Source organism: Paralichthys olivaceus, chromosome 14 (genome assembly GCF_024713975.1).
Source record: "Paralichthys olivaceus isolate ysfri-2021 chromosome 14, ASM2471397v2, whole genome shotgun sequence".
NCBI classification, from domain to species: Eukaryota; Metazoa; Chordata; class Actinopteri; order Pleuronectiformes; family Paralichthyidae; genus Paralichthys; species Paralichthys olivaceus.
The window spans coordinates 1,038,948-1,097,708 of record NC_091106.1 but is presented as its reverse complement, the minus strand read 5'-3'; the positions used below and the strand labels follow the sequence as shown (position 1 = coordinate 1,097,708).

The 58,761-nt window shown below is 40.4% G+C and overlaps 1 protein-coding gene and 1 long non-coding RNA gene across 2 annotated transcripts; one reads left to right on the top strand and one right to left on the bottom strand.

Annotated features, from left to right (window-relative positions):
- The first annotated feature begins 11,583 nt into the window (after positions 1-11,583).
- LOC138413653 (uncharacterized) lies at positions 11,584-44,079 on the top strand. Its single transcript, XR_011246063.1, has 2 exons — positions 11,584-20,061; positions 42,297-44,079. It is a non-coding gene; the product is annotated as an uncharacterized lncRNA (long non-coding RNA).
- fgf8a (fibroblast growth factor 8a) lies at positions 22,644-28,295 on the bottom strand. Its single transcript, XM_020103543.2, has 5 exons — positions 27,726-28,295; positions 27,604-27,640; positions 26,725-26,905; positions 25,197-25,303; positions 22,644-23,983 (listed from the first exon to the last, which is right to left on the bottom strand). The coding sequence occupies exons 1-5, from the start codon at positions 27,755-27,757 to the stop codon at positions 23,693-23,695; spliced, it is 648 nt and encodes a 215-aa protein (XP_019959102.1). The 5' UTR covers positions 27,758-28,295; the 3' UTR covers positions 22,644-23,692.
- Positions 44,080-58,761: the final 14,682 nt, after the last annotated feature.

Here is a 58,761-nt window from a genome sequence, read left to right as displayed (position 1 = left end):
TGGTTTGAAAATGAAGAACAATAAAATCATTCATCTCTATATTTTCTGTGGCAATAAAATCAAGAAAAATCCCAAAAATGTGTTATCTTGACAGGCCTACTTGATATTTAATATAAGTTTCCTTGTAAAGTTACACATATCCAAGCAAAATTGGTATTGTATAGAATAGAGACCTTGTGAATTTGAACTGAATAGACTTGGGAAATCAGTGGCGATACCCAATCCTTTTAAAAAAAAAATTGGCAATGTATATTGGAACTGTGAAGAAAAAGTTTTCTAAGGTGTATTATTACAGTGCTAAAAGGTGCAGTGAAAACATTTGGATGCACCTTAATTAAGTGCTGGTGCACCTAAATGCGGACCAGTGCAACCAATGTAAAAAGTCAGTGTGGAGCCCTGGTATGATATATGTTAGTGATAAACAATAACTTAGTATGGCTCTCAAAGGGTGTTATGAAAATCAAAATTGCCCTAGAAACAATAAGTTCTCAGCTCAGAAAATGGTTGAGGTTACTGAGGATTCTGAGCACCATTTCTCTCTATGAGCTTTATCACTAAGTTACAACTCCAAAATGAACTAGTGAAGTGCTGTGGTCAAGTGACTTGAAGGTATCCAAAGTTGGAATCAAGGTGAAGAGCAGCAAAACATGATATACAGTGGAAGCAGGAGGAGTCAATGCTATACCAAAGCAAACTGATGGAAGGCAGAGCAGGGTTGGGATCTATTAGTACTTCCCACATAGACACTCTTCTGGAAGAGGCAAGATCATCTAGAAGGGGGGTAGGTCATGAAAGATGTTGGCATTGGGATAGTGGGGCAGAGGGGATACCCATTTCATGTTTGGACAATGTGCTGGAGAAAAAGGTAACATGAACACTTTCCACTGGATCAAGTTCCTTGTCCAGTTGATGTGCAATATGCGTCCCTGCCTGTCAATTGTCAGAAACAAACCTGAGACATGTGTACGCCTGCAGTGCTCCAAATGTGTATGCCTAGATCACAATCTGAGTTGTTGCCATAAGGAATTAGAAGAGGGCTGATACTGTAGCATACTATGCAACACTACCACATCCACAATCCATTTAAAATGAAATACACGATCACTGAATACACTCAGACACAGTTGTCATAGTAAGACAGGGGCCTTTATTTACTTACTTGACTGACACAGCTCCAACAAAGCAAACACACATCTGACAAGAGAAATAGATGGACTACCTATTCAATTGAATTCAATTTTATTTGGATAGCGCCAACTCATAATAAACATTATCTCAAGGCACCTTACATAGAAGGTCAATACCTTAAAATCTTATTTAATATAGAGAAATAATAATCTATAGTTCAACAATGAAGAAATTAATTTAGTGTTCCAGATTTACCTCTTTAAACACATTCGACACTGTGCAGACAGATCATCTGTTGATTATATCATGTCTGCTGACTTTAACAAGCAGTGAGACTAGGATACATGAAATCTTAAAGCATAAAATAAAAGCACGTTCGCTAACTTTACTCACAGAAAAACAGCAACATCTGGAACACAGAGTTAAACTGAAACACCAATAATAGCAATGAAATTGTAAATCAAATGATACCGATGATCGAATGACACCAAAGCAGACTTTCTTGAAGCCTAGGCATTAAAATGTGATTATTGAGGGTATGCCCAAGATCCAGGACAAAATGAAAACATACAAGGATAATATAGCCACAAATGGCAATGAGATGTTTCAAACCCTCTCACACTCAGCAGAAGGAAGCAGCTCAGTTGGCCAAAATAAAGGTTAAAAGAAATAAAAACAGGTTTCAGGCTTCACATTGTTGAGCAAAGTCACTTCAGCTGGATTACGTCAGTCTAAGTGAGGGCAGTTACTTGTCTCATCATTTCAATGCATGTAGCAGTGCAATAATTATGCACTTAGAGGTTCCACCATTCATCCACACTTCACCTGAGAGCTATTATGATAATTGAACAATTTCTTGATGAGTAATGGCCAATGTCCTCCTTAGCACCGCTCTTGGCGAAGTGTTTGCTTAATGGCAGCCATATTTTGAACCAATCCTGCTTGTTTAAGATATAAATGTGTATCTCAGTCTCACAATGCTTTCTACCAAATTTGTTGTTGATAGATTAAAAAAAAAAGATGTCACATTACCCTTTTCCCAATTTTACCAAATTAGCAAAAAGTCTATCACAGCTGACTTTTACAGTCCAACAGGCTTTAATGTTAAGCACATTGTAGCTGTGTCGAATTTTGAGTTATTGTGCCACATTTCGTTTTTGTAGCTCATTATAGCTCACAGGAATTTGAGCCGAAGCCCCTGCTGCAAAAACAATAGGCTTATAGCCCTTTGGGCTTGAACCCTAAATATAGCCACAAACAAGGATTTTGGGGTTGTAAGTCTTTTGCCTTTAAGAGAATAATGCAATCACAAGCCCTGGAGCATTTCAAAAATTGCACACTCAAAACGCTGTCATCATAACTATTCAAAACAGCTCCATAAACATGATCGGCAACAATAGGATTTAATTAAAAACTATTAGAATAATACACGGTGTCACTACAGACATGTTGATGGGGCTGCATGATGGTGGACTGCACAATAGCTGTGTACTTTCAGCAACAACAGAGTTCTCTCTGTGAGTTAAAAGAGATGTAAAGATTGTAGATTAAGGAGTAGGATTTTATGATCAACTGTATCAAATTCCTTAGAGAAATCAATGAGGAAATTAGGACACTTTGACAAAGGATATATGTGTTGAGATTATCGGCAATAGTGCTTTAGGGTTAAGTAGCATTGCATCTTAAAAAACCAACAGAAAAAAAACATAAAATGCCCCCAAATTGCTCCTGTCATCCAAGTGTCTGTAAACTACAACATTCAAATTTGAATTCGAAACATGTTTTTATCCTAAATGTCAGCTTCCGGAAGTGGCGATGCTAGTGGAAGTATCAATGCTACAGGGCACCCCACACTTCCTTGTGTGTGGTGTGTGCTTGCAAATGTCAATGCGTCTCCAGAGGAGGATATCAGAGGACATTTAGGCTAAAACATGGTGTAAATTATGCCGTTTCAAGTCAAATTTGAAAGTTTGGGCTTACGGACAATTGGATGACACCACAGGAGCAGTATGGAGGAATATTATTATTTTATTATATTTTATTACGTTTTGTGGACTCAAACACTTCACACATGCCTCCCCACATCACCCACCATGTTTTTGGTCTTTATAGCAAAGTAGCTTTGCTTAATACAACGAATCAGAACCACCAGAAGAGTATCAGTCAAACTGTGGATTAGACACGCGGTGGTATAAATAATAACAAATATACATTGAATATTATTGATCAATATCATCAGGTACAAGGAAAAAAGGTAATAAATACACTGTTACAAACTGTTGAAGGATCAGCACAGCACAGCTGGGTGCGACAAGATTGTGCAACTGTGTAATCACACACACGCATTATGGTGAGTAGATAAGAGTAAATTTTCAGTGAACTATGCATTTAATAATATAAGCTAATAATTTACTTACTAATCATGCTAGTATAGATTTTTCTTTTGGTAATTTGTTAGAGCTGTCAGAGAGGCAGTGCAGGTTAAACTCACCCGTTAATTCAGAGGAGGCATGCAGTGACTGGGGGCCTCATTTATATGTCACAGCCTAGCTTAATGACTGTGACAAGGAGGGAGATTACATGAGTTGACTGTTGCGATAAAATACATTTATTTACCAAACCAGATATAAACAACAACACAACGTGTGTCTGTAGGAAAAACAAAAGTTATGCTATCTGGCATTCTATTGGTTGGGGAACTTCAACAGGGTTGTTGCACAAAAAAATCCAAGAGCAGAGGAGAAATCAGAGAGCAAAAGAGCACACAGAAAGCAACCCGAGTGCAGAGAAGGGCTGAGGCTGTAGAGCAGGATATCCGTGTGAGCAACAATATATCTGAGTGCAAGCACACAGAGCAGAAGCAGAGCAAATTTAAGTGCAAACGGGCTATTTGAGTGCAAGGGCATTTGATGAAAAGTAATCTGAACATAAATTAAACAAAATCGTTCTCTCAAACTGAAAGACCACGCTCTTGAATAAAGATAGGAAAAAAGCTTCATGCTATGTCACGCAAGCACTGTTGTTTTTATAGTTAATGATGTTGTCCTGTAGTGACCCAAAAAGTTTGACTATTGACAAAAAAAGTGACATACAAGATAAGCTACACATATATTTTGTACATAATAAGAGGACATACAGAAAAAAACATTACACAGTTAAAGTGATGTGGTAACTCCCTGATGAAAAAAGGGTTTCTGGAGTAGAGATGAAGTAGTGTGTGTGTGTGTGTGTGTGTGTGTGTGTGTGTGTGTGTGAGCCACATACCACATTTATATGAACTATATCCAGATATTTTTTTGGATCTGCATCGAATTGCACACACAATTAATCAATATCAGTCCCTCACACATCCAGGTTTTTTTTCCCCATTAATTATTCTCTGAAAAATCAAGGAAAATCTTGGCACAGGATGTATATGACCAGCTTTGTAAACAAGATGGGATAGTTATGCTTTAAATGAGCTATCAGGTTACTATTTCAGCGTTTCCTCGAGAATTGTGTGTATGTGCAGCTGCTTGTGAGGACAACAAATTTAGCTTACCATATAGGGATATATTTTTAACAAATATATATCAATTTTGAACAAAAAGTGCAAAGGTGCTACAGACAGGTGACAAAGGAAAAACCTGAAACATTTAGAACCCCAATGCTCCCATCCACAGGGCATGAATGGTTTGTTGTGTGAATTATATGCCATGACTTCTTAATCATCAGATCTGAATCCGATTCAAAATCTACAGGGGATTATTTTGGATCGACATGCTTGAGTACTCTCCCTCACAATTATCAAAACAACAAATGAATACATATATTTTGAAAGTTGGTGTTCATTACCCAGTTCAGTTCAAATACTTTGAATCTATACACAGATGCACTGAGGCTGCTTTGACATGGGACCCTGAGGGCCCAAAATCTTGTCAAGTCATTTTAAATTGTTTTTTTCTTTTCTCACCCATCTGAACATAAAATACACAAGTATTTAATGGGGGAAGCTATTATTTATGACACCTTCTAATGATTTTGTTGATTTCTCTCCTCCACTCAACAACAACAACGGACGTAGGAGGAAAGAAGAAGATCTCCAAATCTGGGAGAAATATAAGTACCCTGTAATTATGTTTATGCAGACATAAAATAATATATACACGGCACATGCTAAAGGTGGGCAGTCCAACAGTGTTATATTCAAGACCGGTGTGTTAGTGTGATAGACATGGGTTGTGCAATACCTTATAGAGCATATCTTATAGTAAATCAAAAAGTAAAACATTATAATAATCGCTCAATCAACCTTGACGCAAGGTGCACGGTAAAAGGGGAGCAGCCCAACTGATCAATTAAAGTAGAGTGAGTTCCTGGTAAAAGTTGCCACTTAAGTTTAAAGAGATGAGTGAAATGTTGGAACTAGACAGGGACACCAAGGTGACCAGAGGAGAGGAAACTCTGTTGTGTGGTTTTGAAACAACCCACACGGAGCATGCTGAAGTATTATGCAACATATTGTTGCTCAGATCACATTTTTCTGTCTGCAGACCTGGGTGCATGTCACCAGCATCTTGGAGACCATTTGGAATCTTTACTCCTTATCCAGAGCCATTGCCTGCAGCATTCTACAGTGTGCAATCTTTCTTATTTTTGAGCAACCTGATGGTGGTTGTTGCAAAGAAACCCCTGCAGCCAAACTACAATGTTGCTCTGACTCAAATGCCATGTCTGCATAGTGCAGCCTTTTCCTCTCATTTGCTTCATCAACAGCATCCTCCCAGGGTACTGTCAATTCTATGAAGTAGATGATACACAGGGTGTTGACCAGATTATTAGATCTGGTCTTAGGGTGGTATTGGCAATATATGATGGGACTGTAAGCTGCTTGCTCACGTCTACTCCTGGTCAGAGGAAGAGGCCCTCTCTCTGGTGTTAATCACACCCCTGAGTTAGTAATACCGTGACATGATACGCCACCTTCAAAAAAGTGAAGAATACTGTGATATAAATCTTTGGTCATATTGCCCACCCTGAGCACATACTACTTGAGATTAGTGTATTTTATGATGAACTGAATCTAAGGTGACATTTAAATTGCTAATGTTTCAAAGTTCAGTCCTATTCTTTCTGAAACAAGTATAGATTATAAACACCACTAGCATCACATGACTAAATCTGGATTGAGGTGTACTCACCCGGGTTGTTTGGTCTCTGGAACCACTGATGATGAGTCCTTCTTTAGAGTCCAGGCAGTTGACTTCCTGGTTATGACCTGATAACTCCACCAACCAATCAGTTGTCCTGCTGTGGACCAAGATCTTGCCATCACTGTCAGACAAAGAACATTTAGAAGCCACAGGTTTCTATTTATTTCAAGATATTTGCAATGTTTTCAATCTATTGGGTTCTATTATTATTATTATTATTTACTGCTCAAATTAATTCTCCAGGCTTACGTCTCATGGCATCAACCTTTACTCAGTCTTTTATAAGTTTGGGTTAGGGGTTACCAAGCAGTGGTACCAGGGAAAACACCAGAGAGAAATGCACAATTCCACAGAGGGCAAGGAGCCGGGGCACAGTCCAAGGGACCCCGGACAGGTCTACTGCGCAGGCTGTGCGCACGCCCCACTATGCTGGGGCAGACCTCCAGGTAGCAGGGTTTTTTTTTTACAGTTTTTACCAGCTCGGCTTGCAATTTACTGCTCCTCTCTGTGTCTCCTTCACTCTGTGCACTGCTAACTGCATCAAGCCAAACCAAGCACGCATGGACTACTAAACTACGCAATTTCTACATAGTTATCAACTGCTTATAATGATCAATTTGGCCCTGGACAAATGTGATCACTGTAAGCCGTTACCACTGTGCAAGTAGTAACGGTAGTTACGGGCAGTAGCAAAGGAATTCACAGATACACAGTGGAATCGCATGAGATTATTTACAATGATGCCATAAAAAACTCATTTTCTTGACAGTCAGTGACTTTCAATAGTGCTGTTTCTGTGCTGTGATGGATTTTAAATCCTGACTGAAAATTTTCCAACAAACCGTTACTATCTAAGTAATCACACAGCTGGTTAGCAACAGCTTTTTCTAGGATTTTGGAAATGAGGGCAGGTTTGATATGGGTCTATAATTAGCTAAAACCTCTGGATCAAGAGTGGGCTTTTTAAGCAGAGGTTTTACAACAGCTACTTTAAAAGGTTGTGGTACGTAGCTGGTTAACAAAGACATGTTGATCTGATTCAATATGGAACTGTCAATTAGGGGGAAAACTTCCTTAAAAAGTCCAGTTGGGACAGAGTCTAATTGACAAGTTGTGAGTTTCGAAACTAATAAGGTCAGTTCAGGATGGTGCTACAGGTGGGTCTATGGTTTCAGGACAAGACTATGTGTCTGTGCTATTCATGGGGAGGAGGGGGTGGATATTTTGCCTGAGGGTTATAATTTTATTTGTGAAGAAGTTCATGAAATCATTGCTTCTCAGGGTTAGAGAGATAGATGGGTCAGTAGAGGTGTGACTTTCTGTCAGTCTGGCTACAGTGCTCATGAGGAACCTGGGGTTGTTCTTATTTTCTATTTCTATTAATAATGTATAATAAGAGGTTCTGGCATTTCTGAGTGCTTTCTTGTAATTCATCAGGCTATCCTTTCAGGCTAGGTGAAAGTCATATTGATTGGTGGAACGCCACTTCCTCTCGTGCTTCCGTGATGTCTGTTTTAAGACACGTGTTTGAGAATTATACTGTGACGGCGGGGTGTGGTTAGGGCACCAACTGCTGGACAACAGGGAGGAGTGGCTCAGCCGGTGATCAGACAGCTGTGCAGAATCAGGTAATCAGGCCATCACTAAGAGCACGCTGGTAACCTGGTTCTGCTCTCTTGCAGTAGGCTGGGTTCCTGAGACTGGAGCAGCCGGAGGACGTACGTGAACGTGTGTGTGGGTTGAGGGACCAGTAGTTATATGTGTGTGGTTGCCATGCCAGGCGACCCAGGAAATAAAGACTGTTGTGCAAACGCCATTCTCTCCTCCCTTGTTTACCCGGAGTGGGCCGAGTATTCCCACAAGTGGTGCCCGAACAGGGACGTGAGAGGAGAGGAGAGCATGGAGGGACAAAGCCTCCTGGGACAAGCCCTCCAACACCTGGCAGCGATGCAGGATAGCACCGCGGTGCCCAGTGTTTATATGTTTTCTCATTTAGAGTTCACTATAGAGAAAGCTAGCTTCTCAATTAATTAAAAAAATTAAGAGATTAATATTAAAGCTCAAACCTTTATGCTAACAGCCACAGCAATAGCTAACCTTGCTTGGTTTTAGAAAGTTTCTGACAGGAAATAATGTTTTCACTAACTCTGTTTAAACCATATGTGTTCATTGGAATAGCTCGCAGCAGTTACCAGGCATATTTAACTAAGCTTACTATGTTTTCGCAGAGTTCACCATACCATCCCCAAAGCCAAGGAAAAGGTAGAAAGGACCCATAGAGAGCTAAGGAAAAAGATCATGTATGATCTTGTGAATTGCCAGCAGAGAGTGCTTGGGTTACACATTTGCCAGCCTATTCCAGGGTGCTAAATAAGGACCCCAAGGAAGTTTTAAACTGGATGTCTCCATTTGAAGTATACTTTAGGAGAAAAGGTAATAGGATAATATGTCCCTTGGCAGGTTCTGCATCTGATGCCAAGAAAGAATTCACCCTCCTTAAAACAGCATCTTAATTTTGACAAACGAAACAGAATGAGAAAAAGGGCACAGAACTTCACTGAGGACTGCAATGGACGGATGATCCGGTATGCATCTACACAAAATCCCCCATCTGTACATCATGTTAAGATTAAGATTAAGATTAAATTTCCTTTATTAATCCCACAAGGGGGAAATTCTTTTTACACTAATTTTTAACATTTTTATACATGCAGTTAAACCCAATCCCACACACAAACAGACATGCACATTGGAGAGAGACTGTAGAGTAGAGTGATGGGCAGCCCCAGGAGAAGCGCCCTGTGAGCAATTGGGGGGTATGGTGCCTTGCTCAAGGGCACCTCAGCAGTACCCAGGAGGGGAACTGACACCTCTCCAGCTACCAGTCCACTTTCCATGCTTATTGTCCATGCTGGACTTGAAGTGGCCACCCTCCGGTTCCCAAGCCAAATCTTCATGGACTGAGCTACTGCTGCCCTGTTTTGGTCAGGGTGAAAGATGGTGCCCATCGAAATTATTTATTATTATTAAATTATTATGTGTTGTTACAACCACTTAAAGTGTTCACAATTGTCCCGGGCCATATTCATCACAGTGAATGATTAATTACAATAAAAGAATTGTGTAGATTCTGTATTGTAGTGCCAGAACGTGAAGGAAAGGTTGATTTGTTTGAGATGACGCCACAATATCTTCACTCATCATCAAAAATGATCAATACTTTTCTTCAATGAGTCAAATCTTTCTTCATCACTGCAGATTAATTTATAATAGAGCTTGTCTCTTGCGCTGACTCACACTAACAGTGTGATCGGTGCAGTGCCCAGAGTGAATGATAGAGACACAGAGAGGAGCAGTACATTGCTGAAAGAGCCGGTAAAAAAACAAAACCCGTTTTTACAAACAAACATATGTGGAAAAAACCTTAATGAACATTGTAAGAGAACATAGTGGAGCTGTGCATGGCTACCTGGGTGTTTGCCTTTCTGAAGGTGTGGCCACGCTTTCTGAACTCTGAAGATCCCTGGTGCCATGCACTGTTGCCATGCATGGCTCCCTGGGTGTCTGCTCCACTGACTGACCATTGTTCGGACTCTGCACTGATCAGAAGTACACTGGGCTTGATCACGCTTTAGGGGTGAGTCACATGGTCTTGCTCTCTCTCACTCATGTTCACATATTCTGTCACCCAGATGCGATCACAGGGCACAAAATTTGGCACTGATTGATTTAACGTGGATCATTACCCGGTAGTATCGACATATATGGTCGGTACCCTTATAGGTACAGAGTACGGTACCCAACCCTACTAAACCAGTGCTTTAAAGGCTAGAATAGCTGCACTGGTTAAAATAGCTCAAACTCTGCCAATGAGATTAGTTTAAACCTTTTGAAAACCACTAAACAGTTACTCTGCTTCTTTGCTCCTTTAAGATGGTTCTGTCTCCTTCCTTCTCTATCTTTTTTATCTTACTATTTCTCTCTCATCTTCTATTTCTGCTTTCAGTGCTGTCCAGTCTGGATCTGTGATTGCAAGCCTAATAATGTGCACCTTAATTTTCTTTCTAAAACATTCCTCCTGGTCTTTATTTCCTACCTGTCTCTCTCAAAGCAACTGGTCAAAGCACATGACTGCCCATTCTTGGTTCTGCTTGTGGTTTCTGCCTCTTAAAAGGGTTTTCTACCAGACCAGTGCTTGCTCATGGTGTGAATTTTTGCATCTCTATCACTAAGCCTAGACTTGCTGTATACTTGCGATATAAATTAGGCTGACTAGACTTATGCACACAGCAGACGACTCGCTTTCGGGACAACTCATTTAATGAGTGGTCCAGTCAGAACTGTGAATTGAAGTGAATCAAAAAGAAAGACACAGGAAAAGTCAGTCACTATCCAACATGAAAGAGTTTGAGAGAATCAACACAAAGCATACCCAAAGTACAGTATTCCTACATTGTCCTATTTCAACTTCTACTATTTCTTTATCCTCTATATAAGAACTATCAAGATTTTCAATTTATTCGAAACATATTGCCATAGCAGCACACACCACTTTTTCACACTAAACAGGCACAAATGGGTTTTTTTTAAACAGCAAATGTAAAAGCTTTCTTTAAATCTCAATAGGTTTATGGATCAATGATTAATGAGTCACAAAATGCTTTGATAAAAAACAAACTATTACTTCAGTGCCTCTGATTGTTACATACTGCAATGACTAATGCATATTGTCCATGCCGGATAAAGTCAGAAGAAGAACAAAGAGAACATGAGCTACCTTCCACCACTTATCAGGTGAGAGTCCGTCAGAACAAAGTGGCACACATCACCATTGTGGCCTGAGTAGATTTCAAATGGGTTACGCTGCAACCTCCCAGAGTCTTGGTGCAACTGGTAAGCTCCAATATCAGCAGCCTGAGATAGAAACAGTACATCCCCATCCAACTCCAACCATGGTAACAGCCTGTAGACAAGATATTAAACATTTACAAGATTTAAGAGAAATGTGTATAGCATAATTTTTGGAATAATTTCAACATTTACGGAAATACAGAGCTCTAATCAGGTTAGCCTTGCCAAGCTCTATGAGTGATCCCCCACAGAAGTGCAAATCAGTGTTTCAGCATTCAAACAGCGAGGTCAATAACTAACTTACTTTGTTTTCCATTTGAGAGGAATTGCTCTTTTGCAGATCCCATCACACCAGTTTTGTGCTATCTTCACTCTCTTCTTTAGGGGTATGTGAGGATATCTGCAATATCAGAGATAACTGAACATTACAATTAACAGTAGGTTTTGAGGGCAAAATTTTATAGTATGAGTTAGAATTAACAGGCCAATTTGACCCATTGAAACCATACCCATCACATATATTCAATAGTACACAAAGAAAATTTTTTATACTTTTAATTCTTTCTCAATATTGTGAACAACACAAACGCCTGTCCTGTGGTAATGCTTCAGAGCTACTTCAGTATAATTCCTTGTCATTAGTGAGTCCTCCTCAAACTGTTCTATAATATAGTGTCAATTTTGATTGATTGTGTACTGGACATTATATGTAGAGCTTATTCAGTCTATGGTTCAGAGTGAAATGGGGAAACTTTGCGTTTATCATACCTAGCCTATCTGTGATGAAGATTTTATAGTCAACACCTTTCATATTATGAAATGAATTGTCTTTATTGCTGATTGAATGATTTGCTAATTTCTGCCAATAGATCCCTTTCACCTAAATCTTACACACTGGACTTTTAAGCAAATTACACAATCTTCAAAACTTTTAACACTCAATTCTGAGTGATTTTATTTGGGGGTTTGACATACAGTAGTTGCCAACCACTGCTGAAGTTTATCTTAGTACATAGAAGATTCAACTGGATCAGCAGACTGAATGTTGCACGCTGCCCCTCTCAATCACGAGTGATGGCCACTTGTTTATTTTTAATAAATATTGAACTTATCGTGTGTCCACATTGCCCCAAACTCAGCACTGCACATCCCATGACTACTAAAGCTGCTTTCAGACATGCACTGGACTTTGCAGATCCTGTGTATTCTGTCCGGAGGATGTGCATGTGTGAAAGCAAATGTCCTATCTTTCATTATTGTTATATATCATTTGGCGGACAATTGTAAGTTGTCTTGCCAAGGACACTTCGGCTAGCAGATGGGGAAGACTCAGCCGCAACCGCTCTCCAGGTGTCACACGTAGAAGACACAGACTAAGATGTCAAGACAGTTTGTGATGATAAAGAGGTAATGATGGTGTGAGGGTACTACAACAAAATTACATGATCCACGTAGAGGAGTTAATACATCCCTTCCTGTCTCTGACTGCTGCACCCGGCTGCTCCACCTTATATAATATATATATATATATATATATAAAATAATGCAGAGGATTTGATGCTGCTGTGAACATGTTTGTGCAGAAAATCTCCCGCTGTGTTGTGCATGTGTGAAAGGCAGTGTGCAGTGTGCATTGCAGGCAGACACAGACCTCAGTTATGGATCAATGATAAAAAAAAAATAATTAATAAATTTAAAAAAATTGTACAAATTAAAAACAACAAAAACACCCCTTCATCAGTGGCGGATTTAGCAATATGGGGGCCCAAGGCGAACACAGGCATGGGGCCCTTCGCATACGATGTTCTCCATCTGTTTTCAATCCATATTTATCTAAGAAAGTCCTACTGGTAACTTATTCCTGTCTTTCTCTTCCTCTCCCTTGAATGTTTTTATTTTAATGTCTTTCTCTTAAAAACGCTCATGTTTTTTTAATCATCGTCATAAAGGCCGTCATATGAAATAGCAGGAGCAAGTGAAAATGCGTGCGCCCACAAACAGGGGCCTCGCCCCCGCTCACTTGCTCAGAGCGACATACACTCGTTCATGAAGCATTCTGTTTCCTCCTCCACTCTGACCTGCTCATACTATAACTAAACAACTCAGTAATTATCAGGACCTGATCAGTACATGAAATAACTTGGTGTTTGTTTGATTCCAGAGTTTATGAGGCTGCTTTTAAACATCATGAAAAATGAGTCATCCACATGATGTGTGCACTCAGTACAACATGAGAGGCGACACACACACTCAGTGTTGAAGTGACCGGAGCGACACAGATTCATGATCCAACACCATTGATTAATAACTAAACACATGATCATTATCTAAATAATCCCAATAAAAAATAGAACAAATGAACATGAACTAGTTCATTTTCATCTGTATGAACTGAACTAGATCTTTTTAAGTGTGAACTGGCTCAACACTACAGTCTCTGTTTACACCCTGAATCACTTCCATGGACACGGTAATGGAGTAGTCCATTGTAGAGGGGTTTTGCAGAGACACTACTTACTTGTGAATTATAGGCATTTCGGTGCCGTTTTAGTGCATGGACTTTGTTAGAATGACCCTTAGCAGCTGGATGATTGTAAAGTATAACAAACATGAAGATTTTTCTTTTTTTTTTTTGCAGCATGGACAAAATGACATCATCCAAAAGGTGATCCAAGCAGCAAAAAACATTATGGTCAACTGGCGCCTTAAATACTGCTTCACTGCTTAACCTAATTGGACTTTACCGTTCATTCATTCTTAGAATCTCGCTAGATTAGTGGACACAATTTTATAAATTAATTGAAACATCATATTTACAATAGATATACACTACTGCAGTTAATTCACCCAAAAACTATATCCCCATATTCAAATACAATAAAGATAATTATACACCAACTATAGAGCACCCCCTCGCCTATCCTCCCACTTGGTCCCTCCCGGAACATTTATCTGGTGTCCGTTCCCGGGGGACTGTCTGGATGGAACACCCTGGAGCGGACAGAGGACAGTGAGTCTCTATGCACACTTTAAAAAACAACTACTTCACTTAATCCACACTTTAACAATATATATAGCACACAAATTTACACAGATGCACACACATTTAACTTTGGTTCATCAATTATGAATCTCTGTTACAACTGACGTTGTCGGATACTTAATCTTACTCCTTCCTCTTTTAGACAGAGCCGACTACACACTACAGCACCTGCAAGATGACAACTCAATCACTGGTCAAACTCTATATAAATAATGACTTGTTAAAGTGCAATAAATACAAATCCCCATTTGTGTAATATTTACAAGGCATACACCTAGTTACTAGTATTGAAGTTCCCTTTGTTACAGATTTTTAGAAGGAAATTATTAATTAACGAAAAAGTTAAAAAATAATTATATCCATAGGTTTATTAGGTTCTATATGGGGCCCCTGGTAGTTCGAGGCCCAAGGCAATTGACGACCTTTGCCTAATGGTCTGGCCTTCATCATCCCCACCCACACTCCACCAAAAAAATTATCAACAACCAAACAAAATATCCAACCTGCAAGAGAATGAGATGCTGGATGCTAGTGCAACGTAGGCAAATTAGACATATCTACGTAACATGTGAAGTCTTTACGCAACTGATTTTTTGGCAACACTGCTGACCTTTTAAAACACATTTAACAATGCCCACTTTTTGTCACAATGCACTTTGCTAGATTCCACAGCCGTGCTGATTTAAACTGATGCAGGCTAGTCCTAACACAATGCATGCTGGTTAAAATGTTGTCTGACTTCATCCAGCGCTGCAAAACCTCACCAGGTCACAGGACCATAAAACATTGTGGGAGGGAACCGGCTGTGCAGTTGCTCTCCCCCACATTCAGCACCAAGTGACAACCTATTGTGACTTCACCCATTGGTTTGTGAACTGCTGTTTTGAAGCCGGGAGTTTCAAACTTGATCAGCGTCATCTCTGCGATTTGGAGCCAGGCTGAACCAGACATTACCATATTGGTTTAAACTCCTATCTCCCAACTCGAGGACTGTAATCACGCCCACCTACACCTGCTGACACAGTTAGCTTCCATCATCTGAGGTAAAGTTGGTAATGTTTATGTAACCCCGAAAAGCCAGTGGTGCACATATTTCAGAGGAGTAATGAGTTGTAGCTGAAGTTAGTGTGTAAGCTAGTGTTAAATAGAGTTGTGTAAAATATTTTCTAACACTGTGTTTTAGTCTGCAGAACACTAAGAGACATCTGAAAAGATGTGAGCTGCTACATAAACTGTGTAAAAATGGCTCCTGGACTGCATCTTTTCCTCCATCACCATCATTACAATTAAACTACACACTGTTAAAAATGTTCTATGTAAAACCAGCTTGTGTTCCTCCAGGCTTTGGACTTTACTCTTGGAGTAAACAGATGACTGAATTATGTGCTGTAAGATTTATGTTAAATACTGCTTTACTATTGCACTTTCTCAATTCTAATATTTCTACTGTAAATTAGACTCATTAAATATTCAGCACAAGAGATTAATCTTCCTACAGTGATCTTGTTCACCTTGATCCACAACTGTATTTCATTTCTTGTTGGATTATACAATAATTAATAATGTGCAATAATGTTATATATGAAACTCTGTTTACTATTCATGATTCTAAGGAGCAGATTTGATAAAAAAAGTAACAGCAGCAACATGCACAGTATTGTAATCATATAAAAACCCTGATAAACATGTTATTGGAAATAATCACAGGTCTTTTACGTTTGGGTTTAATCAAATCATTCACTGAAAAATAAGATATGAGTTAATACTTTCCTTATTTGTCTTATGACAATGAATACATTAATTCACAAAAGTGTTCTGTTTGATTTATTATAAGGAAAGGGGAAGCCAGGCAAGTCGTCTGTAGTAAATGAAAAATGTACTCAGTACAGTTTAATCATGTTGGGTACTTGTGTTAAACACAGACTCTTCAATCACATATACTGTGGCTTCAAAATGTAAATATCAGAGCTTAAATGAACACTTAAGAGTTTGTATATCTAGTTCATACTTTTAAAATGTTAACAGCAGTAAACATTTGTTATAGAGGACAAAATGAATCCAGGTGAATTTCAGGTTGGAAAGTTCCTGATGTTTACAATTGAATAATCTTCATGTCACATTGGTAAACACTTAGTTGTGAAGGTTGTGACTGGTGAATTTGATCCAATAATTAATTCTAGTTTAATAATTTCCAAATTATGTTTTAAAAATGTTAGTACCACCTTTAAAAATAGCAGAAAAGGGTAAGAAACTGAAGATTAGGACTAAGATTATAGAGAATCAAACACAAAGTTCTGTTGGTCTGTCATATCAGAGGAAACTGAAGATGGTTTATTGACATCACATCTCATTAAAGAATAAATGATGTTTTTATCCAGTCTCTATCCTCCACATCCTGAGGAATGGCACCTAATATGCTCCTATACATGAGGTCTTCCTTCTTTTGACATTAGTCATCTTGATTGTTAGACAAGGTCCAGTTGTTTCACAACATCATCATCAACTAAAGTTTCAGTCCTTCAGCCTCTGATAAATTCATGGCTAGGGTTGGGAACCGAAACTTGGTTAAACATTAGAACTAAATCCAAAATGCCAAGTACCCATACCAAACAAGTTGAATTTAGGTTCTGCCTATCGGTTCCTAAACTGCAAGAGGGTGTATGTATCTACCAGGACCTGACTACGTCATGCAGGGCTAAGATGAACCACGATATACGGTCATGCCAAGGTAAAGTGCAATGCATGTGGGAAGCTCACCCAATTTTTAAAGCAGCATGTCATCAATCTGAAAGACTGTACAGCGTTTAATGCCCTGCAGTCACCAAGCCCGAGTGTGTCATCTTCAGCTAGCGCTAGTAGCACCTCGCTAGCACCTCCAGTAGAGCTAGGGAGAGCAAGCCACGAAGGCAGCAGACTGTATATAAAAGGAAGCGACACTCCGTTCCCACAGGCATTCAAGGGAAAGCTGACGAACATAACTTTTATGATTTATGTGAGTAGGTTTCCTATAAATATGACGTACAACAAGCAGCTCAAAATGTTATTGTCCACAAATGGTTCAACTGCTACTGATTTCCACTGTGTTGTTATGGAATATATACGAAAGATTAATATTCATTACAGTTCTTAAAGTTGACAATTATTGATGTAACATTAGTTGACAGGGTCAAATAAAACATTTTCTTCGACCAACTATCAACACATACGACTATGTGTTGTTTAGTTAATTTAAACACCAGTATTTTCAAGGCAAAAAGTTTCTATTGCCTCTATCTCAGTTACTACTAATTTACACAGTTGGGTTAAAGACACTGAGCATGTCTGATAAGGCTCCGAGATGAGCTGTGTGGGTTTTCTTTCATAATGCCTGTCTACCACACACATTACTACTGCTGACCTGGTGAAAACACAGCTACTGTGCATTGGTCCAGTTCAATTAAGATATTTTTGTTATCTAAACATTTCACCTCTTTTTCCTACACTTTGGAATCGAAATGGGGCATCTATAAGAACCGGAATCGATAAGCTGAATTGGAATCGAAAATTTAAACGACACCCAATGGCTGATAAAAAAACATACAAAAGCAAGTCAGCACAGAGAAATAGAAAAAGAACACATTGATTAGTTGTTAACAATCAGACATTAACACATCAGAATTAAATAATTAATCAGATTAATGTAGAAATAAAGACCTTGGCACCAAGAAATCCAACTTCCACAGCCCAGGAGAAATCCTAAAACTGAATCTAGTATAGCTAACTTACTTTTTTTCCTACCAGTCATCTGAAAGCTTCACTACATAACTACCTAGACACAGACTCTTACCTGATTAACCTAAAACATACAGCAGGTAATCACAACAAAACACAGAAAGTTAATGCTACTGTTTAGTAGCATTAAAAGTATTTACCTAAACATTATGTTAAACAGAACTATCACCACATCCTCATGGATTTTTAATAACTCACATTATTGCAGCACACATCATTTAAAGGTACAGTGTGTCGAACAGTATGATATCTAGTGTTGAAATTGCATGCTGCAACTGAATACAACTCATCTCACCCTCCCCTTCCAAACATGAATAAGAGCCTGTGGCAGCTTTCAGTTGTCATAAAAACTCAAAGGTGTTTAGTTTGTCCAGTCTGGACTAATGTAAATAACATGGTGGCCTCTGTAGAGAGGACCCCCTCAATGTAAATATAAAGTATTCAAATATAAAGAGCCTTTTCTGGGCTAAAGAAAATTACAATTCATACAATTTAGATGAAACGAACTAGTGAAAACATCATGAGGATAATTCTACATTAAATATCCGCCAAAAGATCCCTTTCAACTAAATCTTACAAAGTGGACCTGGAACCTGAACGGAGACATGTGGCAGAAACAAAACAAACATTGTCATGTTAATGTTTGTTAAATTTAAGGTCAGCAGCCCTGGGGGAACTAATAGGCCCAGCATTGCAGATGCATATCAGCTCCTCTGTATCTGTTGTTACTGAACAACAGAATCAGAGTAAATGTCAGAGAACTGAGTTAACACAATGTAAATAAAGCTCAAATTTTCCTCTGGTGAGTCTCTCTCTTGTCCGACCAAGTTGCTGCCTGTCAATCATCGGAGAGTCTGTGTCAAACAGACACGCCCCCAAACCTACAGCTTTTTAAGCTCTTATATATAATAAATTACAATATTTTTTTCAGATGGACAACCAGATCTCTGACAAGAGGGGAGTATCTAGCAAATGAGACCGTAATCACCAGTGGGAATATTTGGTGGGAAGTTGGTGTTTTTTGAAGGGCAGTCTATGGAGCAGAGCTTTCTCGGAGCCAATATGAGCCGGCCCCCTCACTTCCGCATAGGCTTCATCTTTTGGAACCAGAAGCTACGTCTAATTTTTATTTAAAGTCTATTGCTGCATTCCAGTCAACTCAGATGTCGGAATTTTCCAACCTCCTACTTGAATAAGTGCAATGGAACGCCCCTCAAAGTTGGATTTCCAACTTGTGGACTCTGGGAAAATGTGTCTACCCCAACTACACGAAGAAGCAAGTTGTCTGACGTCACACAACAATGGCAGCGCTCATGGAGACACAGATACTGTAGCACTGAAGCCCGTCTACCATCTGTTGGACTCTTGTTTCCTCATTTGTGAGACTGAGTGACAGTGTGTGTGAGTGTTGTCCTTTTATGTATTGAATGTGTTTCAAAGTATCAAAATAAAATGTATAATGGTGTCTGTTGCTTCATGAATGGTTTTCCCTCCTCTGCTTGTTTCTGTATAAACGGAGGCTGCACTGGTGACAGTTGAATTGTCTCATCATGAGACAAATAAACATCAGCTTCTCACGGTCAGACATGTTTGTTTTGACATTTTGCCATCACCGTGGAAGTCAGAACTTGGAAATTTCAAGTCGAAATATGCAACATCCAAGTTGTCTGGAAAGCAGCATATGGCAGCACCTTGGGGCCGCAACTGTGATGTCACAACTCTACTGTGATTGACTCAAGGCTTCACTGACACATGATGTGCCAAAACCTCTTTTTGTACCTAAAAAAAAGATAATGCACAAGAACAATATCTAACCTCTACCTCACAATTTAAAAAAACATAATCATATATGATTGTGTGAAGCTATGTAAGTAAATTTCCCCATTGTGGGATGAATAGTATATATAATCTAATCTAATCTAATCTAATCTAATGTAACAACTGGTAGTGTATCTGTGTGTTTCTAATTTCATGTGTCCCTTATTTTGTTTCTAATGCAGTGATTAATACAGAAGAAAAACGTTGATTCTCACCATAGAGGATGTGATGAATTTCATCTCCTGTGTATTTCACATGGTAAGTGTATACTAAAGTTGTTATTTAATTCAATTTTCAGATAAGAAAGTTGTCAATCAACCTTGTTGTTCATTGAATTGTTAACATTGTTGTTGTCCTTAACATCCGTTTCATCTGGAGCGAAAAAAGCAAAACGCTGCGAGTTCGGTTCTTGTTCTCTTCTCACTGACGACAAGAGAAGAAGAAAGTATCCGACTGGACTGCAGTTTTTTTACTCCTCCCCTGCAGTCGCCGGCAGATCACGTCGGCGGATCAAATCAGAGACAGTCAGACCAGCAGAACGCACCTATTGTGTCTGAAAGCTCAATCAACTTACTGATCAGTTATCACAAATACAATTTGTATTCAATTGTCTGTGGACAGCACAACATGTTCAGTAAGCAGGTGCAGCTAGTGGTGACACAACACAGAAATCCTGCGTGTCAACCATAGGTGTCAACTAACGCTGACAGACTGAGCTAACACACAGTGACCTAACGCACAGTCAGCTAACGCACAGTGAGCTAACACACAGTGAACTAACACACACTTCTACTGCACATCTTACATGTCCGTCCCGTCCCGACTGATCCCAGTGTTAAGAAACTCTTTGGCGATCCTCCTCCAGACAGTGTCGCGGTTTACAAAGCGGCCAATGCTTTTACAGACTTGAGAGAGGCGGGCGAGAGATTTACAGTCCAAATAAGACAATATATGGTAGAGGACATCCTCTGGTAACTGGAGTATGAGCATAATGAGCCCAGTCAAGAAGGAGTTACACCAGATAAAATAAACACCATCTTTCAGAGGAAACAGGAAGCAGCTCATGCAGTCAGCTGACACCGTAGACGAGTGAATCGTCACTGGGGGACCTGACGTATAGCGTACGTTGGCTGTGTCTGACTCGATTCGCCGACCTGACCTGTCGAGAGACACTTTTTATTTCTCGCACCGTCAAAGGGACGAGACTAAAGACCGATCTCGCAAGGTTCGCTTTTTCGTTGCAGATGATGTTTAAGAAATCCTCGTGTCAAAAGTTGTTTAGTGTGTCCAGTCTGGACTAATGTAAAAAACATGTTGGCTTCCGTAGAGCGGGTCCCCTTGATGTAATTATAAAATATTTGAATATAAAGGGTCTTTTCTGGGGTAAAGAAAACTACAATTTAGATTAAACTTACTCGTGAAAACATCATGAGAATTATTCTACATTAAATTTCTGCCAATAGTTCCCTTTCACCTAAATCTTACACACTGGACCTTTAAGAGTAAACATTTTTATTTGATCTACGTTCTATCATAGAAATAGTCTCTTAAATCAGTAAATGTATGTACAAACAGTAATACTAGTAGTCCTACAACATAGATGCAGTTCTGTAAACATTACACTGGGTGTCAGTATAAGAATGTGCCAATATACAGACAGTCCCCACACACATATGTGGAGATGACAAAATTTCTGACACATGGTCCCACCATGTGGCTGCAAGGATGTGGAAGGTGTAAATGCAGTCCCCAAAATATGTTTATCTGATGCCATCTAGATATAAAGGGCAGTTTTCTTGAGAAACACAGAAGTGGTTGTGGTAGTGCTCAATCCACACCTTAACAACATGAAAACAAATCATCTTTGTCCTCTTCTCTTCAACAAATAACGAAAGTGGATCACAATATATGGTGAGCAGTAAGAATTTTCTGATACAGCTGTCATTTTGCTGTTCAGCACCCATGTTGTCTAAATAGCAAATGCACTTACACCCCTCTGATTACCCATGGACAGTTTTGTCTCAAAATGAGATGTCGTCAGGTGTATTATATATCTTGAGGCAGTGGAATGCAAGTGCGATTGACCATAAACATGGTCTGAACTAAATGGTGCAGCATTTCAATATTATTTTAAAGCTCATTATCAAGACACTACATGGCTTGTTACACATTAAGATGATGTGATCATGCATGAAAAGAAACATGGCAAATCTATCATTCTACTAAGGTGCAAGCACACCTGACTTTAAAAGGGAATGGGAAATGATCCTCTTGGTTTGCATGTTATGCCTAAAACACACTCATTCATTCAATGTCTAATTACAACCTTTAAGAACCACACCACATTTTCTTCCATGGTAAACGAGCAAAAGTGGATTTGGACACATCTTAAATGAACTTACTGTATGCACTTAAGACAGTGAACCTAGATCATTAAAATATAGCCCATCCATTATTTCTGGTCTTACATCATTGTTGGACTGAGCGACCTGCCCCTTCTTGGTATTTTGGGAAAGCCTGTTGGAGATGCTGCATGTAAGTGCTGTTTGTGTGGATGATGACTTTTTTTTTAATAGTCAAGAAATGGTTTAGAAATTGGAATGTACATCCTATAAATACATTTTTCCAATAAAAGAGAATATTATGAAAAACCAATGGAGCAGCTTGTGTGGGTGTGTAATGTGGTTGGAGGAAAATAAAAAATTTCAAATAAAAAAAAATCAAAATAATGAACCATTCACTCCATTTAATAATTAGTGTATAATGTGTGCACACAAATGAGCAGAACATAGCATTAGTCATGTATGAGGTGGAAGCAGCCCATTTGGATGAGACTGAGACAATTGTTACTGTTTATTTAGTGGTAGAAATGTACAGTCCTTACACATAAAAAATATTAACAATGTTAGTTTATACTATTTTTTGCACAAACATTATTCATCTGAGAGCATTTGTTTTCACATTTCCCCTCTCCCATCTTGCAGGGCTCAAAATGGGTGATATCACATAAACGCTATGCTAAAATGCATTTGCACACAGCTGTATGTACAGTATGCACAGAGTGTAAGGCTGGTCAGCACACTTGTTACTATCACAGATGGTTCCAGAGCAAGCATGTACCAAAAACTTGTTCAGTATGCTAATGTATATTTATTACACAATTTAAATAAATATTCCATCCTTAAAATAATTTTACATATCCTCAAATAAAAATATATTTATATAAGTATAAAAACATTCAGGGGGCAACAGATTTGGATAAGGGAGAATGGGTGTATTGAGAGGTTCCTAATACTTCAGTGTTTCAATGTTAATATGTTTTATACCAACATTACTGTCAGAACAGGATACCTATGATTATCCAATGTAGCTGCCACATTGTTCCATCTGACGCTGTTAAAGCTCTGTTTTCTTCAGCACTGCAGTGCTATCACAATGCTCTTAGGCAATGTTTACTGACACTTGCATTCTCTAATGCGATGTGTGACAGTTTTGTCTTTGAATGCAGCGTTCCCTGGCAGTGCAGTCAATCAGGGCGCTTTAAGTTTCCTTGAGCAGCAGGCAAGAGTCCAATAAACGACTCCACTGGTTTAAACGACAAAAACAATACAAAACACTCTACTACATACACAGATATCCCCAATAAGTCACACAAATTATGTGCATCTATAAAAACTTTTCTTTTTGTCTGTTTTTTCTGAATCCAGGTCAGTACAAAAATAGATTTCTCATTTTTTCCCTTACTTACTTTTATCAAACAAATTACATTTAAGATAAAGTAATGCTCACTATAAAAACATGTCTTCAGAGGTTTTTTTGTGGAATTCAGAGGACTTTGTTGACTGCTGCTAATTCAGTCAGTTTGTCAGTTTATCCCCTTTCTGTCTTTTCAATCTTTCTCCTCTACTGAGTATCGCGTGCGTTTAGTCCTTTGACTGAAAGAGTAGTGGATGAAGTCAAAAGGCCGTTGGTAGCTTGGGTGAGCAGGCTGCTGCCCCTTTGGCAACCTTTTCATGAAATGTACTTCACGCTGGTGCTGGCGCGTCCGTGAGCCCTTCCGTGGCCGCCCGCGGCGGGTGAAGGCCATATACCAGCCCTCATAGTGGGCGTTCCTCAGCGCTGTGTAGTTATTCTCCAGAACAATCTCAGTGAAGATACAGTCACGGCCATGGCCATTTTTCTACAGAAACATACAGACAGCAAAACAGTAAGTGTTAATGTTTAGAGTTGATGATAAAGATTCACAGATAGGAAATATGAGATGAATAGAGGCTTCCCTTGGGCAGTCCGTCCCCTGCACATCCACACACACACATAAATTCACACGGACCTGTCCATTTATATGCAGCATATGCTACAGTCATTAAAGATTAGAGGGTGTGGGGGGGGGGGGGTGACAGTAAGCAGGGACTTTTCTCCCCCTTCAGCAAACATCGAGCAGTCCGGGGTCAGATGCTCCAGCAGAAAAGCCTTAATCAACCTTGCAAAAATGACTTCCACTCCTAATTGGATTTTCTGTTGCATTTATGCTTAAATTTAACCAATCGGATCAATCAAAAAATCATTAAATACATCTCACAACACTTGGTTCAGGTGATACCCCACTAGATCAAGGTTGTTGATTCAGAAAACTGGGTTGAGATGATAAATGAAAAAGGTATGTATGTCGTATCTTCAAGCAAAAAAACATTTCAATGAACAGTAAGGTCAGCTGAAAGTGGAGTAACACATAGTGCTGGTCCACTGGAACAGACTCCCATCATTCTGACAAAATGGTTTTATAAATAGTCATGATATACACAAGACATGCACACATCCAAAAGACACACACTGCTCATTCTTCCTCCCTTAAAAAATCTGCACACACACTGGGACAGGCTGTGACTGGGCCAGTAGCTCAGGGCAGATGGTGTACGAGGCAGGGTGCTCTGTGTGTGTGTGTGTGTTTGTGTGTGTGTAGGTGTGTGTGTGTGTGTGTGTGTGTGTGTGTGTGTGTGTGTGTGTGTGCGTGTGTGTGTGCGTGTGTTTATGTGTGTGTTTCTGTGTGTGTGTGTGTGTGTTTCGAGGGCTTGCAGCCATCAACTAGGGACTGAGACAGCCTCGGCCTGGTACACACACCTACAAACTCACACAACATCAGGATTTAGGATTTACATGTTACATGGTTTTGGTTCGTTTATAACTAAAAAAGATGCTATGTTACCAACATTAATGTTTGTAGCTTAGGTTGTTTTTTGGAACCATTTGAATTTGATCTGCCTTCAACACAAACGTTCCAGACTTGGCTGAGAATTATTTTAAATTACTTTTCTGTTTTTCACTTGTCACAAAATATATTCTACACTGAGCTGGCCTCAGCTTTTTCCTCAGTTGAAGCCAAACTTTCTCCTCACCTTGCCGATGAGCTTCCCCCTCTTGTTCATGCAGATGTAGAGGCCTGTCTCAGCCCCCTTTATACGCACTCGGCTCCCAAATGTGTCCGTTTCCACAATGAGTTTAGCTAAGGAAAACAAAATAGCTTTGTTAGCCACTATACTTAAGAGCTGAATGTTTTAGTAAACACTTCTAGTGATTTTAGATTTTATTTTTTGGCTAAAACATTAGAACATGTATGAATAATGTAACACACTAATGGACAATATGTTCCCATGTATGCAGCTCAAAAACACTAAAATGTATAAAGATTATTCCACTGGTTGATGAAAATGTATTGCAAAATGATAAAACCTTGAGTCTCTTGATTATTTAAAGCTAAAGAGACTATCCTGGCATGACCGCCAAGAGTGCCTTTTCACATACATTTGCAGTGACCGCACACATAAGTCTCATTTAGCTCTGTATCCCAAGAAGAGCTAAAAGACACAGGCAATACAGACCATTTAGAGTGCACAAATTTATGGAGCCTTTTTATGTTGCTATCAACAAGATAAAGACAAAAACAAGGCAAAAGGGACAGATTTTATTATTGTTTAACATTTGCTGAATACTGTGATTTCACTGCAGTGATTTGAGATCCTCATAGGTATTGATTTATTCATATTAAAAGCCAATAGGAGAGGACATGCTATAAATACAAAATTTTGATGCACATCCTCTTGAGTATGGGAGTGAATAAAATGTCTTGTAATGGCTCTTCCAGACCTACATAATCTCTGTAGGTTTACCTACAGCATTATATCTACCTCTGAGATTTCCATCCCTTCAACAATATAAACTGGAATCATAAACGTGCAGAGAATGACAACCTTCATCCATCAGATACCAAGCTAAAGGTATCATTGGCAATTTTGTCTGCAAATTTCAGAATTTTGAAAGAGCAAAGATCAGCAAGTCTTTGAACAAATTAATTAATAGGACTTAATACAAAATTCAACTAATTCTGCAAATGTGCTGGATTGCATTAGAAATTCCTCCTCTCATTGTACATATTGATTTACAACTCTTAACTTGAGAGACATCAAACAATTTGAATCTAATATGTGTTACAGTTTTCATATCTCAGATAGTTTTGCCATTTAAATACTTAAGGCCATGATTGTGGTCCTTGTGCACTATTTAACTGAGTTAAAATACTGCACTTGAACCATGTAAAGACACAATGAATAAAATATATTAAAATGCAGAAATTAATCAAGGAAAACGCAATATGAAACAAATGTTATGACAGCTTTTGTACTATTTAAATAAAATGAATTGTATACATTTATAGAACAATCAGACAGAATGTGACATGGACAGCTTTTGTTGTGGTGTAAAATAAAATAAAGTGAAATAAATTGATTGATTGACGCTGACACTGATCACTGACACATACTTGACAAAAACAGGTGAAATTATGTGAAAACGGGGACCGAAACGAATTAATTGATTGTTTCTAGAGAAAGCGTTTGTTTAATTATTGAACTGCAGGGCAATTCTTACCGTGCACGTCTCCATCCTCGGCCATGGCGTTGATCTTCTTGTTGGGCAGGACCTGGACGTGCTTGCCGCTGGTCCGGCTGTATAGCTGGTAGATACGGATCAACCTGCGGCTTATGCGGTCCGTTACTTTGCTCTGCTCGCTTACATGCTGCGTGAAATTAGGCGGGGACTGGTTGGTTACCTGTCAGAAATTAGACGCCATCACAATCAGTATGTGTACATTCTTCTTTTTCTTTTAATGTCTTTTTTGCTGAAACTACACTTCTTAAAAACGATAGAAGCAATCAGGACTCAAACATGGTGAGAGAAGTCACGTATGTGTATTAAGGGTACTATATGAAATAATATAAAGCTATTCGAATGCAATAGCAGCATGTTGTTCTCCCGAATGACAAGTGTTACAAGTTCTATAGAAGACGCACCGTGTGATTACAGGCTGTGCGTTTACAACTACGGTTTGCTGGGATAGTATGGGCCACAGCGCAGAGTGGAGCTTCAATTCCCATTCTCCCTTATGTGTCTGTATCATCTACTTTCACGTCAAGCTAAGTTTGAATTTTTGGTGGTGGAGTTACTGCTGCTGCCGTAAACATTGGTCATCTGGTTATCATAAGACACTCGCTTCCTCCTGCCCCTAAACCCAGTCTGTGCCCGCGCGTCCTGTGCCAGGGCCCGTATAGTCAACGGCACCCTGCCAGCAGGCAGCGCGATCCTGCAGCCCGGTGCATCGTGGGAGCCATCCGATATGGTTGGATATCTCGCGTTGTGACTGTCTTGTATTTCTAAGATTTTTAGTAATTATTAAAATAAAATAAATAAATACAAAAAATGTACACATCTTAAAACATTATTTGAAAAGAAATGAATGAAGTGACATACCTGAGCATTGTAGCAAAATACAAAGAAGTGTAGTAACCTGCAAAGAAGAAGAATGACACGCATAAAGTTACTTGTAGGGGAGAAGAGTAAACAGCGTGCAGGTAAAGAATGAAAGTACTCACAGATAGCAAAATCTGGATGGGATGGGTCGCATGCTGGATTGAGGTTAAAAAAACTCTTCCAGTAAATTAAGAACAGGATCCTGTCGCAACGGCTAAATCCAGCTCAATTGAGTCCAAAGGCTTGAGAAAAGTCCACAAAAAGTCAGTGTTGCTGACAAAGATACTCATGCGCGCACAGAGGACACATTCTTCATCAAACCTGTGTGTCCATCACGGGCAAGCCCTTGCTCCGACTAAAATAGTTTAATAGTAATTAATGAAAGTTTACCATTAAAAGAAATACCGCTTATGCGTGCCAGTTCTGCCACAAGCTGAGCTGTAGGTGAAGAAAAGCGCTGTTTAATTTTTAAAAACAAGTTGTCCAGGCAGTCAGATTATTCCCCTAATGTCCTGAGGTCCTCTGCAGTCTTCAGGTGTGTGTTAGAGAGAGGGGGAGAGAGATCCCGCTGTAGAGGAGGCTCGGCTCCACAGTGTTCATGTAGTGGTTCGATGCTGATGCTCCTCTTGGCTGTGGCAGTACGCTCTTTCCTTCCTGTCTGCTCCCATCACTCTCGTGTCAAGCCTCTTGTTCGGCGCTCACACACCCCTGTTTAAAATGGCAGGCTGATCTGCTAAGAACAAGCCCCCTTTTCTGAAGAACAAAAGCGGACACCCCAGTCCCGCTCCCCCCTCTCCCCTGATTCAAAGCATTTCCTTACCTGAGGAGCGGTCCACACTTAGAAGGGAAATAGGCGAGGAGGAGCCTGCGCGCTACCACAACTCTGTAAAAACCACTGAAATTTAATAAAGGCGACTGTTATCATGATGAAACACATTTCAGAGTACATCGTCAGTGACTGATGAATGGCTAGCCGATTACCTTGTGACCCTCTTCCTCTCTCATGTCCATTCATACTGTGCTTCTCTGGTTTGGAGCTTTCAAGTAGGTTTAGATTTGAAGCTGAAGCTGCTTCCTTTGTGTATAGACAGAACAAAGTGTGGGACATATTAAAAGGATTGTAGATTATTAAGCTTCTTTAAACACTCCCTTCCTACATTTGAAAAAGTGATTGGCCTCTTCTGGCTTCAGTGGTTTAACTGAACTGAACAGATATTAACAGTATTTATAAAAACAGATTTACGTGTTAGGGTTAGTATTTGGTATTTAGACCCTACTAACAGATAAACCTCTGAGATGCAAAGCTGCTAAAGATGACATGTTTCACATGAGATTAATTATCTGATAACTGCACCCTTCTAGGGCAGAATAGCTATCCAACACTATCATTATCATTTAGACTTTATTGATTGATTTGGCTATTAATTAGACTGCTCAGTATCGACCACAGGAAGGATACAGAATCTCAGAACTGACTAAGACACAGACACAGATGTCAAGAGAGTTTGTGATTATAAGAGCTGACACTGGTGTCTGTGTGTTGTCATGAAAATCATGTGATCTGTGTGATACTGTCTCTGCCTGCAGCCGGCAGAGACAGTACCTGGCTGCTCCACCTCTCGCCTAAATAATGCGAAGGATTTGTTGCTGTGTTGAATGTGTCTTTGCAGAGAACCTCCCACTGTGTTGTTCACATGTAAAAAGATTGTATTTTTGGTAAACAAACAATGTTCATATTGGATTTGGCACATTTTGATAGGACTTCTTAAACATTTGTGAATATGGGCTATACAAATAAAATTTGATTGATTTACCCGTCAGCTTCCCAATCAGCAAAGATTATTTTAGTGTCAGCCTTTCAAAGAGTATTAATCCACCAGTGGGCGCTACAGGGGGGTCACTAGACATAGTTTGAGCAACTTGCACCCAGTGTCCTGGGTACTATGGCTATATTAAAGGCAGAGCAAAGCTGTGACTTGAGTTCTGCTCATGCCACATAATGCTGGAGTAACTTCATCAGTTATCTCCTCCACTGTCAGAATACATGTTGTCAGATAGTTTTTTTCTCTGTTTCCTTCCCTCTCTCACATTAACATCTCTGAGTATGTGTGTGTGAGAGAGGGAGAGAAAGGGAAAGAGAGAGAGAGCAAGGGTACAATTTAAATACAAACCCCACATGAGACATGAAGTTGGTCAGTGTGTGTAAAAACTGTAGTAACACCTACTGATGTGTGTGTGTGTGTGTGCGTGCGTGTGTGAGAGAGAGAGAGAGAGAGAGAGAGGGACTGGCCGGCAGGTAGCTGCCACTCTGGACTCCAGCTCAGCCCCTGCCCTCCCCTTAACCCCAGGAGCCCTGCATCCATCAGCAGCCCTGCAGGGGGCAAACATCCCTCCCCCTCTGCTCCTACTCTCCCTCCCTATTCTGAGGTTCTCCACTCATGACCACTGCTCTACCAATGTGGGCAAGAAAAACATGTCTTACACTGAAAATTAAACATAAGTATATTCTCTATAGACAGTTAACATATGTAAAAACACTTTTAGTGAAGCGTAATACCTTTAAACTATTAAGCATGTTTTTGACCTGTCACTACCATGAAATTATGCTTCACAACATTTTTTCAGATTGAAGATACTGTTGTAAAACTACAACAAGAATAATTTTGCAGCAACTTGATACTATTAGATACATAGTCCATCCCTAAGTGTAAATATCAGGCCTCTGTTATTAATGTTCACAGTGTTTCAGGATGGTTATATTTAAGTGCTTAGTGGAGACTGATACGTTTGAAAAGTCTGCACTGCAGTACTACATAATGGTAATGCAAGTGATATAAAAGAAGACAATGTAATGGCTAATCACTCAAACAAACTTGTTACACTCAAAATTATGTCAAGTTTGTTCACACTGTGCAATGATATTAAAATGCATAGAAAGTGGAAAAGCACATTCAAAGATTTACATCAGAACATGTGTGGAAATTTCTGTCTCCAATGGAGATAAATGGGTCATTGGTGCTTGCATCATACTTTAGAAAATTCTGAATTAACATCTATTCCACAGTTACTTTGTCCTAATCCATAGGTCCCCGAAAACCACAGGACACATTGAAAGCTCTTTCAAATTCAAAACAACTTTATTTTTCCCAGAGGGCAAGTCTTAGTGGAACCGTTTCATAGTTACAATGAAATTTGTTCACACTGGAGCTTCATATTGCTTGACAAATATTTTCCTCTCCTCCTTCTATCTCCATCCTCTCCCTCTCTTCTCTTTGAAATATTTAAATATGAAAAATGTTTCAGCACAACAGAATGAAACATTAACTGTGAAGGGACATAATGTATGCATTAATGGAAGTGCAGTTATAAATTATTAAGAGCACTATTTGGAAAGCTAAGCTTGCCCTGTTTTAGTATAAAAACTCCAGGGTTTTTGTTATAGTTTGGATGAACAGAAAGTCAGACTTTTCAAAGAGATGATGCAATCATGAGCTGGTTTTATCAGTCACAACTACCACAACCAGTGGTAAATGAAGAATGGATAATGAGCGCTACAAGAAAGCACTCAGAAATACCAGAACCTCCTATTATTCATTTTAGATAAAAGAAAATAAAAACAACCCCAGGTTCCTCTTCAGCACTGTAGCCAGGCTGACAGAGAGTCATAGCTCTACTGATCCATCAATTCCTCGAACTCTAAGAATCAATGATTTCATGAGCTTCTTTACAAACAAAATTATAACCATCCGGGAACAAATTCACCACCCCTCCACATGAATAGCACAGATACGTTGTTTAGTAACAAAACCATAGAACCACCTGTAGCACCAGATTTTTATTTAGACCACTTTTCTTTAATAGATCTTTCTTAACTAACTTCACTAGTTTCATCCTCTAAACCAACAACTTGTCTTTTAGACTCTGTCCCAACTAGACTTTTTAAAAAGCAAGTCTAATTCACAGTTCCATATTAAATCAGGTTAATATGTTTTTGTCAACTGGCTACATACCACAAGCTTTTATGGTAGTGGCAAGACAATCTCTGCTTAAAAAACATCCACACGTTTTAGCTAATTATAGACCCATATCAAACCTGCCCTTCATTTCCAAAATCCTTGAAAAAGCTGTTGCTAACCTGCTATGTGATTACCTTGATATGCTTTGTTAGAAGACTTTTAGTCAGGATTTAGAATCCATCACAGCATAGAAGCAGCACTGTTAAAAGTTACTAATGACCTTATCATGGCAGCAGATGATGGACTTGTCTCTGTACTCGTCCTGTTGGATCTTAGTGCAGCGTTTGACACCATAGATTATAAAATACTGTTACAGAGACTGGAACAACATTTAGGGATTAAAGGAACAGCAGTAGGCTGGTTTAAGCCATATTTATCAGATTTCAATTTGTTAATGTTAACAATGACCCCTTTGTGCAAACACAAATTAAGCTTGGAGTTCCACAAGGTTCTGTTGATGGACCAATACTCTTCACCTTATATATGCGTCCTTTAGGCCACATCATCAGAAAGTAATGTGTAAACTTCCATTGTTACGCAGATGACACCCAGCTGTATATATGAAGCCTGATGAATTTAATCACTTAGTTCAACTTCAGCAATGTCTCAAGAACATCAAGGCCTGGATGACTCAGATCTTCTTACTTCTAAATTCAGACAAAACTGAGGTCATTGTAATTGGCCCTAATTATCTCATAGAAATACTGTCTGACCAGTAGGTCACTTTGGATGGTATACGTTTGGCCCCCAGCTCTACTGTGAGGAACCTTGGAGTTATGTTTGACCAGGACACGTCATTTGACCCACATATAGTCAAAAAGTCTCTAGAACAGCTTTCTTCCACCTGCACAATATTATGAAAATTATGAAAATCCTGCTCCTATGCAGAGAAACTAGTCCAAGCACTTTACCTTTAAATTGGATTACTGTAATTTCTTATTATCAAGATGTCAGAGTAAGTCTACTGGTGGTCCAAAATTCTGCAGCACCAGTGCTGAAACTAGAAGAAGAGATCATATTACATGTCATTTAGCTGAAGCTTTTATCTAAAGCGACTTACAGTTAGTGCATTCAGCATCTATGAGGGACCTTTTTTTGTGGGGGGGTGGGTGTTCAGCCACAGCCATCACGTTACTCCTGTCTTAGCTTCTCTGCATTGGCTCCCTGTAGAATTCAGAATAGAATAGAATAGAATATCCAAGTAGATCACTTCGTTCCCTTGTGGTTCCATGAGTCTGTAAGAGTAGAACAGGAGGTAGAGCATTCAGCTACCAGGGTCCTCTCCTGTGGAACCAGCTCCCACTCTGGGTTCTGGAGGCAGACACCATCTCTGCATTTAAGTAAGACTTAATCCGTATTTGATAAAGCCAATAGTTAGTTCTGGATCAGGTGAGTCCTGAACCATCCCTTAGTTATGCAGCTATAGGCCAAGACTGCTGGGTGAATTCCCATCATGCACTGAGCACTTCTCTCCTTCTTTCTGTCTCTACATGTCACTAACTGTATTACTCTCTCTCTCTCTCTCTCTCTCTCTCTCTCTCTCTCTATCTCTCTGTCTCTCTCTCTTTGCAGGCATCTCTGACTCCAGAGCTGCAGGATTGAGACAACAATTATGATTATTATTATTATATGAATTGTTGCTTCTATTATTAATTACGTCATTACATCCAAAATTATCACTCTTATTGTTTTCATTATCTAGTCAGAGCTGAAACCTGATGCTGTTCCTTGTCTCTCTGTCCTCTCTCTTCCCATCTCCTCCCTCTCCCCCATCTCTGTCTTTCTTCTCTGCCCTCTCCTCCCCATTTTTGCGTGTTCACCTCAACCAGTCAAGACATTGAGTCTGGTTCTGCTGGAGACTTCTTCCAGTTAATGAAGGAGTTTCTTTCACAGTCTCCACAATCAAAGTTTGCTCATTCAGGGAACTTTTGGGTTTCTATGTAAAGTGCCCTCAGATAATGTATATTATGATTTGTCGCTATACAAATCAATTGAATTGAATTGAATAATAAAGGTTGCAAACTCTTCAATCAAAACAATCAAAAAAGAAATGTGTGCTCTTACTTTTCACCAATTCTGCTCCTAATTCAAGCAATCAATTGGAAATAACCAATCTGCCTCCTGTTTACACTGACAAATGCATGACCACTGTATGTGAATTGTCATATGGTTATATGAGTTTTCGAGTGTATTTTTTGAATGTCTGAAAGCACCTCAGATTTTTGCCAAAATTGCCAATTATCAGAGAAGCTCTCATGTTTTCTCCTCAACAGCTAGTGGTAAAAGGATGACATGCAAAAACTCACAGAGTTCTACATTGTCTTTGCATTGGAACATACATGTCAAATTAATATAAATTCTTGTGACCTCTGACTGACACATCTCATTACTGCCTACGTGAATAACAGGTTTACCATACATTTATCCTTAGCCAGCAGTTTTAAATATGATTATAAACACCCGCTCTGGGCCCAAGGATGCATTTAAATGTGGTCACTCGTGTGGCTAACTTCAAGTTGCCAATACCTAGAGTGTAACATTGAGTTGGGAAAATTGATCAGAAATGTGATCTGGTAGCTGGGGAACCAGAAGCTTCTGCTTAGTGCATTAATACGTCACTTCCTGTCTCTGTCTGTTGCACTCAGCTGCTCCGCCTCTTGTCTGAATAATGTGGAGAATTTGATGCTGTTGTGAAAAGTCGTGCAGAAAACCTGTCACTGTATTGTGCTTGTGTGAAAGGCAGACTCTGCAGCCAATTCTCTGGATTTTTTAGTTCTGAAAAAGGCTTTACACATACACTCACACATTCAAGGTGAACCTTATGTAAAAATATTGCGCTAGCAGTAGCAGCTCTGCAGCGGAACCGCAGCCAATGTGACAGTCATGACACGCATCAGAACCACGGCAAACCTATAGCAGAACCAGACTCAATGTCCCATCTGCCTTGGCCGGTTGGGCTGAGAGATGGGTGGAAAACAGGGGAGAGAAGAGAAACAGATGGGGGGAGGGGGAGGAAATTGGTAGAAAGAGGAGAGAAATACCATTATCATTAAAGGTTGGCACAGGAATAACTAAACATCAGGCACACCGAGCATGAGAGAGTAGGAGAGTGAGGGGGAGAGAGAGAAGCCATTGCAAACTAACTTGCAAAGCTAACAACACATGGGAGTAGCATGAAAAAAAGTGACTTGGCATCTTCAGTCTCTCCACCCTGACTCAAACCAACACTATCAGCTCACTCCACTTTGTGAATTGTGTTCTGTTATAAATCTCAAAAATAGACAGAGCTGAGCCATAAGTCTCTGTGGTCCTCTAGTCACTTTCTCAGGCCCCAGTCATTGTGTGTGTGCGGCTTTAACTGTTTATCCATCTGGATAGAGAGAGCCAGAAAGAGACACAGACTGGCATATATGCACTTATAGACATTGCCAATCCAGGGTGTATTTGATTGCCCAAGTATACCCTATTACCCTAATACTATGAAGATATGAAAGTAATATCCATTCTATATGACTACTTAAACAAGGCAGAGGTTTCAGCAGCCTCCCCCATTTGGATCATTCCAATGTCTGGATGTGTTCAATGCTGTCAGACAGTATAGTCATGTTGCAGGTGATAACTCTGCAGAGCATCATTATATATCTCCAGTGTAATTTATTCATAATCATATCAAATCAAATCAAAATATATTTATATAGCCCAAATTCACAAAACACATTTTGCCTCAGAGGGCTTTACAATCTGTACAGGTAGTGACACCCTCTGTCCTTACACCCTCGGTTCAAAAAACTTGCCCACAAAAAAAAAAACCCTTTTAACAGGGAAAAGAAGGTGAAAGAAAACTTAGGGAGAGCCACAGAGGAGGGATCCCTCTCCCAGGACGGACAGACGTGCAATGGATGTCACATGTACAGAACAACGCAACAGAAATATATTGTACAAACAATGATTACAGTAGCAGTGGTGGTAATATGTAACAATGCTACAATAATAAACAAGTTAATATTAATGTCATGGAATTATGACTAATAGTAATAACAAGATTAGATGTCAGGCAGGGCCATGGCAGTAGTGGGAACCACGATCCAATACAGGGAGCAGCCATGATCCATGAGAACCTGCTGGACGAGAGAGCACAGAAACTCCAGGGAAAAAGTTTAGTTAGTAACATGCATTAATGAGACATGTATTTTTAGAGATGGGGATGATGATAGATAGAGAGAGAGGGGGGGGCGGGGGGGTGGGGGGGTGGGGGTGTCCCCCAGCAGTCTTATCCTATAGCAGCATAACTAAGGGCTGACCTGAGCCAGCCCTAACTATAAGCTCTATCAGAGAGGAAAGTCTTAAGTCTACTCTTAAAAGTGCCTCCCGAACCCAAAATGGTAGTTTGTTCCACAGAAGAGGAGTTTGATAACTGAAAGCTCTGGCTCCCAATCTACTTTTGGAGACTATGGGAACCACAAGGAACCCAGCATTCTGAGAGCGTAGTGTTCTGGAGGGGTAGTAGGGTACTATGAGCTCTGTAAGATATGATGGTGCTTGCCCATGAAGAGCTTTGTATGTAAGGACGACAATTTTAAATTCTATTCTGGATTTAACCGGTAGCCAATGTAAAGAAGCCATAATGGGAGAGATGTGATCTCTGATCTTGGTTCCTGTTAGAACACATGCAGCAGCATTCTGAATTAGCTGCAAAGTCCTAAGAGACTTATTGGGGCAACCTGATAAAAAAGAGTTGCAATAGTCCAGCCTTGAAGTAACAAATGCGTGGACTAGTTTTTCTGCATCAGCTTGAGATACAATGCGTCTAATTTTGGCGATGTTACATAAATGGAAGAAAGCAGTCTTTGAAATGTGTTTTATATGGACATTAAAAGACAGATCCTGATCAAAAACAACTCCGAGATTCTTGATGGTGGAGCTAGAGGCGAGGGTGATCCCGTCTAAAGTAACTAAGTCTCTAGAAAGAGAGCTTCTGAGGTTTTTGGGTCCAATTACAAGAACTTCAGTCTTGTCTGAATTTAGCTTCAGAAAATTATAGGTCATCCAACTTTTTATATCCTTAAGACATTCTTGAAGTTTAATTAACTGATTGGTTTTATCAGGCTTGATCGATAAGTATAATTGGGTGTCATCAGCATAAAAATGAAAATTAATGGAGTGATTCCTAATAATGTGTGTAAAGGAATCATATATAAACTGAATAGAAGTGGTCCTAACATAGAACCTTGTGGGACTCCGTGACAAACTTTGGTATGTACGGAGGATTCATCATTGATATGAACAAACTGGGATCGATCTAAAAAATAAGACTTAAACCAGCTTTAGGCGGTTCCTTTGATGCCAATATGATGTTCCAGTCTCTGTAAAAGAATTTGATGGTCAATGGTATCAAATGCAGCACTGAGATCTAACAAAACAAGTACAGAGATTAGTCCTATGTCTGAAGCCATTAGGAGGTCATTTGTAACTTTGACTAGTGCAGTCTCTGTGCTATGATGCACTCTAAATCCTGACTGAAAATCCTTAAATAAACTGTTCTTATGGAGAAAGTCACGCAGCTGATTGGCTACAGCTTTCTCAAGGATCTTCAAGAGAAAGGGAAGATTTGATATTGGTCTGTAATTGGCTAAAACCTCTGGATCTAGAGTGGCCTTTTTAAGAAGAGGTTGAATTATAGCTACTTTAAAGGACTGTGGTACTGATCCTGATAATAAAGACAGATTAATCATGTCCAATAAAGAAGTGCTAACTAGAGGTAGAACATCCTTGAGCAGCCTGGTTGGGATGGGGTCTAAGAGACAGGTGGATGGCTTTGAAGAAGAAATTAATGAAGTTATTTGATGGTTGATGGGGGAAAAACAGTCTAAAAATAAATTTGGTTTTACAGCTGTTTTCAAACCTGCTCTGTACGAGTTCAGACCAGTGCCTGTTGAGGGCAAGAGGTGATGAATTTTGTCTCGAATAGATATAATTTTATCATTAAAGAAGCTCATGAAGTCATTACTACTTAGACCTAACGGAATAGATGGCTCAATAGAGCTGAGGCTCTCTGTTAGCCTGGCTACAGTGCTGAAGAGAAACCTGGGGTTGTTCTTATTTTCCTCTATTAATGATGAGTAATAGGCTGCTCTGGCATTACGGATAGCCTTCCTGTATGTTTTAAGATTGTCTAGCCAGACTACACGAGATTCTTCCAGTTTAGTGACACGCCTTTTACGTTCAGATTTACGTGCCTCTTGCTTTAAGATGCGAGTCTGCTGGCTATACCATGGTGCTCACCTCCTTTGTTTAATTATCTTCTTTTTCAGAGGTGCAATAGAGTCAAGAGTTGTTTGTAAAGAGCCTGTAGTACTATTAACGAGATGATCTATTTGTGAGGGGCTAAAGGAAGCAGACAATTCCTCTGCTACATTGAGACATGGCATTGAATTCAATACTGAAGGAATCACTTCCTTAAATTTGGCTGCAGCACTATCAGATAAACATCTGCTATAGGAGTTTCTACCAAAAGGCTTATAGTCCAGTAATATGAACTCAAAGGTTATTAAAAAATGGTCAGAGAGAAGAGGATTCTGTGGAAAGACTGTTAGGTGATTGATTTCAATGCCGTATGAGATAACAAGATCAAGAGTGTGGTTCAGACAATGAGTCGGTTCACTGACAGAAGCCAATTGAATCTAATAGAGAGTTAAACGCAGCACTAAGACTATCATTGTGGTTGTCCACATGAATATTAAAATCACCCACAATAATGACTTTATCTGTTTTAAGGATCAAGCCTGATGCAAACTCTGCCACTTCAGTTAAAAATTGTGAGTAAGGACTGGGAGCTCGATATACTATAACAAATAGAGTTGGCTGTAATGTTTTCCAGGTTGGATGAGTAAGGCTAAGAACAAGACTTTCAAATGAATTATAATTTAGTTTAGGCTTAGGATTTATTAATAGACTTGAGTCAAATATGGCTCCAATTCCACCACCTCGACCAGTGCTTCGGGGAATATGAGTATTACAGTGGCTGGGAGGAGTGGATTCATTTAAGCTAACATAGCCATCCTCCTGCAGCCAGGTTTCATTAAGACAAAATAAATCAATATCATAATCAGATATTAATTCATTGACTAAAACAGCTTTGGAGGACAAGGATCTGATATTCAAGAGTCCACATTTAATTATCTTATTTTTGACTGCTGGAGATGTTGATTTATTTTTTATTAAGTTATGATGAACTCCTCCTCTGTTTATTTTATCTTTAAATAATGTAGGTGGATGGGGGACAGACACTGTCTCTATACTAAAGGATTGGGTGGGCAGCTGCTCTAATGGAGGCACAGAGGAGCGTGTAAGACTGCAGCTCTGCTTCCTGGTCTCAACTCTGGGTTGTCACGGTTTTGGTCGACTAATAATCTTGGCCATATTTCTAGATATGAGAGATGCTCCATCCAAAGTGGGATGGATGCCGTCTCTCCTAATCAGACCAGGTTTTCCCCAGAAAGGTGTCCAGTTATCTATGAAGCCCACGTCGTTTGCTGGACACCACCTCGACAGCCAGCGGTGAAATGACGACATGCGGCTATACATGTCATCAGTGGTCACATTGGGCAGGGGTCCAGAGAAAACTACGGAGTCCGACATCATTTTTGCATATGCACACACCGATGAAAAATTTATTTTAGTGACCTCCGACTGGTGTAACCGGGTGTCATTACCGCCGATGTGAATAACAATCTTACTATACCTACGTTTATCTTTAGCCAGCAGTTTCAAATTAGACTTGATGTCGCCCTCTCTGGCCCCCGGGATGAATTTAACTATGGCCCCCAGTGTCGCTAACTTCACGTTTCGTAAAATGGAGCTGCCTAGAACCAGAGTTGGCCTCTCAGCGGGTGTGTCGCTGAGCGGGGAAAATCTTTTAGAAACGTGGAGTGGTTGGTGGTGCACCGTGGGCTTCAGTTTGGGGCTATGCCTCTTTCGAACAGTCACCCAGCCTCCCGGCTGCTCAGGGGTTGCCGGGGGACGGCTAGCTGAAGCTACCTTCGGTGGTACCGCACCGGCTACAGGTGACTTGCTAACTATAGCAGTGGTGGTGCAGTAGTGCCTCTAAATCATAATCAAGCCTTGTCTGAGGACTTTATCCTACTGGCCAATGTTATACCTACATGCAAAGACTGTTGCAACCAAATCTGACTGGTCAGCCAGTCCTCCAAACCAAAAAAAAGTTCTTGCCTTTGGCCTGTGACAGGTAAGAGCAGTTTCTATTTGGACACCTGGTCAATGTTTTTCCAAAAACATGACAAATCATCAAATGATTGTTGATTTTAAAATTCACCATTTTTAAAGACAGGTTGCCATTATGAGATATTAAAATATATTGATTGACACATATTGCATATTTAGAAATTGATTGATAGATTTATTGTTTATTGTTACTTGTTCAGAGCTTAAATTTGAGGTTTCACAGCAGGGCCACCTGGCTGTTCCACCTTGTGGTTCAACTCTGAGCAATTCAATCAATCAATCAAATGATAACATTTTATTTGCATAGCCTATACTGGTGGATGGCTGAGTAAGGCTAAGAAAATAAATAGCTCATCTGAAAAATCAGGCCGTACCTAACCCAATATGCCACCCAACTGCTGGTACAAACCCTGGTGATCTCCCGCCTCGACTTCTGCAATGCCCTGTTAACAGGCTTGCCAGTTTGTGTGGTGAAACCTCTTCAGATGATCCAGAATCCAGAAGAGACAGCGCGTCTGGTGTTCAACCAACCAAAGAGGGCACATGTTACTCCACTGCTTACTGAGCTTCACTGGCTGCCTGTACCTGCTTGCATTAAGTTCAAGTCACTTATGCTTGCCTACAGAACGATTGCTGGGACTGCTCCCACATACATAATTGCCCTTATAAAGGCAAATGTTACGCCCCTGTAAGTTGCATTCATCAAATGAGTGTCGTCTCGCTCTTCCCGCTGTACAGCCACGGCAATCCAGACTCTCCTTCGCAGTTCCATTTAATGGTTTTATTCAAATATTTATTTTGTATCTATATTGGGGATTATGTGTGGAGTTCTTGGTATGTGCCGGCTGAATCAATTGACAGCCATCTCTATATAAGACAGCCAGTCTGAGAATCTGTGTGGATGCTGTATCACCTGTGCAACAGGGTGAATAAAATAGCTTCAAGCCTGAACTGCACCTGTAGCATATGTTTTTCCTATCCGGAACTGACTTGATAATCATATCATGGTTTTTCTGACTTCACATCCTTGAATGCACAGGGTTTTGTACTCCTAACGTCATGGCTCTGGATGAGTTCCAGGCTTTACCATGTTCTCTGCCTACACTTCAATAAGCTGGCTGACGCTGGCCTGCTTTTTACATCCATGCTCTGCTAACACCATCCTTGAAGCACACACACAAATACACACACAGAGTGGTAAGGTAGTAAACATACCTGGCAACTTGCCGCTGCTAAGAATTAGCTGTCTGAATGTCTAAGAGCACTACAGTGAGCAGACTGTAAGCATATGCACACACACACACACACACACACACACACACACACACACACACACACACACAAACACACACACACACACTTCCATACTAACACACACTTTCATACATGTCACCTATATGAGTACATACATGGGAATGAATAAACATTTGTGTGTGTGTGTGTGTGAGAGAGTGCGTGCGTGTGTCATCAAGGTCATCAAGGTCATCAAGCAACATAACGCGTGTGAGTAGGACTGACAGATGTATTATGGGCTTGATACATTTTAGGTTCCCTTTGTTCATGTATAGGTTGATCAATTCACAAGAGCACCATTTATTAGTGAAGTGGACATTAGAGAAAGGGAGACCTCTGCATGCACTGTAAATTAGGATGTTTAATCCTGCCCCATGTTACACAATATTTTGGAGAAGAATTTGAAAAGACTTTATACACGAATGGTGCCAAAAAGATCAAAATCAGTGGATGTTTTAATACATTCCTAGCCAACAATCCATCCATTGTTGTGAAAGCTGTTCACCTAGTACATATGATGAAAATTTTCTCCCACTTTAAGGTGGAATGCATTTGACAGACATCTTGAGGAAGGACAAGCAAAATGCTCTGTGCAATTTCGTTCCATAGTATTTTCTATGTACATGTGTGCACATCAAATTTGTTACTCCAATGAATTACCCTGCAGTTTCTTCTGCAACTCAATGGACATGTTGTATTTTTTAAAAGGTTGCTTGATTAATTCCCAATGAAAGGCCATTCCTATGGTAGCCAAGCACAGCAGTGTCATTTATGAATTCATAGGACATCAGACTGCAAAATTCACAGAGGATAACCGGAGAAGAGTGTCACACAGAAATGTTACTCAATGCAGCTGTTTGCAGTTTACATTGATCAGATCAAACAGCTGGTCAGGGTCACCTTTGAGGAAAACCCCAGAAAAAAAGTTATTGAGAGAAAGACAGAGCAGAATCAAGAGGCAAGGTTAAGTAGAAGGAGTGAGAGACAGAGAAAGAGTGAGAGATCAGGCAGCATGTGGGAGGGGACATAAACTAAAAAAATTGATTAGTACAGGGACATTTTTCAAAGAGGAAAAGAAAAAAGTGGGGGTTGGTGGAAAAGGGAAACAGGGCATCATGTTCAGAACTGTTGTGTTTCTTTCAGTCTCCCTCTTCAAAGGAATGCAGACACTGATGACTTAACCATACGCTGTTCAGGGTGTTGGAGCAGGAGCGTAGGTCTGTACAGTACCTGAGGGACTGAAGCTGCAGGATAAGGCTGAGGCTGCAGATCCAGCTTGGCACCCCAGGTGAACCTGCACATGTGCAGCATGTTGGTAGTCTGCTACTGCCACTCCAATTGAACTAATTGGGATGCGATACAATGGGCTTTAAAAATATCCAGTTTTACTTTGTGATAACTTGAAATGAAATTAACTAGTTAACATAGGTTCAGGAGCAAGGACATGCCTCAACCACTCCTCTAATCAGCTGTCAAGCCACATATTCCTAGTTCCTTTTTCTGTTTGTCTCAGATTTCTCATTTCCTAATATGCAAACCTCTTCCATGTATTTCAGGGGCCTCAATCTGGTCTTCAGTATGCGCTCCCAGCCAAACATTCCCAGAGCATATAAAGGAGACATTTCATTTGACCCTCATATTAAACTAGTGTCTAGGACGGCTTTCTTCCATCTGCGCAATATTAACATAATTAGAAACATCCTGTCTAAGCAGGATGCTGAAAAACTAGTCCACGCGTTTGTAACCTCTAGATTAGATTACTGTAACTCTCTATTAGCAGGATGCTCCATGAAGACTGTTAAAAGTCTCCAGTTGGTCCAAAATGCTGCAGCACGAGTGCTGACAGGAACTAGAAGGAGAGATCATATCACTCCTGTCTTAGCTTCCTTACATTGGCTCCCTGTAAAATTTAGAATAGAATTCAAGATCCTGCTCCTCACTTTTAAAGTCCTCAACAATCACGCCCCCTCATATATCAAAGAGCTGATAACACCTTATTATCCAAGTAGATCACTCTTTTCCCAAAACACAGGCTCTCTAGTGGTTCCAAGAGTCTGTAAGAGTAGAGCAGGAGGTAGAACATTTAGCTATCAGGCTCCTCTCCTATGGAACCAGCTCCCACTCTGGGTTCGGGAGGCAGACACTGTCCCAGCATTTAAAGTAAAACTAAAAACCTTCCTCTTTGACAAAGCCTATAGTTAGGGCTGGATCAGGTGAGTCCTGAACCATCCCTTAGTTGTGCTGCTATAGGTTTAGACTGCTGGGGGAACTCCCATCATGCACTGAGCACTTCTTCACTTCCCTCTGTCTCTCTGTCTCTCTGCCCCCCCCACACCTGTTATTATTGTTATTTATTTATTAGTTTTAACATGTCATCATGTCAAAGTGTCACTTTGTCCTCCCATAGTCCCTCTGGCTCTTCTCTCTATCTCGTTTCAGATAACTCCGGCACCGGGACTGCAGGACAACAACGACTACCATCGACATTGTTAGCATTAATTAAAATAACTCAGTAATTCATTAATATATCTAATCCTGTTGTAGATCACTACATTGCTATTGTTATAGTCAGCCCTGATAGTGATTGGTGCCCAATGCTTCCCGGTCTCTCTCTCTCCACCTCATCTCTTTCTTCTCTCCCCCGCTTTTCTGCCATCTCTCCTTTCCTCCCCCCTTACTTTTCTTTCCTCACCCCAACCGGTCGAGGCAGATGACCGCCCACATTGAGCCTGGTTCTGCCAGAGGTTTCTCCCTGTTAATGAGGGAGTTTTTCCTCTCCACAGTCGCCTGTGCTTGCTCATTGTGGGAACCTTTGGGTTTCTCTATGTTAATATTGTTTTAAGGTCTTGACCTTTAAATGTAAAGTGCCTTGAGATAATGTAAATTATGAATTGGCGCTATATAAATAAAATTGAATTGAATTGAATTGAAAGGCATCCTTGTGTATTGACTTTAAAATAATACAAACCTGAGGTACATAGAGTGGACCTGGCTGACCAGTACATTCAAACCCACAGCCTTTCTTGCTATGAGGCAACATCACTAACCATTGCACCACTATGAAACCTAACACACCTATGGACTAATTTACTGTTTTTAACTTCAACTGGAATTTAAATTCTGTTTACTTTTGTGAAAGTATACTTGAAAGCCTCTGAGTAGCTGTGGATGCAATAGTTGGATGACAGCACAGCTAAAACATGCATTGTGACCTTCACTGCTTCAGGAGTAAGTGAAAGTCGTCCACTAACCAGATGGGCCAGACACTGATCCCAAATTGCCCCTGAAGTGGGATTGAAAAATTGTGGCACATGGTTGCACTTTATGAATTTGTGTGTGTGAATGAATGAATGTGACTTGAGGTGTAACGTGCTTTGAATGTTCATTAAGTCTAGAGGAGTACTACATAAATGCAGTCCATTCCATTGCTTTCTGCAGGTGTTTGCAGATGGTCTAGGGGTTTGATGAAACTTCTAACGCACGACAGACGCATATCTCCTGTTGAAAAAGTGGTGACACACACATAGAAGACACCAACAAAGATGTCAAGAGAGTTTGTGGCGATAAGAGCTGACACTGGTTCCGGGGTGCTGTAAACATGATAACGTGACCCATGCAGTGGAATTAACATGTCACCTCCTTCCTCTGCCTACATAATTTGGAGGATTTGTTGCTCTGTAGCATGTGTGAAAGGCAGACTCTGGCTAAACTCCAATTCTGAGGATTTCACCCGGAGATCATGAGCCTCATCACAGAATATTTAGCAATACCTCTGTGCCCTTTGTGTATTCTTACAAAGTTTCTCACAAGTTCTTGTGTTTCTCTCGTGTTCAGAAATAATTCTTGGCTTCTTACTCCCCTATCACAACCAAGTTCCACCTGCTCACCCGTTGTTTTATTCCTTCCACACCGCATCCACCTGCCACCCTCAGCTCTATGCTTCGTTCCACCCTGCTACAATGTTGCTTCTCATGATGTCTCGTGATGAACCTACCAACTCCTTTTACAATAAATTCCACATGAAACTCATCACCAGTACATCTGTGTTTCTGTTTCTGGTTCTGCTGCCAAACAAAGCACAACAATTTGCTCTTCTAGGCGAGTCTTAAAAGCCACGAGTAACAACAGTCAATCATGAAGGTAATGAAAACCAATGCTCGTGTTGGCATGAGAGAGAAATGGCTGCACTTTGTGAATGATAAAATGCATTCTTTGTCATGATTTACAATGTGGGGCTTGTGGCTGTGGCTGAGTCAAAATGCTCACCAGCTTGTAGGCTTGTTCTTCTCTGCCATTACTGGCACATCTCTGCATATTGATAGAATTTGTTTTATAAGAAGCTTATTAATTAAAATGTCAATGAGCCAAAATCCTGCTCAGCCTCGGCCTTTGGGCCCTGCATGATTGTGTGTCCCGCTGGAAATTAAGGTGTATTTTTGTGTTAAAACCACCAGAAGCCCACTCTGCCACCAGACAGTATTTTCTATAATTTTGGTCTCAACCCCTCAAGGACTATTCTGTCTCGATAAACTATTAAGGCATTGGTAGTGTTTGGTACTTCTCAGAATTTCAAGGCAACACATTTACGGGGAGGATGAGTCAGTCAGAGTTATCTCTGCTCTTCGTTGTTGGGGGGCTGACAGAGGAGGTCACTAATTAGCAGTTTTCAGACAGGCACTAAACTCCAGAGATTGTCATCTCAGTTGCAAGTCTCTTGCAATAAAAGCATCAAATGAGCAAATGAAAATTAAAACATACCCAGTCCTGCACTGGACATAAAGGTTAAATGGATAGTTCACCGAAAAAGGAAAATTTGCTCAATATCTACTCACCACTATGCCGATGAAGGGGTGGGTGAAGTGTCTGAGTCCACAAAACACAACTGGAGTTTAAGGGGTACACTTTGCTGCAGCCGAATCCAATATACAATTCAAGTCAATGGTGACATACACTTAATAAAACAAGTAGTAAAACAAAAGAAAAAACATAACCTGCCTCCATACTGTGGTGTTACCCAAGTGTCCACAAGCCCCAACATTCACATTCGACTTGAAACAAGTTCATTTACACCGTGTTTTAGCCTAAATGTGAAGTTTGACATTTCGCCTGAAACAGTTCTTCCAACTTGACTATATATTGTCCAATCTGCAAGAAACTTCAAAAGACCAGAGGCCTCATTTATAACCATTGCGTACACATCTTTCAAACCTTATGATGTGCACACTTTCACATGATGAGGTGAATAGAAGCCACATTATTGATCCACTTAATCAATAACATTAAAACCAATAGCATATTTGTGCTTGCTCAACATAACTGCTTCATAAGAACCTTCAACTGAAAAATATATAAAACAACCTAAAGCAAATTATGGTAATTTGGCATAAAATAACTGTTATACAACCAGGTGATTAATAGTTTTTAATAATATTTTCGATAACATATTTTTTATTAAGTGTACATGTATGTAAAATCACTGCAGTGAACGTGTCTGTGTTGTCGTGTGCGCAGAGCTTGCTGAAGACCACAAACAAAGGAATTAATAACTGTGTTCACCTTCAAACTTCCATTTCCATATGATGTCCCAGAGTGGAGGTTAGGACACCACTTATCTTTTAAGTAATTGTACTGTACAAACACAAGTACTCATCACAGAGTGTCATACCTGTGGCGGAGCTGGTGAGGGAGTTATGAGCATATTCCATCCAAGCCAAGAGGGAACTTGCTTCAAGGTCCTGGTTTGCCTGCTTGGTCGGCCCATTGGTTTGAGGGTGGCAGCTGAACGATAAGCTGGTCAGGCACCAGCCAGACAGAACCATGTGGAAGGTGAACTGGGGCCCTCGGTCTAAGACAATATCCATGGGTAGACTGTGTAACCAAAACACATGCAAGAGCAGGGTTATTATAGTTAACGAAAACTAAGACTAAAACTAAAACTAGCACTGAAAAAATAATTTAATTAACTGAAATAAAAATAAAAACGACAATTACAAAAAAAAATAAAACTAAATAAAAACTACAATGAACAATGCAAAACTAACTAAAACTAAACTGAATTGCAAATAAATTCAGCTTCATTTTCGTTTCGTTTTCTCCCTCAATTACTGCTTGTCCTGGAGGTGATGGTTAAAGAATGAAATTAAAGGACTCGATAAACCATATATGGTGTCACACATTGTTTCATCCTTTTTCAGCTTCTACAAGTCACGGCTTTCTCTTAATACCTGGAAAAACTAAAACTAAACAAAAACTAAACTCAAACTAGTCGATTCCTCAAAATAAAAACTAAACTAAAACTACAAAATCACTTGTTGAACTAAAACTAAACTGAAATAATAAAGCAAACTGAAAAACTAAATAATAATAAAAACTAATACAAATTTCAAAACTATAATAACCTTGGTCAGGAGGTTAGTGGTTTCCAGGGCTGAAGGGAGTTTTGGGAGAGGGACAAAGTGCACGCCCTTGGAGAAATGATCTACAATGGTGAGTATGGCTGATGGAGGGAGACCAGTGATGAAGTCCACAGCGATATGGGACCAAGGATGGCTGGAGATTGGCAAAGGTCGAAGCAGTCCAGAGGGAGGGTGGTGGGAGCTCTTTCCGTGGGCGCAGACTGAGCAGGCGATGAAGGACTGAGTGTCCTGGGCGATGGTAGACCTCCAAAACGTTGTCTGATAAATATTAATGTGCATTGGACTCCTCGATGGCACGTTAGTCTTGATGTATGCAGATCGCAAATGCTCCTGTGGGGTACAGGGACACAGAGATGGTTAGGTGGACCGTTACCTAGGCTGGGTCAGTTTACTGAGTATCCATAACCCGGGACTCAAGTTCTGGAAGATGGCGGGGGCTTTAGTGAGGCCAAATGGCATCACCCAGTACACAAAGTGCCCCGGGGGGTGTTGAAAGTCGTCTTCCACTCGTCGCCCTCTTTAATGTGGACCAGGTCATAGGCATTGTGGAGGTCTAGAGGCTGATCTATGGTAGTTAGAGTGAGAATGTAAACTCAAACCTACCACAATGCCATGTTTCTAGTCAAAGTTGGGATTGTAGAGTTGAAGCAAGGGTTGACCTAGAACCAGGAGTGAGTGAGGAGAGGGAATGACTAGGAACTGGATGGACTCTTGGTGGTTGTCGGAAGTGATAATAAGTGGTAATAGGGGTGGTTTGGTGGGTGATTTTAGCCAGGTGCCTGCCATCTAAGGCATTTGCCTCAATGGGTTCAGGAAGAGAAGTAAGAGGGATGTTGCTCTGACAAACTAGATTAGAGTCCTCCGGGGCCTTGAGGGGGAGAGAGACAGAATGAATAATGATTTTAGTGACTAGCAGAGTTTGCGACGGGTTCAGTTGATGGAGGAGCTGGTCTGGCTCAACAGCAACCTTTTCCTGATGAGCCTAATCTTTAACACTGGACAAGGGTCTGGCCAGGTTGGCCGCAGTACAGGCAGAGCCTCTCTCTAAATCTCCTCTGGAGCTCTGCTGAAGTGAGCCTGGTCCTCCCCAGCTTCATGGGTTGAGTGAGGGAATGGATCAGGTGACAGTAAGCAAGTAGAGGTTCATATGAGGCTGGGGCTTGTAGGTGACCTGGTCTCTCTCTCATTCTCTCTCTAATGCAGTTATCCAACTGGATGGCAAAAGAAATTGATATATCCAGGACATGGTCAAACCTTACACCCCAGCCTGTCCACTCCGCTCTGCACCTGCCAATCGGCTTGCTGCTCCCTCACTGCATAGCACTTACATGTAGCACTTTGTAGTTTGGCTTTTTTTTTTTATAAACATTTTTATTGATTTCACATTTGCAGTAGACAATACAATCAAAGACAGTTTCATTTCCATTTTGTATAACCCCATGCCCATCCCACCCATCCCAGAGATCTTCAAACATTTAAACAACAGTATAATACAGAAATAGAAAAATAGATAAATAATAGACAATAACAATATTAAACAATAAGGTAATAAAATAAATAAAAATAAATATAAATAAAATAAAACAAAATAGATAAGAAGGGGGATGTAATATAGATTGTTTGCTGTCTGCGTCTCTGCATGCTCAACTGATCAGCCCACTATTCCTGGGTCAGGTTGAGTAGAAAGAGTCTTATCAATTGGGGTGGGGGTCGGCGGACTATTCAATCTATTAAAGGATCAGGGGGACGTTTCACTGGCAGGGAGTTTATCGACATAATCTAGAAGTGATTTCCAGTGCGAATAAAACTTCTCAGGGCGGCCTCTAAGGCTGAATTTGATTTTCTCCAGTTTCAATAGGAATAATAAATCATGTAGCCAGGCTTTGAAGGAAGGTGGCTGGGAAGATTTCCATAAGAGAAGAATTTCCCTACGTGCAATCAAGGACGCAAAAGCTATAACATTTTCCTGCAGTGATGTGGTTACAAGCTCGTCAGGAGGCACCCCAAAAATAGCTACCTGCGGTGAAGGGCTAACAGGTATACCTAGGATGTCAGAGATAGATTTAAAAATTAAATGGATTGTCAGTAATTTAACAGTTTGGAGCATGTCCAGAACATATGTGTCAGATTGCATGGCGTCTGAGAGCATCTGTCACAAGTTTCAGATGTCTTGTCTGGGTAAAGTTTGAAGAGTTTGTCTTTGCTATAGTGCAGCCGCAAAAGTACTTTAAATTGGATAACAGAAAGTCTGGCACAGCTAGAAGAGGAGTGAACAGCTTTCAACGCCTTTTTCCAAAGAACATCGGAAATGCTTATCTGGAGTTCAGTTTCCTAGCCGGTCCTGCTCTTATTCACAGATGAATCGTTTGTTGGTGATAAGAGATTATAGAGATATGAGATGTGGCCCTTAGGCAACGACTTAGCCTGGAGTACCAGATCCATGCCGCTGAGGGGTGGGGCTTGTGGAAACTGAGAAGAGTAGGTTCGAGCAAAATCGCGAAGTTGGAAGAAGCGAAAGAAGTATTACCTAGTCCGAAGGTAGAACATAGTTGGTTAAAACTGGCAAAAAGTCTGTTCATGTATAAGTCTCCCAGGCATCTCAGGCCCTTATTTTCCAGAGTTGCAAAGCGTGAGTCAATCTTGGCTGGTATGAATAAGTTGTTATTACGAAGAGGTGTAGTCTGAGGGAGGGAAAGCCATCCAAACCGTTTCCTGATTTGAGTCCAGATTTTTAATGTATTAATTACAATGGGGTTGGATGTGAAATTTGTGAGAGAGAGGGGGAGTGTACTACATAATAGTGCTTTAAGGGATGTGGAACACAAGCTCTCTTCCAAATGGCACCAGCCTTGTTGAGGAGAGGTGAACCAAAGTAAAATCTTTTGTGCGTGAGCCGCCCAATAGTACCCACGGAGATTGGGCAGCCCTAGGCCACCCTCTGATCTGCTCCTCTGGAGCAAGGATTTATTGGCTCTGGCTCGTTTACCTGCCCAAATGAACGTGGATATGATGCTATTGATACGGTTAAAAAATGAACAGGGGAGATAGATTGGTAAGCATTGAAAAAGATAAAGGTACCTTGGTAAGATATTCATTTTTACCGTCTGCACACTGCCTGCTTGAGACAGCTGCAAACGGCTCCATCTCTGTAGATCCTGTTTGACTGCATCAGTCAGTGCCGAAAAGTTTTGTTTTTTCAGCGTACGCATAGATCGTGTGATCATTATTCCTAGATATTTGAAGCCAGCCACAGCAGTCCTAAACGGCATGAGATGAGTTGGAATTTCTGTAGCTAGTTGGTTTATTGGGAACCACTCACTCTTAGAGATGTTGAGTTTATATCCGAAGAATGTGCTAAAGGAGTCACAAATTGAGAGAATAGATGGAAGGCTTGACAGGGGATCACTTACATACAGGAGTAGGTCATCAGCATATAATGAGACCCGATGTTCCTCCCCATGTCTCTTTATTCCTTTCAATCCCCCTTCTGATTTCAATGCTATGGACAGCGGCTCAATGGCAATCGCTGCAAGGAAGAGAAAAGATAAGGCCATTCTACTCTATCGAAGGCCTTCTCGGCATCAAGTGAAACAACGATCTCCGGATCTGTAGGGGAGGATGGAGTCTGAATGATGCCAAGAAGTCTCCTGACATTAGAAAAGGAGTGTCAAGAACTGGTTCGATAACACAATTCAAATCCCCTCCAAGAATCAAAGTATGAGAGTCCAGATTAGGAATTAGAGAAAATATTAAATTAAAAAGTTTTGGTCATCCCAATTAGGGGCGTAGATTGATGCCAAGATTAAGCTTTTGATATAACATACCAGAGACAATTGTATAACGTCCTACTGGATCTGTGATAATATTACTCGAGGTAAATTGAAATTTTTTTCTGAGTAGTATGGCTGTCCCTCTTGTCTTGCAGTTAAATTGAGAGTGAAAAATTTGTCCTATCCATGGTCGGTTCAATTTTCTATGGTCAGTTTTTAGCAGGTGCGTCTCTTGAAGTAGAATCACATCAGCATTCAGGTTTTTGATATATGTCATTATCTTAGTCCATTTTAATGTGGCATTCAAGCCCCCCGTGTTTAAAGAGGTGAACCGTACCACTTGCCCACCGGTGGTCCCTCCATCTAGTGAGCTAGTCATATTACAGCAAAAGGTAGAGAGGGTACCAGGTCAATTCTGAGACGCAGACAGCAAGAGATGAGTGAAATAATCACAAATAAAGTCAAAAACTTAATAAACCACGAAACAGCGAAGTTTGTCAAAACTGAACACACAAAAAAGGTCTCTTTACCCACACTTCCCCCAACCCCCCCACCCCATCTGTGAGGAGACCTAGTCTCCTGCCCTTGCTCCCTCCCATGCCCCTCCCTGCCCCTAGGAATGTCATCCACTCCTAAACTAACTTGCTCATACTTCCCTTTCTGAAGCATCTTACCTTGAAGAATCATCTCAGAACCCATAACTGAACAAGCATTGTAATGTATTATATAACCCTTTGAACCTTTAACAAAATACTTCAAAGTACCCCTCCAACATGAGGTGGATAGTATTTAAAAATATAATATTCTGTGGAGTGTGAATTATTACATAGTGAACTATGACCCATGTATAGTGTTGAATATAATTATTTACCCTTACCATATTAAGTAAGCCTTCGAAACCAGGCAGAACAGGCCAACTCCTGTGCTCAGTTAAGCTCAACATTAGTCAAAACTTACAATTATTGTGCTTTTCTTCATCTAAATAAGGACTTTTGGCTCTGTAGAAATTGCAGCTTTAAGTAACTAAAAGGAGGAGATAACGGAGTGTACTCCTGTACATTTAGTTATCCATACAACCAGATAGTCTTTATGAAAAGCGCCAGCCACCGGCTAGCAGAATGATCGGCTATCGGTAGCCCTGAGCAAATAGTCTTCAGTCACAAATTGTCATTACACAACATTAAACAACAGAATTATACGTAACAGTGATCTTACGCCTTACCGGAGCTGGCTAGCCTGGCTGGCTAAGCTAGTTAGGCCCCGGGCTCTGTTTGTAACTTAAGACGAACGCCGCGGCCTCCTCCGGGAAGGAGAACCTCTTCTTCGCCCCGTCACTGAGTGAAATCTGTAGGCGAGCCGGGAAGAGTAGTGCAGGCCTGAGAGTGAGGTTGTACAGTTCTGCCATCACCGCCCGGTACTTTACGCGTTCTTCAACCACCTCTGGAGCGTAGTCTTCGAAGATCTGAACAGGAGCGCCTTCATACTGTAGTTTTCCTCTTCTTTTGCGAGCCTCTCGTATGATCAGATCCTTGATCCAGTAGCGGTGCAGGCGGATGATCACTGGTCGCGGCCGCGACCCTGGTTGCGGCTTGGCAGTTAACGCCCTGTGCGCTCGGTCAAGCTCTGGAGGGGACTCTAAGATCTCCTCCCCGAGTAGCTCAACCAGCAGCTTCGAGAAAAACATATTGGGTGCCGGTCCCTCGATTGATTCTGGAAGGCCGACGATCCGGATGTTATTCCTGCGGCTTCAGCCTTCGAGGTCTCGCGTCTTCGCTAGTAGCTTGTTGTTGCTATCGGCCTAAGCTATCAGCTTCGTCTCCAGAGTGCGAATACGCTGGTCATCTGACTCGGCGCTGGTTTCCGGTGAGATAATACGTTGTCCATGGTTTAACACAGTGGTCTGCATTTTCTCCAGTTTTGACTCCAGGGCAGCGAAGGAGTTTTTAAGATCCGTCACTATGCTGGCTCTGTGCTTTTCCAGCAGATCTTCGATGCTAGCTAAGCATGTGCTAGCGCAGGCCCCCGGAGCTTCATTTTCGTTTTTCTTTGTCTGCCTCGTTGGTTTTGACATCATTCCTGGTTCCATGGTATTATACGGAGTTTATGGGGCATCTGTTCTTGCTTGGGTCGTTGAGGGTATAAGAAAAGAAGGGTTTTGCAAAGTTGGGTTACGGGGGACCGAGACTACACCGCTCTCACATGCTCACCAAACCAGAAGTCTAGTTTGGCTTTTTTGAAGCAAATTTTACTTACTTGATTCTTGTTGTTCTGGGTTTGTTTGACAGCTTATTCATCCTTAATATTATCTGCAAGACCTTGAGAAAATACTCTCTGTAGATCGACCAAATCCCAGCCGCTCTCCGATTCCAGAATGCAGAACTCGACCACGTACTCGCAGCGGAGCGTGTACCTTGATGAGCTGGGTGAAGCATGCGTGGAGTTGAGTTAGCATGGCTCCGATGGAGTCTGCTAATCCCTTGAGGGTCTGGCTGTGTTGTCCTAATAAGTTTCCCTGCACTGTGATGGCATGGTGCAGTGCGTCTGACTCTGCAGGGTCCAGTTCATTGTGTTACGTTCAGTCCTTGGACCCCAGCGCAGAGACAGAAACACAGGGCACTACTCTGAATGGAAAGTTCAACAGAAGTTTATTGTCAGATCAAAATATGGCACAAGGATGAGATTAGGTAGTGGAGAGCGAATGGCTCAATCGCAGAATCCAGTCTGTAAGGAGGAAATGCAGGAGAGCTGAAGAGTTAATGATGGCAACACAAGGAGAGATGCTGTCTGATTAATAGGAACCAAGGCATGGGAAATAAACTCTAAACACACAATTTAGAGTGACCAAGAACAAGTACTACGACTATAGTATTGTCAACAAACTGGCGATGACTGGGAGCACGATCAGGTTAGATATCCTGCAGGTGTTTAGAGAATGAGCTGCAGGTGAGGTGGTGAGCTGTCCCTGGCCGCGCCTCCGCAGAGTCATCAGGGAGATGGCACATACCTGTGGAGGAAAGACAAACAAGGGAAGGGGTAAAAATTGATTTATATGTACAGCATCTGTTCAGTACATCTTTGTTCAACAATATGTTCTGCAGAGCAGCTGCTACTGCAGCACACTGTTTTTGCATGAGCTTTGCCTTGAATATGAAGTCTAAAAGTAAACTCAAAGTCCTGTATACTCAAATTAATACGAGCACTATACATTATGAAGCCGTGCATGATCTGCTCTTACAAATATTTCACAATTTATACACAAAAGAATGTATTCAGTCAATAGACACAAGTGACATGAATCCAACAGATAAACATTAACAAAGACAATACGTTTATTCTGCTATGAACCACAATGTTTATCTGTCGGAATGGTCACAAACTCCAGCATTTCACTTAATTTGTTCTAATGGGGCATTGATTGTTATCATAAGACAGGAAGATGCATGTTTTATACCATAATGTCCTGATGTTTAGTTTAGTACATAATCCGAGGAAATTCAATTGATGTACTTGCAGCCCTGCCTCCAGCAGTGTACTTGCTGCCTGTGTGAACATCAGACAACCAATACACAGCTCATCCATGGCACAAACACTGGTAGTGAGTCCAGAGCGTTACGGAGATCGACAGTGAAGGTTTTAGAGATCGACCACTGGGAAAGAGGATGTTGCACCTTGTTAATTCCTATGAGACAAACAGATTTGTGAATATGGGCTACACAAATAAAATTGGATTTATTGATTGAAATTCTACAAAACATGTTTCAGTAAATATTTAATTATTTGACTGTAAAAAAAGTAGAGCTTAAGTATGAGAATTGCAAAAGATTTTATGGTTCCAGCTTCTCAGGTGAGGCTTTACTGGATTGTCTGTGATTATTTGAATAGCTAGAATTAAAAAACCTCTAGTTGACAAATCAAGACATCTGAAGGTCTCACTTTGGCCACTGGATAATTGCCCCGCTATTTGCTAGATCACTCAATAATCTAACCATCAGATTCATCCATAATCAACATAATTATTTGATATAGTGCTCTATAAAATACTGTAGTTGAAATTCCAGCATTTCCAACCAACTGCATTAGTAAAAATGCTGTGACTGTACTGTAGTCACACCACTGGTCAGCTTCATTGAGTATTGGTGTTCTGACTGCAGAGAATGCTCGCTGTGGGAAAGTGTACAGCTAAAGCAGAAACTACCAATGTTATGGCTCGTTAACACAGACTGACTGATACAGTAGTAGCCTGGCAGTATAGACACAGTGGTACTTCATAGCTGAGTTATGTTCATGATGCAAATCTAAAACACAGACAAATCTTAAATTTTGCACACCCATTTACCATCCAGCCATATTGTAGGTTTTAACCAATTCGTAAAATATTTTCTCTAGCCTACATTTTCCTGATACAAACTTTTCCAATAAAGACCATTTACTTGTATTGAAGGATCAAACTGTTTCATCCAGCACTGAGGTATGGATGTTTATACCAATATTAGTTTGTTAAAGCTGCAGTCCTCACTCCATTGTGATCAGACTGAAGCAGAGGTATGGATTGGTTCAAGGTTGGTAAACTAAATGTTTTGACTGTGTGTGTGTGTGTGTGTGTGTGTTGGGGGTAGGAGAGGGCTGTACCAGTTGATACATCTGATGTGAGTTGGGCAGGCTCTCTGACAGGAACTGTCACTGGAATAGCAGGGGGGTCCTTATCAATCAACACCCCCAGCCGTCAATCAAATGCCCTCACCATGGCAACCACAGCTCGGCTATCTACACAGCTGTCATCTCTCTCTCTCTCTAGATGCTAACACGGGTAGAAAAGCTTTAGAAAGATAACGTAGAACATGATGGGAAAGCATTCCTCTCTGCCTAACTAAGGTATATTGTAGTTTTAACCTGCTGGGCTGTTCTTGGTCCAATGTGGTCCAAAGTCTATCCTCTCTCCACTTTGTAAATCTGATTAGAGATTCCTGAGATACTAAAGTTGAAGAAAAGATTAAAAAAGCTTATCGTCAGGCAAGGCCTGCAACCCCCTAGCTATACTGATGTGTGCTTTGGTTGTTGCTATTATGTATTATTATACAATAAGGTAAATCAATGGTTGTTTTGTATATTTCTGGTTCCTGTCTTTTTTAAGTTGTTTGTGTTTCCTCTGATGATTAAGTTAAAGATGCCTTCACTGAAGTTGTGAGAAGTAATTGGGAAATTAGTTGACTGGTGAATGGCAGTGGATGCAATCCTCTGTCCTATAAATAATGTACATATATTGCTACGCTGTTTGCTAAATGCGTTGTGTTGGCAAATTAATCTCTGGATGGATTATGTTAAAAACCTTTTTCAAATGTCTGAGTGAAGAGCTAGATTTATTAACAGCAGGAGAGAAGGTGCTCGTAGTGGATGCTGAATGTACAAAATGCTTGACAACATGAATATCCATCACTGAGTGACAAGTTACACTATTGGTCACTGGCTGTGAGTGTTTGCTGTTGCTCATTCAAAATGATATGGCACTAATAGTTACTATTATGTCATCAGGGAGTATGATTTGTTTCTGCTGGCAACTCTGATACTCTTAGCTCAAGTGTGGGGTGTTTGCATCCTAAAAATTAAACATGAATTTCTGGTGTTATTTCGAGTTCACACTGAGTGACACTGTCAGTAGCATGGCAGTAGAGATACTTTGCAGTACAGTCAGCATGCAGCACAAATGATGCCTTAAAAAATAAAATGTATTTGTGTGGAGGTAATAGTTATGATGGACTGTATAGACATTAGCCATCGTGTCCTGCGATTATGTTCTAAATGTTGATTCAGATGGTCATTCACAGAGCCACGACTAGATCTGCCAGGAATACATTTGGAGGAAATAACAAAGAAAGTTACTAAAGGGTATAAACTAAGGTCCAGAATAGACCTACAACTCCACAAAAGAATCAAACTGACTACCTTACCAACAAATGAATGAATTATAGAAGAAAAGCCATCAAGTTTGAGAAATATGGTCTCCTCTTTTCTCATTACTTTTCTCTCATCAATAGACACACCGACGCAAGCTGTCACACACACACACACACACAAGTCTTAGAGGGAGCAAGACAACCTATGGCCTTTGTTTAACAGCCAGAAAATGAATATGTAAAGGAGAGCTCATAAATAAAGAGCTGAAAAACCTCCAGCTGAGGCTGCTCTGGGCCACCCCTCAGCCACACACACACACACACACACACACACACAGGCCCTTTCAGGCAAAGACAAGCAGCACTCAATCAAAGGTCTGTAAGGGAAATAGTTGTTAACTGATCAATCACTTGTAGGATGAGACCAACAGGAGAGCAATCCATCTATGGCTAAAGCTGTATGCTAATGAGTCAGAGCTAACATACATTCACATGTATGTATATACACAAATAAACCCCCCCCCCGACACACACACACACACACACACACACACACACACACACACACACACACACACATGCACTCATATGTTGCTACTTATATTTTGAGAAAACTGTCACTGAGCTCCTGTTTTCTGAAGTAAGCTTTCCACTTTATCTAACATTGATACCTGCTGTTTATCAAAACTAGTGCAGTGCATGCTCCAAACATACTTGCATGCTTGTTTTGCCTGTGGAAATGATGCTTGGAGCTAACTTTCTGAAACTACAAAAGTGACCTGTTGTAATTAAGCAGTGGCAAGTAAAAATCAGCTGCGGGACCACTGCTGCACAAAGAGCTCTTCACCTGTTTGGGTGAAACTCGACTCAATAAGCAGAGCCCCGAACTGGACAATATAACTTCCATTGATGAGCCCCAACTGCTGCAGCTACACAGTGGTGGTTGCCTGATTATTAAAACTCTAATATTGAATAGATCACATGTCCCAGACAAACAGACCAACAGACAGATTATTAGACAGATTAAATGCTATTGGCATTTTTTGTTTTATGTTGTTGAATATTGTGAATAATACATTACAATGGATTATAATTTTAAGAAGCCACAACACACTGTTCAAGTGACCACCATCGTTCAGGCCTACCACACAAAGTGGTATGCATTCTACCACTACTCTCCGTAGGTCATCCAGCTGCCTTAAACAAGGAAAAGAGTGAGACTCAGTTGGTTCAGGGTCACAATAAAATATTTAAAAAAAAGAAAATCAATACAATTATTAAAGGTCGAACTTTCCATCAAGAATGTGATAAATGAGACGTCAGAGCAACAGTATAAAACAACCAGTGGCCAGACAACACTGGTATAGTCAAAGCAGCAGTCTGCACTTAATTTAATAATACATTTAAAAAAAGACTTTATTATTTGGGTTCATCAACAAAAATTAATTTGAGTCAACAAACATGAGATTACATACAGACTGAAAATGAGTAGTCTTAAATGATCAAATCAGAGAAAGCCATCCATATTTTC

What these genes read in the sequence shown, in the direction of transcription:
- fgf8a (XM_020103543.2), bottom strand. Translation starts at nt 27,757, where the DNA reads ATGCGACCCATCCCATCCAGATTTTGCTATCT. An exon ending in CGAGGATGGAGACGTGCACG is followed by an intron (nt 25,304 to 26,724) that starts GTAAGAATTGCC and finishes TGTTTTCCTTAG; the next exon opens with CTAAACTCATTGTGGAAACG. An exon ending in GGGGGAAGCTCATCGGCAAG is followed by an intron (nt 23,984 to 25,196) that starts GTGAGGAGAAAG and finishes ATGTTTCTGTAG; the next exon opens with AAAAATGGCCATGGCCGTGA.